We start from the raw sequence: 72089 nt of genomic DNA, 5'->3' as shown, positions 1-72089 counted from the left end.
GACAGCCAGGGTGGTGCAGAACAGCGTGGAGTTCGAGGAGGCTCTGGCTGTGTTGTGTGTGATGACAGCCCCCATGGCCCCCCATCTGACCTCTGAACTCTGGACAGGTGGGTGTCATTCACAAAACACACACACACACACACACGCACACCCACAAACACGTCTGCACTCACACAAAGCAGGAGTCTGTTTCAATGTTAATATCTCATCACACGACTTTGATTGATTGAATAATTGATTTGTCAGAAATGCAAACGCAAATGGAACAGTCAGCCTGAATCAGACAGAATCCAGACTGGTTGCTACGTACGTTCCCCGTAAAGCACAGCAGCGACGCGCAGTCGTCCCCTACCCTCACTGTCTCATCTTGACTTGGTGGTTCTGTGGTGATGGAGAGGCTAATGTGGACTGGTGGTTCTGTGGTGATGGAGAGGCTAATGTGGACTGGCGAATAAAGACATCACTTGTTTAACGTCTCTGTCGGTAGCAGAACGACGAGCTCAAAGCACGCCGCTTCACACCGTCTTTCTTAGATCGTAGATTTGCTACTTTTGATGCTTTTGTGTGACACTGAAATATGATCAAGTAGGGCATTAATTTATGAAGAAAAAAATAAGTTAGAATGTGGAGATAAGAGCTGACGATAAGCTAGCCAGTGGTCGATAGTGGCTGACGATGAGCTAGCCAGTGGTCGATAGTGGCTGACGATGAGCTAGCCAGTGGTCGATAGTGGCTGACGATAAGCTAGCCAGTGGTCGATAGTGGCTGACGATGAGCTATCCAGTGGTCGATAGTGGCTGACGATGAGCTAGCCAGTGGTCGATAGTGGCTGACGATGAGCTATCCAGTGGTCGATAGTGGCTGACGATGAGCTATCCAGTGGTCGATAGTGGCTGACGATGAGCTATCCAGTGGTCGATAGTGGCTGACGATGAGCTATCCAGTGGTCGATAGTGGCTGACGATGAGCTAGCCAGTGGTCGATAGTGGCTGACGATGAGCTATCCAGTGGTCGATAGTGGCTGACGATGAGCTAGCCAGTGGTCGGTAGTAGCTGACGATAAGCTAGCCAGTGGTCGGTAGTAGCTGACGATAAGCTAGCCAGTGGTCGATAGACGATAGTGGCTGACGATGAGCTAGCCAGCGGTCGGTAGTGGCTGCCTGGAAGCAGCAAGCTGTCCAAGTAATCTGAGAAATTCTATAAATTAGAAAACAAATGTTTTAGAGGTAGTGAAAATAACCCATTGCTATTTTCACTCATTTGACTGGACTAGGAGGATTCCCTTACATCTGTCTAGTGTCTAACATGGAGGCCTTCTTGTTTACACCACACCCTGCTGATGTCATTTCATAAACACTGTAGCACTTCACATTTGAATCCATTCAACATTCAGCGTGTTATTGTTGTCGGAATCAGAATCATCTTTATTGTCGATGAACATTTTTCGTCATCGCCAAACTTTTTTTCTTTTTTCATCTCTGGGACCCCCGATCGATACTGTAAAATCCTCAATGTTTATTGAGAGTTACAATTTGTACCCTTGGCGGTCCCTGGACCTGACGTTGATACACACACGTGTATATGGAGACAACGGCAGCTATTAGCCATGTAATGCCATGGAGTTGCAATGTCGTGGGTTCGAATGTGGCATCCCCTCCCTCCCATGTCTCTCTCCACTCTACTCTCTCTGTCTGGTACAGCAGCAGAACTGGCATAAAGCATGTGATTATAAATATACATGTATAATTATAAACCTTGCAGAACTGTTGCACTGAGTTCAACTCAGTGTTAAGACTGAACATTCTTTGAAAGCTGTGGAGAAGGAATTATTAGTAAACCATAGAAAACGGACACCAAACAAACAATTTCAGATGACTAAAGTCAAAATTTGCTGTCAAAATCAACACTTATGCACGCACGTGTTTGTGCATCTGACGTGACGAGTTGGACGAGAGGTGAAGTCGTATTCATGGACAAGAGATCAGGGCTGTGTCACCTCTGCTGCAGTCCACCACAGCGCACGTGCGCGCTCGCACACACACACACACACACACACACACACACACACACACACACACACAAGCGTGCACACGCAGACACGCAGGACAGAGGAAGCTGACATCCTTCCCGTTCCTCTGCTGTTGGGATGTGTACTTTTCTTTTCCAAGTCAGAGGTTAAGCTGCTGTTTTGCCACAATCTGGTTCAGTTTCTGTTCTGCAAAACAAAGTCCTTAACGTCCATAGATAACTCATACAGGAAGGATGCAGAACTTTATTCTCATGGCAGGTGTTACAAAAAGAGAGAAAAGAAAGTGGGTGAAATTATTTTCCGTACAACTACCATCATTTACAGTTTTCAGGAAAGGGGAAGAAGAATAGATATAAGAGAATAAGGAAAACAAGACACATATTCAAATGAAATGAATAGTGAATACACAAAACAAGTACAACTAGAAAAAGTGCCCTTCCGGGCACAGGTCTCCACCAGGAGGATAGGAGTGTGTGTGATGTTTGGCAAGGATGTTTAGGAGGATGTTTTTTTTTTTTTTTTATGATTTGAGGCATTTTGTTCCAAAAATGTGTTTTGCAAAAATCAACCTGTTGGTGGCGCTATAACAGGCCAATGTGAAAAGGGTGGGATATATTCCTCAGCCTAGTAAGAAAAAGTGTGAAAGATTTCACGTAAATTGCATGCTGCGTTCATGATTTGAGGCTATTGTTCAAAACGGGGCAATCTTGCAAACTGTGAAAGCCAATTATAGCCAATTAGGATGGAATATGAAATATCGGACAGATCCAACTTGAGCACATGACCATAGAGATACTGTGTAACGATTTGTGAGATTTTTGGACAGAATCTGGAGGAGTAATATCAAAAAATGTGTTTTACAAAAGTCGGCCTCCTGGTGGCGCTATAAAAGGCAGATGCGGAAAATGCAGGTCAAAGGTTTGTCCTTGGCCTCTAGGGAGTGTGCATGCAACGTTTCACGCAGATCGGTGCAGTTGTAGGTCAAAAATGTGAAAAGCTGCCTCATGGTGGCGCTATAACTGGCCGTTCTGGAAAATGTGGGGCAGAGGTTCATCGTTGGCATCCAGGGAGTGTGTGTGCAAAGTTTGGCATCGGCCGGGTTAACGGTGCCGGAGATTAGCTGTACACAGACGGACGGAAGGACACACACACGGACGGACGGACACACACACGGACGGAGTGCAAAACATACTCTCTCCCCATGCCTTCGGCCTGGTGGAGACAATAATAATATATTATAATATAAGTGTAATGGGAACCCTAATCTGCCAAATGATTTGATTGTCTGTTGCATTTTAATAGTCTTCTAGTGTGTTCTTCTAGGCATAAGGCCAGAGCAGAGCATTAAAACACATTCACTGCCAGAGTAAATAAATAAATCATTCACCCACTGCCAGCAATTTTCCCTTTTTCCTTACCTTTTAACTCTAACCCTCCACTTACCAGAATAGTACCTCTCAGTCTCATAGTAGTTCCGGAGTGGTTCCAACGGATTGTGCGGCCCTGTCTTTCCCTAGTGGTCTGATCGAGGGTAGCTACTGGGACGTAAGTCAGGACTTGATCACCCCGGCTGGGTCAGTGAGGGGTATGATGTTCGAGAGACCCGAAACCCCGATGACCTTGGGATACATCACTGAGGATACGTCCCAGTTGCATCCAGGCGATGTTATTTTCGTTCTAACTAATTTACTGCCAGCATAGCCAGGAAGCCCACTTCCTTGTATTTCACTAACGCGTCACTCCAAATTTGGTGACGTCAGTGTTCTCCGCTGTTTTCTACCAGGGAGGGGAGGGGGAGGGGGGCAGGTGCTCTAGACCAGAAATCATACAGGCTTGGCCAGGCTACTGCCAGCATTGATTCAGTCTGTAGTTCCTTCCCTGCCACCGGATACAGCAGGTACTTTTATTTTGAACACCAAAATTCACCCCAAAATTCAGCGGAAGCAAAACTGGCTAAAGCTAATCTGGCTACCTTTTTTTAAGTCATCAGAAGCTTTAATATTGTAACCACAAGGTAGCGACGATTTAGTAAAGAGCCGCTAACATCGACGTTCTGTTCAAACACCTCAATCTGAGAAAGGATTCAGAGAAGAATGTTGTGTGTTCCAGGTCTGTGCCAGGTGAACAACCCCCTCAGCCCCCTCCTCAGGCGGGGTGGAGATGTACTGCAGCAGCCCTGGCCCACTGTAGACCCCCAGTTCCTGGAGGTCCCTGACACTGTGGAGCTCCGTGTACAGGTTTGTGCACACACACACACACACACACACACACACACACACACACACACACACACACACACACACACACACACACACACACACACACCAGGTGAGTTCAACTTTCTTTGTCCATTGAACTGCTTTTGAAGTGGCCTTGAGTTTTACCTTTCCAGATTGATCGTCAAAGGTCATTTTGCCAAATGAAAATCACGTGTGACTCACTGTTTTATGTCTTTGATTTGTTATAGTGGAAAATATGGGTGCAATGTAATTTTGACAAAATTAACCTGACATTGAACCCAAGCTGTCTTCAATGTACATGAGTAATAATAATAATGGATTTTATTTATAACACACTTTACATTCGTGAGAATCTCAAAGTGCTACAATGAGCAAATGCATAAAATAAAAACAGAAGAAAGTAAGAAACATCACACCACTGAAAACATCTAAGAAACGGGAACAAAACATTCAAAACATTAGGGCATAGCCAGAAAAATGCTTTCTTAAAAAGGTAAGTCTTTAGACCTCTCTTAAACCCATTGATGCCTGAGGCCGAATCTGGGAATGCCTTCTAGGGCCTGACCTAAGGTTTCTGAAAACCTTCAAATTCTGATTCATTGTTTTTTTAAATAGTTATGTTGCTACATGTATAGCAATAGCTGTGATGAGACACAGAGAGTGCGCCGGCATCAAAGGTAGAACAACGTATAGGTTGCACCAGGCATCAATGGGTTGCCACAGGTGGGTGGGTTTCACCGTTCGGGGGCGACAGAGCAGAAGGCCTGGTCGCCCATGGTGCGCAGGTTGGTCTTGGTGGGTTTGAGGAGGTTAGTGTCTGAATAGCGGAGGTTGTAGGGAGACTAATAAAGTATGACTAAGCCTATAGCTCATAAATAGATAGGATATGTTCTTTGTAATTTGCATTATTTAAGAGGGCGTCATGGCTTACAAAAGGATTGCGACCTTTTGAGGTAATTTATTAAACGTCATTAAACATTCAGTCATTTATGTCTGTTGTCGCTCACACATGCAGACTATGGCAGGTTATCTTTTCCAACTCAGGTCTTCTAAGTGCTAGAGACGTGACTCTAATAATAGTCTCCTATATGCACACGTTTGCTCTTAACATGAGCTGACATTTTTTACTCTGCTTCTCAAACCCAAACAGTTCCAAGATTGCACTCGTACTCTGTAATTTTCAGAGCCTATGATTAGTGTGTTTGTGTGCGTGTGTACACGTGCACACACACTCACGCACGCGCTATTGCGTTTATGCGTGTGTGTGATCAAGGCTAGGTGGTACGCTTGTGTACATGTCAAGTGGCTGGTCATCCTCAGTCTTGAGAGACAAGTGGTGAATGATTACAGAGCATGTCACTCTCGTTCTCTCTCTTTCACTCTCATTGGCACAAACATTGTAAATCCTGTGTGCGCGTGCGTGCGTGCGTGCGTGCGTGCGTGCGTGCGTGCGTGCACGCTTCAATTTCTATACTTGGTACACTAGTAATAGTAGCCTTGGAGAAAGAGAAATAGTTACAACTTACAATGACAAAATGGTGTGTGTGTGTTCGCGGGCGCGCTTCAATTTCTATATTCGGTACACTAGTAATAGTAGACTTGGAAAAAGAGAAATAGTTACAACTTACAATGACAAAATGGTTAAGGTTTGTGTGTGTGTGCGCATGTGTGCACGTGCGTGCGTGCCCCAGAGTACAAAGCCAGTCCGCTAGGCTTCCCTGCTGTGGAGGTCAGGATAAGAGAGTCAGCTGCAATCAGATCAAAGGGTCTCCGCTGCGCATACACACATACACATTCTGATGCTCACTCATGCATGGACACAAATATACCTCCACCTGCACCCCCACTGGTCGCTCATCACACCGTCCAACATTCATTGTTTGCTTCACGGTTCATTGTCCACTTGGTATCCTGGTTTCTCTGAAGCAATATACTGACAGAGGTAATGGCTGAACGCCCAAACAGCACTAATCCCCCCCCATCCCCTCTCTCTCTCTCTCGCGCTCTCTCTCTCTCTCTCTCTCTCCTCAGTCAGCTGACTAGCGTATGTATGTATGTATGTATGTGCGTGCGTGCGTGCGTGCGTATTCCAGTGAAAGGAAAACCCCCACCGGCCGAACGGCTTGAACCCCTGGGTTTGTGCGGCTTTCATATCCCCACTTTCATTTCCTCCTCGCCGCGTTTGTTTTCGTTCGCTTGCATTCCTCGACAGATGAAACGTCTTAGTGCTGCGAATGCCCCCCTTGCCCCTCAAACACGGCCACGTGCACACACACAAACACGAGCGCGCACAATGTCACACGTACTCACACGCATGCGCCTCGTACACATACGTATCAGAGGAGCAGTCCTCGGGCGCTCGTGCGATGACGTTGTCGTTGGTTTTCGCTCGGAAAGCTTTCATGTGGCCTTCCTCTGGCCTTTAATCACTGCCTGGGTCTGTCCCACAGCGTAGGCCAAGGTTAGAGTAGCCTTATACACACACACACACTTAATCATCATATCCCGACACACGAACAGTAAAATCCTCTGTGCTAAATGATCCCTTTGTAACTCTGAGAGAGTCCACAAATTTGTAGTCTGAAGAGTTTTTACTGTGCATATAAACAAGCAGTTGTACACACATACAAATTGTCCTTTCCCAGTGGGGATAGAGCTTCTTGCTTGGGCCACAGTCAGTCGGAGACACAGGCTCATGAACACACTTGAAGCAGCATGTGTCCTCAACACAGTAGTGCAGACCAACCACCCTTCCCATATCTGCCACAGACAGTCTGTTTTTAAATAGCTCTGTTTACACGAACTCTGTGTATGGGAAAGTGGGCGTTATTTTTTACGAGCGTAGCAAAAATAAAAGCAAAGTCTGCACTTTTTTCTCTGGGTAAATAATGCACATGCATTGATGTCTGTTCGTCCCTAGATAGCTGTGACCAAGTCGTCACAAATCTGGTGTGAAATGAGGAAAGCCAAGATGAGGACAGCTCAGAGGACAGTAGTTTAATTTCCACGTGAATAACAGAGGCTGTCTCGTGCTCATGGGCCGGGATTTAATGACTAAATAATAAAGGTAGTCACTGGTCACCCAGTGACACTAACACAGTTTTAATGTCCGTATGTAACGCCCAGGATTTGAACGTGGGTCTCCCGCGCACAAAGGAATGCTAAAGCCAAACATCTTAACCTCTAGCCTAAGAGGGAATCTCTCCTTGGCGCCAGGTGAGATATTAGGCTTTTTCTCTTCAAGGAGAGGGTCTGAGCTGCTACTACACAAACCCTGTGGGGTTTATAAGGTTAATCTCACCTCTAACAACAAAAACGAAAAAGTCATCATAAAAAAAAAAGCTAAAAATGTGCTTTGACTCCACATAGGAGGATTTGGAAGAATTTCAACAACTTAACCTCCATCTGCTCCTCAGGTAAACAACCGGTTCTGTGGAACGGTGACAGTGCCCGTGCAGATGTCCCAGGATGCCGAGCGGGTGCGCCAGCTGGTGGTGGACAGTGCTCTGGGACGGAGTGTCCTGGGCGAGCGCAGCATCAAGAGAGCAGTCCTGTCCCAGAGGACCGCACTTATCAACCTACTGGTCGATGAGTGACGTCTGCAGAGCGACAGCAAGGCCTGTCGAAAACAACTGGCCTGCGTACGTCGTCAGAAAGGTGGACTTCTGGTTCTTTATGTTGGACTGTACGATAGAATCAACCCACCTTTTGTACAAAATGTCAAGAATGTAATGTAAATATAATAAATGGTCATTTTATTAATGTTTTTTTATTAATATATATATGTTTTTCATCTTTGAAAGAGAGAGCTCGCACTTTCACTGTAAATAAGATGCAGGACAGACTGGTCAAGACAGGTAAAATAAATGGACTCCTCAAACTGTTATATTACGTTTCATTTATACATTAATGTATCCACACAACATGGTCTTACTCTTCTTCAGAATTAAGAGTGTCGGTACGTGCACAAACTGTGAGCAGTTTAATTTGACACTTACAAGCTCACAAGAAGTGAGTTTTTTTTCCAAGTGCTATTTTTGAAAATGAAAAATAAAAAGGGACGAGGCGACATTAAGCTTCTGGACAACAGGTGACCTCTGTTTCTTTTCCTGTTTAGCGGACATACTGTATAAGATGCAGCATCAGTGATGTTCGTCGGGTGGAAACCTCATTTGTCACAAAACTGTTACTTTTCAGGATTCAAATTCCAAAATGGCAAAAGTAGCCGATTGACAAGCTCAAAACGCGGTGTAGTATGATCAATTAATTTACGAAAAAAATACAAAAGGTTAGAATAAGGAGATAAGATAAGAAGACAGCGTGCGTCGATGTGTGACATTATCAGTGGGCCCCTCCTGACGTCAAACAAACACCCGAGACCCCCGCCGAGATTCCACACATGAGTCACATTCCTCCATCGTCTCTCCACTCCGGTTACGCAGCATCCTCGTTATACGCTTCACAAACACCTTAACGCACCATGAAAGCTTCCCGCCTCGCTCCCTCTTCTGCCCTGCCCGTCCGGGCCTGTCTTTCTGTCTGTCTGCCTGCTCAGTGCCTGTCTGCCTGCTCAGTGCCTGTCTGCCTGCTCAGTGCCTATCTGCCTGCTCTGTGCCTGTCTTGTCTGCTTTGCGCCTGTCTGTCTGCTCTGTGCTTGATCTGCTCAGTGCCTGTCTGTCTGCTCTGTGCCTGATCTGCTCAGTGCCTGTCTGTCTGCGCTGTGCCTGTCTTGTCTGCTCTGTGTGGAAGTGGCTCACTCGATCTAAAGCGTGTTTAGCCCGGGCTTATCGGTAGTGCCTGCCTGCCGCTGTGTCTGTAGCTGCCCTTATCAGACGGGGGAGCTGTCTGAAGAAGCCATACATGGACTTGTATTGTGATGATCGGTCAGCACGGCAGCCAATGGACCACTGTGGTCTGCTTGGCTTAGCTTACAGCAGTGTTTCCCCAATAGTGGATTGCAGGCCCATATTATGGATCGCAAGTAAATATCAAACAATGACAACGTTTTTCAAAAGGATGCAATACAAAATAATCCATGAATGAAACAAAACCTTGAAAAGGTCAACACGCTCACAAGATCTGTATGTAGATCTGCTATTTTCATTATTAAATATGGCTTACAGGGGAATACCACTCATTTCCAACATTTTACATCAACATTTTAGTCATGAATATACCTTAGAGGAGTTGTGTGGAAATAATAAAGAAAAGTCCCCCCATTCTGTGTTGCCTAGAACTGGAGGTCTGAAAAAAATCAGTAACATTATGAAGTACATCTCAGTGACATCACAAAGATGTACTTCATAATGTTAATTGTTTTTTCCAGACCTCCAGTTCTAGGCAACACAGAATGGGGGGACTTTTTTTTATTATTTCCACACAACAACTCTAAGGTATATTAATGACATAGTACAATGTTGAAAATGAGTGGTATTCCCCTTTAAGTACTGTAATTATGGATTTCTGTATGTTTGGGGTGGGTGGGGACCAAATGTATCTTTTTAGGTCTGGAGCTGATGCAGCTTGGGAACGGATGGCTTACAGAATCACCATTGTGTTCTGCGGTTCTCGGGTTCCAAAGGGCTTCTGTGTCGGAGTGCCCCCTAATGTGGCTATGGGACCGTTTTCAAACTGACCGCAAATATCTCTTGTCGCCGCCAATCACGCTTCCAGTCACAATGCTGTCGCCTCGTCACTCACAACTCCCATTCATTAGCTGTGTGTCAGTGTACACATTCATCACATCGCAGCACTGTAACTGCCAGTGTAGTATTTAGATACTTTACTGCACTGCCAATGCTTTTTTACTGGACCCAATGTGAGTCGGTTATGACCATCATCCATCCTGGCAGCACACTTAATGCCAACAGCCATGAAACGGACCCATGTAGCCTATAACCAGCTGACTCTCTGCGAGAACTGACTGGGTAAGCAGCAGTTGTTTGTCATTTGATACACACCAGTAATCTGTCCCGTATCTTCCTTCACAACAACCCCAATGTTTCTGAGAAACGTCAAGTGCACGGCTTCCCAAACGTGTTTAGGTCAGCTGAGACCTAAATTTACAAAGAAATATATTATGAAGTTAAGCCCTCATTTCAAATTCAAATCCTCTGTTGTGAGCTTCTAGGGGTAAAACCAAATACACTTTTTGGAATGTTTTAGATTTTTGAAAATGTCACATTCTCTTGCAATTGTTTTTATTTTATTTCCGTAAACATTTCTTTTCCGACCCAATGTTTGGTGAAACTCTGATCTATAGCGTGTCATCCCCTTGTCGCTCTGCGTCTGATCCTCGCTGTACTTCTGGATCTGTCAGGTGGAATTTCATATGGTTGAAAGCAGGCCTGTACATTACAGCCCGGAGGATAGGGTGCCACATCTAGGTGTAGCCGCCGTTTCTCCCTTTTAAGAAAAATGCTTTGATAACTTCTGATGATCAAACTAATGTCAGGTGAAATAATGCCACATGGGATTACATGACGGGATACCGGAGGTGAAGAAGAGCCTCTTAATAAAGACAGTGAAATAAGAGCTACAGAGGGGGGGGGGGGGGAGAGAGAGAGGAAGCCGTATACTTTGTGAACCTCTAACCTATTCTCCATATTTCTATATTCTATCTCTGGCCATCAGGAGACAGGAAACGGCTCACAGGAGAGACAGAATAACAGGAAGAGAAGCCAGGACTGTGTGGGGGTGGGGTGAGGAGGGGTGTCCAAGGGTCACATGCACATCCAGGACTTTCTGGGTTAAAGAAGGAGCACTTCAACTCTTTCCAACCTTATCTTCATATATAATTGGTCCTCGCTAAAGCTCATTATGAGTCATTATTTCGGTCACTTTATTGTGTCCCATTGGTGGGCTTTGGACGGTTCAGAGACCTTTCTACAGTGCCATCACATCATCAATGGGAATTCCAAGCTAATCCCTGTTCCTGAAATGTGTGTGTGTGTGTGTGTGTGTGTGTGTGTGTGTGTGTGTGTGTGTGTGTGTGTGTGTGTGTGTGTGTGTGTGTGTGTGTGTGTGTGTGTGTGTGTGTGTGTGTGTGTGTGTGTGTGTGTGTGTGTGTGTGTGTGATATATATATATATAGCTAGCATTAGTGAGGACCAGTTATATGGTGAAATGGGTGATGTGGTCCTTTAACCGTGGACCGCAGAGGCGCGGCAGTCTTGTGGGAAAGGAGACATTGTGGACGGTAGCCTCCCTCCCAACACCTGACCTCAATGTGTTATTGTTGCCGTTTTGTTTGTTTGTTTCGTTCTCCGCTTTCCTCGCCTCTCCTCTGAAGCCACAAGTCCTCCTTAATGCCTCGCAGGCTTAAACCAACCAGTCTGAACTCGAGCCGCCTCAAACGACGACACACCGCCGATGATGGCCCTCGACAGCGAAAACAGCTGAATCTCAGCAAAATGCAGAGTACTGTCACTTTTTATTTTTTTCTTCTTTTTCTTGTCGAGTCAGATGTGTCATGAGAACGTGCCTCAAGGCTTTTTTTCTTCTTTTTTTAACTCTAAACTAGCAGCTTTGTAGGTACTGTGTGTTTGGACAGCGTTATTGGAGCGGTCTCCTGTGATTTCACGTTTCCTGTGACTAATACGCGAATTTGACCACTGATGGGCCCTAGAGTCATTTGAGACATCTGTCAGGGCCGGCAGTTCAGTTGCCATGGCTACCAGGGGATCACTGAATAGACAGAAGTATAGCTGTGACTCAGCGTAGTGCTGTTACTAGTCCTACACACATGGAAACGTATAGTACTAGTAGGCCCTGAATAGGATTTGCCATCTTGGCCCCAATGAATATTTGCTGTATTGTACACGGGCATAAAAGTGAATGTAGTGTGTGTGTGTGTGTGTGTGTGTGTGTGTGTGTGTGTGTGTGTGTGTGTGTGTGTGTGTGTGTGTGTGTGTGTGTGTGTGTGTGTGTGTGTGTGTGTGTGTGTGTGTGTGTGTGTGTGTGTGTGTGTGTGTGTGTGTGTGTGTGTGTGTGTGTGTGTGTGTGTGTGTGTGTGTGTGTCAACAGATCTACAAGTGACGTGCAGTGAGCTTGTTTATCTGCTATTTTGGAATAGCCAACACGAAAAATTGAAAATGACAGATGCTTTCCCGGTTTCAATGGGTTAGGTCAAAGAGACACACACACAGAGTCACCCTGTTTCACAAGCTTATTACAGCGGAACCCATTGTAAATGTTAGTGACGTGACGTCAGGAGCAGTAATTGGATCATCTGTGGCTATACTGGAGTACAGTATTTTGTGAGCTCATTGTATGGACGGGGGTTTTATTTAGTCATCTCTGCACATACGTGGATTTAGATGTTTACCTCTCCTTAGCGACAGTCACCCAGGCTGGATGCTCCAGGGTTTGCATGGCTTTGTGAAGGTATTCTGTTGTCCTGATAAACAAAGGCTCTGGTGCGTGCTGGGAATAACTACAACACCTTCTCAACCAAGTGGTTGACGTAAATGATGATGCTGTGTAACGGCGTGTCACAACAGATGGGGCCCAGCCAGTCCAGTGCCCAAAACTGGGTTCCGTGGTCTCAGCCATAGAGGGCAACTTTAACCACTCACGTTATGACATGTTTGATGTTTCGAGGTGGTGTAGACCCCTGGGGGATTCCGAGCTATTTATTAATTGGGCAATGACAGCATTGGATAGGTATTGTAAATGAGCGTTTCGCTATACAAACACTAAAACAGTGCACCTAGTTGTCTTTGTATAAACAAATCTAAAGCCACTGTGTTGCCCATACCAAATTAATAACCATAACTCAACTCATCCAGCTGCCATATTGTGTGTACAGTAGCTCAAACGAGTTTGAATACTTGTTTTATTTTTGGTAAATAACAGCGTATCCTCTCCTATGTCATTACACGTTACCATGCTAACGTGTTTACCCTGGTATTTAATGAGGTGTTAACAGCACACTTAGCCAAAGAAAATGAGCGTTGACATGTTCCTGTGTGCTCATTAGCATTAGCAGTAAAATCCAGAGTGACCTCACGTTTTCCACCGTCTGAACTGTGGGGCTGAGTAACAGACTAGGCTAAAATCTTTTTTGTATATACCGGTGTATATATATATTTTTTTTATAAAAATGTTAAAGCTCTATTGTCCGATAATCAAATATTGCTATACTTTGTTCATTTTCATGGGTCTCCCCATCTCTCCAGCTCAGTCTTCAGTGAGCTACGTACTAAACAGAAAATACATTTTCCGTTTGAGATGCCAATTTTATCCAATCGGGAGAAAGCTTCAATTTGATAATGTTCCAGTTCCAATTTTGTCTGCTATTTTATGTTTTTGTTCCATCACTTCTGGTTTCACATGTTTATCCTGTTGGCTATTCTGTATGAGGTCTCTCTCCTGATTGGATAAAACTGGTATCCCGTCCAGAAATGTAGCCACTTGAACTCCAGCTTCAATATTCTGGAGGTAACATCAGCCAAAAACAACAGATGTGCAAGACAAGTTCATTGCTACTTTTATTGCAATAAAAGTATCAATACCGCAATAAAGTCCGGAATTCAACATTTACTTGAGTAAAAGTACAAAAGTATTGGCTTAGAAATGTACTGAAAGTACCAAAAGTAAAACTCACAGTGCAGAATCTCAAATGTAATACATTTCTGGATCTGTCAGGTGGAATTTCATATGGTTGAAAGCAGGCCTGTACGTTACAGCCCGGAGGATAGGGTGCCACATCTAGGTGTAGCCGCCGTTTCTCCCTTTTAAGAAAAATGCTTTGAGAACTTCTGATGATCAAACTAATGTCACATGGGATTACATGACGGGATACCGGAGGTGAAGAAGAGCCTCTTAATAAAGACAGTGATGTCCCATTTAAAGTTCTCAAATGTAATACATTTTTGAAAATAGCAGATCTACAAATTCGTAGATCGGCTATTTTTAAATGGCCGAAATGTATATAGGGCTATGTTTTGTCACAGTAATCACAATCTACAAAGTAACTAGTTTCAAATAAATGTAGTGGAGTAAAAGTACAATATTTGGATCTGAGATGTAATGTAAAAGTACTGAAAATGTTAAATACTCAAGTAAACCACAAATTTAACTTACAGTACTTAAGTTTAAAGTACTTAAATGTACTTTCCACCACTGGCTATTTTGGGGGAAGAAGCACCTGAGTCCACTGCAGGTCCAGTTTACCAAGTCTAGAGTGGTTAAAATCCATTTGTAACTCTGATAATGTACAAACGGACGTACAGTATGAACGAATGGACCGGTTACATGTTGTACCATTCTCTAGAGTTAAATGAACACACTGAGGATATATATCCAGTGTATGTCTGATGATGGCGGATTAGGGTCTATGCGTGAGAATGTCGTAAACAAGGTTGGGCGGCTTGGGCCTCACACTGGGAGGACGGGCTGTGTTGTGGCGGCAGCTTCCTCAATGTACAGATGGTTGTGCCTTATAAACAGTCGGTTGCAATTACAACCCCATCACACAGCCTGGGGGCCCGGGGTGCTTCTTACACTGGCTCCATGCTTCCTCACACCACTGCCACTGTTGTGCATTGTTGGTGTCGGATGAAAACATTGTATGTCCCCTCCTATGGCCAGCTTTCCGGGTTTGTGTGAACACAAACATTGGCTTGTAATTGGCTGATCACCCCATAGCGATGATTTGATTGGCTGAGCAAATATACATATTGAAGATAAAAGTGAGAGCAGAAAATTGAAGATGAGAATGAGATGATGTATGATGAAAAAAGCGCCCCTCATTTCACACTGGGGTTTGTTTTTTCATCTCTGGGACCCCAACCTACACACTATAAAATCTGCAGGGGTAACTCTTGAGGGTGTACAAATGGAAGCAAATGGAACCATTTGTACACTCTCAAGAGTTACAGACCTAGTGTGAGGAGCAAGCAAAGTAGCCTGGCTAAAGTAGCCTGGCTAAAGCCAGACGCAGGCTACAAGCAAAGGGCCTGAAGCAGCAATGGTTCAGGAGGTAGAGCAGCCACTTAAACTTTGTTTTAGTAGCCTTGCATGGTTTTCTCTGCCAACCGTGTGTGTGAATGGGTGAACACTGCACATTGTAAAGCACTTTGAATAAAGGCGCTAAAGACCGTAATTGCACCAAATTCCCCCATCAAGGCTATACAAATGAGTGAATCTGTCACTTGTGCCTTTGCCCAGATTGGGGGGCGGGGGTCTTTTTCCAGAGTCCACCTAACTTAACCCTCCTCCTGCACTATGTACAGACCAAAAGTGTAACCCCCCCCCCCCTAACCTTCCGACCAGGATAGGATACAATGGAAAGGAGGGTCTCAGAGGGGACCACCGGTTCCTATAAAGCCTGTTTGTTTTCCATGGACATCGAGAGAGAGGGACATAGAGAGAGAGAGAGGAATGTGTGACATCACTCACCCGAAACGGGGGTGCGGGTGGGGGTTGGCTAGTGTAAATATGCCCCCTCCCCTCCTTCAGCCCATCTCCCTTGATAACAACATGTTTAAGCAATGTCACCCGTTTATTTTCTTTTTTGCCAGCTGCTTGAAAAGCGGCTGGACAACATGTTCACCTACCTCTAGCGACCACAGTAGAAACGTTTTCATCATTGGCTGCCATAGGTTGCCTAGTCTAAGCCAATAATGGGAGATGTACCCATAAAACCCATAGTCTGAACGGCATAAAACCCGTACTCTGAACGCCGCAACGTGAAGCTGTGAGCTGAGGCAGAGGCTGCAACACACAAATTATTATAGCTGTTCATAAACGAGAGCTTGCTGCAGCTGGCAATTATAACTGAATCATTCTTGTTTGTAGTCTAATGCAGAGGTTCTCAAAGTGGGGACAGCAGGGGTCCTTGACTCCTTGGTGGGGTTCCAGGGGGTCCCCATGATAAATGAAGTTTCAACACTTCTTAAGCCATTGATTGCAGATCAGCTAATTTGAATAATAATTGACAAAATAATGTTGACAAATCTTCTCTTCTGGGGGCCACTCTTTTCAAATGGGGGTCTGGGGCAAAATACAATATAATTGTGGCCGTCTTTGACATGGAAATGTTTGACAACCACTGGTCTAATGATGGCACGTTGATCACTGAACCATGAATACTTTACCTGCCTGGTATGTGTGGCCTGCCTGACTTTGTTTTAGGTTAATAAATTACCATTGCTTTACTAGAGCCTGATTCGAATCATAAAGTCTAATCTTAACACCCCCCCCCCCCCCAAAAAAAAATAAATAATAAATAAAAAAATAAATAAAAAAATAAATAATAATAATAATAATAAAAATAATAATAATGAAAGAAAGAAAGAAAGAAAGAAAGAGAGACAAATAAACTATAGCTTCAGAAATGTAATGTCTTGAGTTTGAAAACTCAGATTTGGAACTGATACAGCTCTGACTGTCTGGAACTTAAAAACTATAACAGCTTAGTTTATGTTGAATGTTGTCGTGAGAGTTGAGGATTTTTACAGTGCAGATTTGGAGCGCTGTGCCTTTAAACACACACACACACACACACACGCACACACACACACAGCAACAACCATGGTGCGCACTGCATTGCACGGTCCACTGGCCACGTTGGGTTCGTCCTCTCCTCTCTCTTTCACACACACGACTCTGATCCACAGTCCACACTCCGGCTTCCATAGTTCGGATCACTATTTATTCAGCTGTGAATGATCATCTCGCCAGTGGATTTCAGTGACCTGCGGGAGATGACACAGACGCTCACTCACTGCGCTTACAGAGAGTTACAAAGTGAGAAGGGGGAAAAAAAGTTTTGAATGAAGGTTCTCTCTCCTCCGAACTCAGCGCTATAAGAAGAAACTCAAGTGGGATCTGTGAAGTAAATAGTAAAAGTTAAGGGGGTTCAGTGAGAGTTCGGGGGTCGTGCAGGCAGGCTATCGGATCTGAATTCGGAAGCAGCCTTTTTTACAAACCGAACACAAGGCGTCCTGTCCTGCTGAGCTGAGCGGACGTAAACACACCGAGGAGAGGAGGAGGCTTTACTTTTCTTTTCTTTTGTCCAGGTTTCAAAAGGACGTGAACGTTGTAGAGACGGAGGTACTGGGCTGGCACAGCAGACAGACAGTCGCACTTCAACTTGGACCGTGGATTCTACCACGTCAGAAAATAAATAAAACCCCGGCCGTGACGGACTGAGTGCTGCCTGGGAACTAGAACTTCAGTTGTGTGACTTTTAAAAATTCTATTTATTTTTTATGTTTTAATACCAAAACATTGCTTTGTGATTATTATTGACTAACTCGAGCAACCGGCAGGATATACCTTTTCTTCCAAGATGGATAAATACGAGGATTTGGGTCTCGAGGCGAGTAAGTTCATTGAAGACCTGAACATGTACGAGGCGTCCAGAGACGGCTTGTTCCGCATGAAGAGAGACGCGGGGAACAACCCTGACTTCGAGGAGACCCGCAAAGTGTTCGCCTCGAAAATGACCAAAATCCACATGCAGAAGCAACAGGAAGAAATGGCCAAGAACACCTTGGCTTTGAGAATGAACGGCGGCCACAACAGCAGCAGCAGCAGCGGGTACTACACTAAAGACCGGCCGCCCATCAACAGCTACAGACAGGCGGGTGAGACGGCAGCCAAACCCCCGATCCTCTCCGGCCCGGTCAGTGGCACCGCGATGGGCGGCGGTGGTGGGGGTCAGTACTCGGCCTATGACGCCCAGAAACAACACCCGGGCGTCCAGACGGAGCTGCCAGCCAGCAGGGCACATGGCTACGGAAACAATTACGATAATAAGGAGCGCTTTGAGCCACATTCTTACCAGCAGCCGCCACAGCAGACCCCGAGTCCGACTCCCCCCACCCCAGGAAGCGCGCCCCACCACAGTGCGCCCAGTCACCCTAGTCTCAGCCTGCCTGGTGCAGCCTGGGCCCCTTCCAGAGGAAGTCAGCCCTCACCGGCGTCATCTCCTGGAATAGCCTCATCTCCTGGGTCTGGGAGCAGCAGCCCCTCTCATCAGCAGCAGCCCCAGCGGCTGTCTCCATCTCCCTCATCATCCAGCAGCAGTCTCCCGTCTCCAAGCTCCAGCCAGAGCCAGAGCCGGGCCGCCACCCCGCCGGTGAGGATGAGTCCTCCCTCATCGGTGGCCGGCTCTCTGGCCAGGGTCTGGGGGGGAGGAGGAGAGTCGTCTGGCCCGGCGGGGAAGGCCGACCTCGTCTCCGGCATGCCTTCGAGTGTCTTCACTGACCTCCACCATCACCAGCCTTCCACCAAGGTTATTATTCTTTGACAAGTGACATTTGTATGAAATATTGAATGACAAAACATATTTTAGTTAGGTTTGATTCTTTTATCAGTTAAAGAAAATGTTCTTCCAATTACAGTTTTCGTTATTTGGTTAAGTTTTAGTTGAACTATAATAACCCTACCTTCCACTCCAGCCCATGTCGGCAACAACGCCATCCCCAGCCACGCACTCGTCCCGACCCTCCTCCACCAACCAGAACGGCCTGGCGCAGACCTCCACCGTCTCCCTGGCTCACGCAGCAGCAGCAGTGCCATCATCATCATCATCATCTCCTGTGCTTTCCACCTCCACGGCCCCTAAATCCCAGGTCCCGGCCACAGCCTTGGCCCACGGATATGTCATTCAACCGGTCATCGGCCAGGGTCCGGGCCAGGGCCGAGCCGAGCCTGAGGGCTCCGGTCCCTCCGCCTCCAGGCCTGTCAAACTGCCCTGCCAGACTGTCCACGTGCAGCAGCCCGAGCAGGGGCCTTCTGCCGCCGAGATCAAGTTGGAGGCCATCACGGACCGCCTGGAGAAGGAGATGGACGCTCAGCCCAGGGCCGACTACTTTGGTAAGAATGTTTTGGACAGGCCCTCAAAATACCCTATTTATCTATTTATCTACTATACTTGTGGGGACATTTGGCTCCCACAAGTATAGAAATACAAATACACACACACACACACACACACACACACAGTCCCTATATCCCCTATGTGCCTTACCTCTGTCACATACACTCGCATATACTGTACACACATATATATACACACAGTCACACACACCATGTGTGTCACAAGGTTCTGTAGCCAGATGATATGGCACTGTCTGCTGTGGATGTGTGCCAACATATGTATCTGTCTGCTCTCTCTGTCTCTCTCTCTCTCTCTCTCTCTCTCTCTCTCTCTCTCTCTCTCTCTGCGTTGTGTGTGAATGTAATAAGTGTTCAGTTTAACAGTAGACACTGAGGCCAGCCTGGGAGAACATAGGGCTGCAGGCGTGTCAATAACTACACGTAACTGGATATTGATCCACCCTGGCCTTTTTGTTGTTGTTCTTTTTCTCTCAGGGATGGACTCTTTTGTAACTTCACGTCTCTCTCTCTTAATTTAACTCGTACACACTCGGTTACAAATGAACACTAAGGATTTGACTGTTTGAAAGAAAGAAAGAAAAAGAAAACTGCGCGTGTTCACTTGGCTGGCGCTGCCACTCGCTGCTTTCCAAATGACATCACATTCACCACCACAGACCTGCGCTTGCACATTCCACATCGTTATCCTTTATTATGGGTGCATGCCATGCATGTGTGCTCACATGTGCACACAATAAGAATGATGATACCACCTGTTGGATGGATGAAGCCATACAAGGGAGGCTTTATGATTTGCAGGCTTTTAGTTTAGTTTAACTATTTAAGTGTTTTGGAAAATGTGTGTTCTGTTCATAGAACTACACTTCTGCTTCTCCAGCAGCCGTTTCCTCTCTATTTTCCCCATCTTGCCGTTGAAACAGTCCATGTCAGCAGCAGTAACACATGTAAATGCTGATTGTATTCACTAGAGCGTCCGTCTTGGTATCGTCAGAAGGTTCCCACCCGGTTTGACACTTGTGACACTTGTGCCGTGCTATGAACTTGTACTGCTATTTGTGAAAAATCTTAAATCTTTATGGGACCACGTTTAAATCCATATCATGTTGGGAGTCCTTCACATGAAAAAGTTTGTTTTTGTTTTTGTTTTTTTTTCTCCAGAAAACTTTTATAAGATATTTTTAGAATGGGCCTCAGGTCACATTGAGTGCCACCTGGTGGACGGAAGTGGTGGTGCTTGGGTGCCACCAGAGTAATCTAGTAAGAGAGTGGTGACACGCTTTGATCTCACCGCAAAGCGGGTACCTATGGGCGATAGTTCCAAACATTGCTCCTATGGCTGGAACTATTCCATTGAGATAGAATGAGCACTTCCGCATTCCATTGTTACAATGAGAGTCTACGGGAGTGTCATTACTCTCTTACTAGATTACTCTGGGTGCCACATGATGAGAATCAATTCCACTATAACCCGTGTCCGGTTTTGGGTTCCATCTTAGATGAGATGAAAACGCCAATGTTCCAATCGCGATCACCGGATAATCACAAATGACCTCCGAACATCGGCGTTATGTTCAAAACCACGGACAGCGCCATAGTTTCAGAGAAAAGAGTGTGCAAAGGCTGCGGCTAATTCAGAAGCTATTGGCTATGGAGAAACAGAAGCAGTGATGGCAAGGCTTTACCAAGTGTCCGTAGAAACCGGAGCGATTCCAAAGATTAAACACAGCAGGGCTTTCTTATAGCGATATCAAACGCCTTAAGACGAGCCTACTCGTAATGAGCGCACAAAGTAATAATTCATTTATATGACGAGTATATATGTCAATAGCAATGGGTAAAGACACTTAATTAAGTACACAGGTCAATGTAATGCACATTCGTAAAGCACTTTGATGTAAAAATGTACTTATCAAGCACCTAATAATAAAATAATAATAATCGGTACCGGTAATGATAAAAAAAAAGTAAAGCACTTTGGTGAAAGATGTTATACTTACCATTTTATTTACCAGATAAAAGACAGAATGTTAGATAAGGTAGGGCCTTAGGGGGCCCGTAAAGACGTTTATATAGTGGGCCCCATCAGTGTCCCAGGCCAGCCGAGGCTGACTACCTCATGTTAACACCTGCATCAGCTCTGTTCAGGCCATCTGGACTGTGTGTACCAGCTGACTCTGTGTTGTCTGTGTAGCCCAATCTGTCCATGACTAACTCTGCTACAGACAAGCTCTGATAACCCAGGACTTCATTGTTTACTTCACCATTCTCAAAGTGGGGTTACTGGGAACCACAGGGGGTCCTTGTGGGGTCAAGTGGTCGGCAGTGAAATGAGGAACAGTTTGATGGTCAAACTAGCTTAAAGTCGGGTTAAAAAGGGGTTAAATGGCCTGGGCTGGCTTAGCTGTCCAGCAGGCGTCTTGGCTGGTAATCCAGCATGACAGTGTGCCGCGGGTTTGAGTCCTGAATAGATCCCGACAAACTTTGCTGTGTGTCTTCCCCCCATCTCTCTCCCTGTTTCTTGTCTACCTACGGTACATTTGTCAATAAAGGCAAAAAAGCCCCCAAAAATATATCGAAAAAAGGGGGTTCAGATTAGGGTCCTTTTTAAGGGAGTCCTTGACAGGGTTTGAGAAGCACTGTTTAGCTGTGTAGCTATAGCTGGTGGAGCGTGCGCATCATGCGTGGGCCTGGCATGTTGTGGACCAAGGACCATGGCTGACCTTCCATCCATGGCCTTGGATGAGAGAATGTATATAAGAAAGAGAGCGTGAGAGGAGGGATGTTGTGCACTGGGTGTAGCATCCTCCTCCTCCTCCTCCTCATTGAAGGAATGTCCTGCTGGAATGTCATGATCGTAACTCAAGGATGTTGTTCAATGAACGTTCAGCTAGTGTGTCTGCTCTGTGTCACTTATAATTGATTGGTCTTCAATGTTTTTCAAGGCAAGGACACCTTAGCTGAGAGAGATGACACGGGGACCCCCTACTACATATCGTGTAAAATGGTGTTGCATATTAAACCTTTTCATAGATTTCATAGATGGCTTCATAGACTTGTTTGACAGCACTATCATCAGAACAAAAAAAGTTGTCAAAAGTCCTCCTTTGCAGTAAATGAGTTAATTACTTGGGCTTGATACATCGATTGTGTGTTGTGTGAAGAAAAAGCACAAGGGAATTATTTGATATATCAATTTGTTTTAAGGAAATGTATTCGTGAACAACAGGCGTCCGACACACATGAGTGGGAGATTATGCACAATGTGCACTTGTAATGAGTGTTTTTCAATGCAGTATATGACACACACACACACACACACACACACACACACACACACACACACACACACACACACACACACACACACACACACACACACACACACACACTGTTCTTTTGTGGAGTTTCCCACAAGAGCATGGCTCATCCTCTGACTCATGCTTTCATGCCAGAAAATAGCCTGCTTGATGGACAGAGGCAGCATTTTGGCTTAGCGTGGCGTGTGTACACGTTTCTCCTTCCCTTGGCGTGTGACACACTGATAGTGTGTTGGCGGAGGCAAGCGTTATCAAACAATGGGTTGTATATCACCGGGGAAGACATACTGTACTGTACACCTCTCACCAATGCAGTGTAGAGAATAATGATTTTAACCATTTATTCTCATCTTCATGTCAAGAATCCCCACAATTATTTGTATTTAGTTGCGGACCCACCATATGAAAGCACTTGGTGCCAGGGACCCCCAGGCCCATTAGCTTTGTGTTAAAAACTCTCAAGATCATTCCAAATATTTAACAAGTCGTTCAAGATTTTGAGTATTGAAAACATTCCACAAGGTTTCTGGCCGACGTCGATAATATACCTTTGCACAAACCACAGTAATCATTGGAAGATATTCCAATGATGGAATTGACTCATAACTGATACAGAAGTAGACGGGATAGGACGATGAAGAGATAGAAAACACAATCTAGCAAGCAGCAGATTCTACTTGTTGAACATCGACATCCTGTGTCCTTGAGCCCGCAGTATCCTGACGGAAGGGCACGTGGTGTCACTCACACACACATGTATATGCTTACACAATTTAACAGGGATTATGAATCCTTATCAGATTATGTACAGATCTACTGGGATGTGTTCCAAGTCTTGAGCACAATACAACACTGTCCCAAGAGACCCTGGAGCTACTCGGGAAACAAAAAAAAAAGGAAAATAAAATAAATGGCTAAACAAATTGTTCATTATTCCGAGTGCTTTTTCAGCTTGACTAATAGTGTTTTACAGGACTGCATCTAGTGCAGTTTAACAGCATTTCAGATACACAGTAGAATGTTCAGTGTTTGTTGTAAACCCATTAAATCCGGGAAAGCATCATTTTATTCAAAACACAGGAGTTATACAAGCTCATTGCCACGCTTTTAGAACATTTGTCCAAATCTTGGAATTATATACCGGTACATGTTTTTAAAACTAACATTTTAAACTCAAATCTTTGCTTCTGGTACTCCATGGAACAAATATTTTGAAATGGGGCTGTTTGAGAAACTATCTTTTTTTCTTTCTTTTTTTTCCTAGAAAATCGTTAGGATTCTTTTTTAAATCAGTCTTAATGGGTTAAGGGCTTTTCAGACAGGAAGTGCATTTTGTCATTCTTTTTCAATGAGAGGCGAGCGGCAGGTATAGGGAATTTGACGGAGAGACGAGTGTGGCGCACTCCTGTGAAACTGTGGGGTTTTGTGCTTTAAGGCATCAGGGTCAATACTTAGTAAATGTGACCGTTGACTCTGTAATAGGTCTTCTCTTTTTTCCCTCTACAGTACAGTGTAGAGTCTACACCAAAACTGTTTGACAAAATGGCTCAATAGCCTTGTGCGGATGTTCCCCACAGAATAGGGATTCTAGTGGTCATGTGGTTAATGAGGACCCCTATGCCTAATGGTCCCGGACCCCCTGTTGAAGACCGCTGCAGTAGGCTACAGTATAGAGCGTACCAGGGCCCAGGAAATGATTCTCCGTTCATTTTCCTCATAGACATTTCAGAAAGTATTTATTTAAAGACGTTTACGCCGCGGACAAAGCCAACTCTTGTCGTGACAAATCATGACAACAAACAACATTTTTTTAGGCCGAACAAATAATTAGAAGAAAAAACGGCAGGTTACAACACTTTTTGTTGTTTTTCTTCTTTGTAATAATTTGTTTGGTCCAAAATATTGTGTTTGTCACGACTCGAGTTGGCTTTGTCCGTGGCGTAACCGTCTTTAAATAAATTATTTTTGAAATGTCTATGGGGAAAATGCATTGGGAATCATTTCCTGGGCCTGGCGTCGTCATGAAAGGGGGCGGGACTGCGACGCTCTATACTGTTGCTGTAAGGCAACTTTGTGCTTGTTTACATAGGCTACTAAAAGAGTAAACGTCTGGGTTTCCGAGGCTACTAAAAGAGTGACTTTGAGAGCTGTTTCATCATACAATGTAAGTCAATGAGGAGCATATTTTAAATTATCAATTTCTAATCACTGGAGCAATTATTTTTAATTTCTTGTCCACATTTGGAGTTACATCATGGCAAGGTAACTACACAACCCAAACCTAAAAAAGTGGTCTTGCACTTTAAGCTTGTGTTCCGGATCTGCTACTTTAGACGTGACGCTGTAGGAAGATTAGTGGTTTAATTTACGAAAAAAATCACAAAGTTAAAATGTGAAGATAAGAGGTTCTGCTCGACAGCGACCATATGAAGTATAGGGCTGTATCCCGTCTGTCGTGCTCCCTGCCCTGATTGGCAACTGGAGGTTCTGGGAAAATGAGTCTGCTGCCAAAAAATCTGTCTGTACCAGGGGAGCAGCGAGGAATGTCTGGAGAACGGAGAGAGAAGAATTTAAGAAATGGAGGCGAAGGAGGTTTGGGGGGGTGGGGGTGATTATAAATACGGGTCGGGGGGGATTCCGATGAGCTGAGAGGTTCCCGCGGCGCGGCTGAATGGATGACTAGACAAACGAGAGACGTTTTAGAGAAGGTTTTCTTGGAGGCCGTTGGTTCTTTTGTCCTTGGCTGTGAGAGCTAGAGTAGATTGGAAATTTATGACTGGATGGTTGCATGGTTGTGTGCATCTCTCTCTCTCTCTCTCTCTCTCTCTCTCTCTCTCTCTCTCTCACACACACACACACACACACACGTATGCATGCAAGCACGCACACAAGCACGTATGCACGCACGGAAACACAAGTTTGTCTTACTATACTTGTGAGGATAGCCGGAAATAGACGATCAATATAGGCTTGTGTGCTTGTAGATCTGCCATTTCAGGTGCGTGACACCGGCACACAACTAATGTCTAAATTATGATCCGCAGTACGACGGTGTCAAACACCACAAATAGTTGATCTACAAGCTCACATCACACCACATCTGCAACCTGTTATGAGCTTGTAGATTGCCTACTTTCTGCACATGGCTCCATCGATAGATACATCAGGCGTTACTCCAACCCTAACCCCAACCTCTAAATATCTCATCCAACCCTAACTCCAACCTGAATCTTTCTTTTAACCATACAACTACCATTTATCTTGTGAGGACCAGGAAAGTCATCCTTACAATGACTTTTTCTCTAATTCTACTATGCTTGTGGGGACATTTTGCTCTCACAAGCTCTCACACACTCACACACACACACACACACACACACACACACACACACACACACACACAGCTCCTGGCTCATAAAAGGCTGCCAGAGCGGGAGCCAGAAAACCCTGGGAAGAGTTAGGATGAAGCTTTCTACTCCTCAGCCAGATGGGATCAAGTAATCCCTCCATCCAAACACTGCAATAAGTGCTGGAGAAGTGTGTGTGTGTGAGAGAGATTGTTTTGTCTGTGGTGGTTTTAGTCAGTTGGCTGTGTTGTTGTGGTGTTGCTGTGCACAGTGCACACACACGTGCGCTCCATGGGTAAATGAGAATAATTATCAGTGAAATGATGGCTCTTTTCAATACATTTCAGTGACACATTTTCACATGCTCTACACACAAATGCACGCACGCACGCACGCACGCGCGCGCGCGCACGCACGCTCAGCAGATGTTTCCCGACAGCTTTGTCAGTTTTGGAAGAGTCCCCATTTCATGTGGTTGATAATGGCTACAGATGGGAGTCATTCATGGGTTTTAAGGAGAGCATTTCTCTTTCGTTGCTCTGTCGTCAAAAGCGCTTCTAGTCAGATTGGGTAAAAAGCACGGCAGAAATAACGATGGAACTCTGTGGAGAACAGATGGGTGATGAGGAGAGGGTTGTATCCTTTTCATTAGAGTCTAGACCATGAATCCACTGGGAGGGCTGGGGAGAGGAGAGTCCAAAGGAGAGGAGAGAAGAAGAGAGGAGTGGAAAGCAGGAGAGGAGAATAAATGAAAGCAGAGTTGACAGGAGAGATGAAGAGGAAAGGAGGTGAGAGGAGAGGAGAGATGAAGAGTCCAAAGGAGAGGAAAAGGGAGGTAATAAGTGAGGAGTGCAAAGGCGGAGAGGAGAATAAATGAAATGCTGGACAGGAGACAAAAGGAGAGGGAAGGATTTGAGAAGAAAAGGACAGACAGACAGACAGTTTAGTTTTAGACAGTTAGTTTTGACAGCTGCAGATGGTGAGCAAGTGGAATGGGGAGGACCTATTTGGCACCTGTGCCCCTCCCCGTTTCTCTCTCTCTCTCTCTCTCTCTCTCTGGGTAGCCGTTGGCGCAAAATAAAAACCAAGCGGTTTCAAAAGTGCCTTTGGCCCATATAATGGTGGCGTTTTGGAATATGGGACGCTGGCCAGTGCTAGATTAGTTGTCGCCAAGCAGTGGCAGTTCAGCTGCGTTCCTCCTGAAAACCCAACTTCCACACCAGGAAATAACCGAGAGGAAGAATGTACAAATACAAGCTATTTAAAAGAACTCAGTGTATACTCGGCGTACCCGGTGTCACATGGCTGACGTGTGTGTGTGCGTGTGCGTGTGCGTGTGCGTGCGTGCGTGCGCGCGCGAGCACCTTTCATGCAGACGAAGCAGGAATGAGACTGCCAGATGTTTAAACCCTTCAGCCCTTGCAGCATAATACTTCATCGTACCACCAATAGTGGAAATAGTTGATCTATTTTGATCAGTGCCAGGAATGGCTTCCACATTTTCTGGAAGTTATTTTGTGAATTCTGTTCTGCGATGACGAACTTGCTCCATTCCTGCAATAATAGAAAGCATCTTGGTTGAGCCACGTCTTGAAACATCGGGGATGTAGGGAGACTTCCAGTTTAGTCATTTTAATCAATATTCTGGTCACAATCAGGCCTGCCTTAAGCACCTGTCTTTGGTGTGAGGGAAGGGCCCTTGAGCAAACAAATATCGCCCGGCAAGATGGTTACAAGTTAGCTGTTACTTGATAAGAGATCCCTCAGCGGTACCACATCTTTCACACATGGGAGAGACTAACGTGCAAATCTTACTAAGTTTAGTTGAGTCTCTGCAATACTTTGAATTATGAACTAGAGTCCCCCCCCCTCCACACACACACACAATTTTTACAATTTACAATTTAGGCATTTAGCAGACGCTCTTAATCCAGAGCGATTTACATTAAGCAAGAACAAAAAGCATGGGAATACATCACATATATAAACAGCATTTATCAAGAAACATGCATAGGCTAAGAACGTAACTAGAACATATCTATAATGACACTATACATATAAGCTATACATATATATTATACTATGCTGTACTGTTATTGTGCTGTCTACATGACATGCTATAAGTCTGTTTCAAATGCTAAGTCTAAAAAACACACACACACACACACACACACACACACACACACACACACACACACACACACCTGATATCGAAAAACCCAGCTGCTCTGCCCATGTGTCCCTCAGATGACCAGTGTCCATTGATGTTGAAGCATTGTTCATATTGTTGACTAAAAAAACTGACAAAAACGAAATAAAAACTAACCTTTCAGATGACTAAAGTGTGACAAAAGATTTTTTCATTCAAAAGACTGACTAAACTAAATCTAAATTAGCTGTCAAAATAAACACAGAGTTGAACAAAATGTTATTCTCCCGGTAGAACAGTCGGCTCCTCCTCCCATACATTTGAGGATTTTCTTTTTTTCCCTTTGTTTTATTACATAATGTCTCTGTCGGGTGGAAACCTCATATATCCAAAACTGTTACTTTTCAGGATTTGAAAGTAGCAAAAGCAGCTGATCCACAAGCTGGCACGAAGTATAGGCTTTAATTTACCAAAAAAGAGAAAAACACAAAACGTTCAAATATGGAGATGCAATGATACATTTCTGACTATATGCCCGACATGGGCGGACACCAGCATGAATGCAGAGCATCCATAGAACAGCTTTTTTAACTTAACCCATTTAGGCCTGACGTCGAAATAAATAAAAAAGTCTTCTGAAAGAATATATATTCAAAGATTTGTGCCACATTTTCACGATTTTTCAAAATTGGCAGACCTACAAGCTCGTAGCGCGCCACAAAGTGGCCACAAAGTGGCGCGCTATGAGCTTGTAGATCTGCTATTTTTCAATAGCTAAAGTATAACATAATGCTTTTAGTTAAAGTTAAAACACCAAAAGGGGTTTGGATGATATGTGGGTCTCTCCCGGTGTGATCCAAAGCAACAGCGGTCTTTGTTTTACATGCGGTCTTTGTTTTACAAACCTTAAATAGTGAACCTACCGGTATAAAAAATCACACCTGTGTGAACTGAGCGGTGCAGCTATACATTTTTTGTTATGGCTACTCTACTGTACTGTGCTCTGTACTGTATTGTAGTCAATGTAGTGTACTGTGCTCTGTTCTGTACTTTGATTTCTATTGAAAAATAATCTTTGAGAAATAACAGAGTTACCGTGTGGGGGTCCCCGGGAACATCCAGACCTCCAGGAACGCGGCCCGGGTCGCGGCCCGGTTCCGTCGAGTCGCCCCATGTCCGAAACGGTCAAGAAATGACAGAGTTACCGTGTGGGGGTTCCTGGGGCCCAGGGCTCGTACTGTAGTGTACGCTGTGCTGTACTCTGCTGGCCACTTTAGGTGTTGCAGCTGTCCGTGCTCGGACACATACTGTACATACATACATACATAGGGACACGCATAGCTGCGTGATGGAGTGGAGGCACCGCTCAAAAACCCAAAACAAAGTGAAGTCTCCAGCTTTACTACAACATTAGCGTCTGCTTTAACTTGTGCCGTGTGCATTCCTGACATTTCAAAAATGCGTTGAGCGGCATTAAATCCTCTGCTGTTGCATTCTGGGAGGCATGGTTAAATTAGGTGAATATAGCCATACTTGTGTGTTGTGTTACACTGAGCCTGGGAGAAGTCCCTCTTTAAACTGTGCGTGCGTGCGTGCGTGCGTGCGTGCGTGCGTGCGTGCGTGTGTGCGCCGCAAACGCGTGATGTGAGTGATACAGAGGGCTCATTGTGGAGTGTCCATACTGGAACCAGGCTAAGCTGGGGAGGTTAGACGGCGGGCCCCTCTCTCTGGCTCTCTCTGTCTCTCTGATTTGCTCCCCCTGAGGTATTTTTATTTTTCTACCTAATCTATGTGTATAGCTATGTGGCTACCTATTATTCAGCAGATGCCTGAAGAAGGTCTTTGCCTAAGAAACGTTGCCTAAATAAAGTGTTTGTATTGCAAGTGCAGACGGTGTGCAGGTCTTTGTGCATGTTTCCTTGCCTACGTACCCGTCTCAGAACATATCAGGTGTGCATAAGACTTTGTTGCCTATTTTTCTACCTAAGTTCTCAAATACTTTTATGTCAAGGACCCCCAAATTGAATGATATGAACTTGGGCTGGCCACAGACCACCATCTTAACCCATTAAGGCCTGAGGCCGATTCTACAAATTTGTGCCTTCTAGTTCTCAAACTTTTAAGATGTTTCATAAAATAGCAGACGGTACATGAGCTTGTATATCTGTTTTTTTTAATGGGTAAAGCTAAAATCCCAAATGACACAGATGTGCCTGCTGTAGTTGATAGCTTGTCTTGCCAGTGATTATTCCAGTTTTAATGTGTCAGCCATCATGTTCACACAGTGATTCTTCACAGACAAACTGAAAGGTCCTTCTCTCTCTACCATTTGCATTTATGTGCATATTTAATTGATTTGAAATTGATAGGGTTTCTGCTAATCTTATCAATACAAAACCCGGTTCTGCTTATTATTATTATTATTATTATTATTATTTTGGCGTTTCTTTTTTAATTAACTTGTTTTTGCTAAGTACGAACATATTCATACCCCCAGCTATGGGATGTTATTTGCTATTTACAAACATTCGTATCCCCCTTGAAGTGGCTAGGCCGAAAATCAGCTTTTAACATTGGTCCTGTTGCTAAGCAACGCCTCCGTCACCTCCAGCACTAGGATCTTTGCACGGCCCCATAGACTTCTGTTCAAAGTAGGATTTTCAACACATTATAATTCTGGAAATACGAGCGCTGTCCATGGTAATCACCATCCATTCAAAGTTCGGATGTCATTTGTGATTTTGTCTCTCACCGCTCCCGACATTACAAACGTTTCTGGCGAAAGGTAAACGGCATGAGCTAATGCTAATGATAGCCGATGGTTACAATGGTGGTCTGGAGGCTGGTCAACAGGATGTGAACATGAGGAAAGATCACTGGATCGGCTGGCAAAGGTTAACTACACTTTCCTGCCACCGCAAAAAAGAGTTAAAAGCAAATCAACTTCCTGTTGAAGAGCCTAATCTGATGCAGTCAGGTATCTTCTTCCTAATTCAAATAGTAAAAGGAAGTAGACATTTTTATTTGAAAGAAAATTAGTGCTGAACCGGGTTTGTATTGACATTATCCACATTGTTCGCATTCATGGTACGTATGTGCTTTGAAAAGCTGTTTCCCTATGCAAAGTAAGTCAATGAGGAGTCGAGGACACTATTTTGGATTATCAATTTCTATTTCTATAGATATTTCACCCCCCCTACCAGAGTGTCCTATTGCTTTAACCCATTTTGGGCGGGAACCCCTTTTGGTGTTATCATCATGTTATGCTTTAGCTATTGAAAAATAGCAGATCTACAAGCTCATAGCACGCCACCGAGTGGCGCGCTACGAGCTTGTAGGTCTGCTATTTTTGAAAAATCGAAGGACGACTGACATAGAAACATAGCTTTTTCAGAAAACTGTCAGAATGTAGAAGACATTTTTAGAATCTGATCTAAGGTCAAAATGGGTTAAGAGGGGGGGGGGGGGGGGGGGGTGGGGGGCGGGAGGGGGGGGGGGGGGGGGGGGAGGTATAAGAGGATGAGATAATTTATGTTCGGGCCTCATAATCTCACAAATGTTTTTTACACTCTCACGGGTCAACTCAGGACTTTCGGCTCATTATTGGAAATACGAAAATAGTATAAAAAAATTAAATTGAAACCTCCCAGAGAATGTGATGATTCAATGGTTCAATTATGTGAAGCTAAACTTGTTGAGCCCTGCTGCGTTTCTGCCTGTTTAAACACCTCAGACAGACGGAAACAGTGTATGTATGTGACCAATGGTTACATGCTGTACTTGTACTGTACAAATGTGTTAATGTACAGTGTGTGTACATTAACACATTTGGCTCCATTTGTACTCTCGGAGTTAAAGTAACCCTCTACTCGTGATTTTCCAGTTTAAGTACAGTTGTGACTCGCACAGTCTTTATGTGTGTGTAATACATCTTTCATCCCCGGTTTCCTACTTTTCTCCTTTGTTTTGCGTCTGCATTCCTCTTTCAGTCTGTGCGTCAGGCAGCTGCTGTGTATTTATGTATATGTCTGTGTCTGCAGAGGTAGTAAAGTTACTACAGTAAGTACATACTCAAGTACCATATTTAAGTACTTGAGAATTCCATATTTTTGATACGTACAGTACTATACTTCTGTTCAACTCAGAGGCAAATAGTGTACTTTTTTCTCCACTACGATTATTTCATTTGTTACTTTGTAGATTTAGATTATTCTTACGAAACATAATATTTACCAAATCAATTCAATTTTTTTTTAAAGATTTCGACACATTTTGAACACGTGTTAATCATACCATGCATAATGCTTACTACTAACGAATTTCGACTACTTTGTTACTTTAAGTAAATTCGTTTGGTGCGTGCGCGTGCGTGTGTGCATGTGCGTATGTAGGAACCCTAAGATGTTATCACAGTATTCATAGGACAGTGCCAAGTCAAATAAGAAAAATGGCTCAATATTTCCCGTCCGTGCTACAGCATGCTAACCAGCTTCCTGGCAGTAATTAAGTGTTTTGTTTTAGATGTTTTTCCATTCCATTGTTTCTTTTGTTTTGTATCGTTTTAATCGGCTGTATCACATCCTCGCTGTCCCCACACTTCCCTTGATCTTGCTAATAATAATAATACTACTAATAATAGTGTTTTGTAATGTACCTCTGAGTATATCTCTATATCTCTGACTTCACATCTGTCATAGCAGCAGATCAAAACAAAATCCTTTGAGCAACAAGTGTTGACCAAGGTTATGGTCAAAGCATAACACAAAATGATCCAGAGGCTTGTTTCCATTGTAGTGCATTGCACTTAGCCAGTAAAACATACAATACAATATAAATACAAGACATATTGGAATAAAGCGCAGTAGAATCATATGGTATATTGACAGAGAAAGGCAGGGTTGGGGCAGGGGGGCAGAGCATTCTACTATCAAGGTCTTGATGGAGTTAAACTATGTTCACTTGTATTTTGAGGACAGGACTTCTTTTAGGTTAGTTTTGAGTTTGTTTTGGGAGTTGAGATGTGTTTCGGTAGGTCATTCCACATTTTGGTCGCATTATTGTATGCATTCTTTCAACTTGCTTTAGTCGAATTGTGGCAGACCGAGGTACTCGACATTATGAGTTTTGAGTATTCGCCGACGAGACAGACACAAAACGTAAACGAGGAAGTGGAAGATGTAGTCTCAAGCATCTTCCCAACCAACCAGAGTACGTGACATAGGTGTGTCTGACCTATTCTTTTTCCAGGCGTACGCGACACCCTGGGTGGAGGTCCTTCGCCACACATTCTTCAATCTGGGAACCCATCGGCAAAAGAAAAAGGGAAAAAATCGGCGCCCCCCTGCTGTTTGTTTCGATTTGAATTTGCCTCTTAGGGTGCCGCCCAACAGAATGAGGATAACAGGATGTTAGCCCGTTTGGTCCGCCCTCAGCCCTCTTCTGGCGGGGCGCCTATGCTTTCATTCCCACTAACAACAATGTATACACGTTCTGAATGCCCCCGTCGACAGATTCAGTAGCGCAGCTCGGAATCTGTTCTTGAGAGATTATACATTCTTTGGCATCACATTCTTTGCGTTGCATGCCAGTCAACAACGTGCCACTCCAAGCATAAATCGGTCTTAAATAGCGCTACGTCCTCCCGGTGGAGGCTCCTCACTGGCAGGTGAGCCAGTAGATACAGCAGCAGTGACAACACACGCAAATCATGTGTTGCGGGAGGAATCAATTGGCATAATTACTAAATTGGGGAGAAAAAGGGTTAAAAAATGCAACACCTACCTGTGACATCATGAGTCATGACATTATGTTCCTGAGCATATCTCTTCAAGTCTGACTATTATGCTTAAACACGTGGGTGGTACTACGCACCAAAAACATAGCCGATCTAAAAGCTCACAACGCGTGGCAGCTTGTGAGCTAGTAGATCTGCTATCTTTGCTGTGCAACTAATTATAACCGTGGCTTTTCCCAGTAATGGACGTTTGGGCTGCATAGTCTACACTCTACAGCTGCTATCAGTTAGGTAAAGTTAGCTTAAGTTAAAGCCACTAGCTTTCTTCACAGATGTGTTCATAAAGGTGTCTACAATCACGCAAATCATGCAAAACTAATGCTTGCAATGGATTCAGAATCTTGAAAACCCCCTAGTTTGACATGTCACATGCTACTTAAAGTAGCTTTTTGCCTTTATATTGGTTGATAATGGTACCCCAACTTTCAGCAGCTGTCACAAAGTTTCCCAAGGGAGTTGGGTTGAAACAAATTGATATGTGATTGTAGACACCTTTATGAACACATCTGTGAAGAAAGCTAGTGGTAAGCATTTTCTTTGCAGATTTGCCACAACTTAAGCTAACTTTACCTAACTATATAGTGTGTAATGAGCTGTTTTCATGTACACATGTGGGTGTGTGAGTAATAAGTGGCCTGTGTGTGTGTGTGTGTGTGTGTGTGTGTGTGTGTGTGTGTGTGTGTGTGTGTGTGTGTGTGTGTGTGTGTGTGTGTGTGTGTGTGTGTGTGTGTGTGTGTGTGTGTGTGTGTGTGTGTGTGTGTGTGTGTGTGTGTGTGTGTGTGTGTGTGTGTGTGTGTGTGTGTGTAGGGGGGGGGGGTGTTCATCGCTAGGTTCAGTGTCGGCTCGAGTCTAGGCTACGATCAGTGGTTGGAGTTTAGGTTCGGCATGTAGTAATCTGGGAGTGAGGGTGAATTGATTTGTGTCATCTTAAGGCCTGAATGCAGTCAACGGAACTCAATGAAAGGTCCTCACAGTGTGTGCGTGTGTGCCTGCGTGCGTGCGTGCGGCCAAATATCCCGCTATAGTAGAATTCCAATATTGTCCTGATTCTTACAAGAGAAACGGTTGTTTTCTGGTTTAAAAAGAGTTGAGTTTACAATAAGGAAAATATATTGGGTGGGGTTATGGTTGGGATTAGACATTTAGAGGTTAGGTTTGGGGTTTGCGAATCATGGCTGATGTATACTTTGGTGCACGCCAATGTCGTGCACCAAAGGCGCAGTGTGTGAAGCTTACTGTTTTTTGGCATTTATACAATTGCCTGTCCTAAAATGTTGATTGTGTGTTGTGTTATGTTGCAGGGATGTGTGTGAAGTGCAACAAGGCGGTGTATGGAGCCAGCCAGGCCTGCCAGGCTATGGGCAGCTTGTACCACGACAGCTGCTTCACCTGCAGCGCATGCAGTAAGTACACACACGGCTGCTTCACCTGCAGCACATGCAGTAAGTTCACACACAGCTTCCGTGGCTCAGGGGTGGCTCAGGGGTAGAGTGCCTGGATGGTAACCGTAAGGTTGCCAGTTCGAACCCGGGCTCCCGCAGAGTTACTGTCGAAGTGTCCTTGAGCAAGACACTGAACCCCTAATTGCTCCCGATGTGCTAGTTGGTGCCTTGCATGGTTTCCGCTGCCATCGGTGTATGTATGTGTGTGTGAATGGGTGAATGTAATGCACAATCTCTGTAAAGTGCCTTGGATAAAGGCGCTATATAAATGCACCATTTACCATTTACCCTAAACGTTAAGTGTCTTAAGTGACATGCTCTGTCCTTTAATGCTCTGGTCGTGTGGCCTCCTAGCTAAACAGCTCTCGCTAAACCCCCTGTTGTGTTCAGACGAGGAAGTTGTACCTTGTTACCTCTGTCACCCGCTGCCCCCGAGCGGCGGTCCCACAATCGGCCGCGGATAGGAGTGAGAGGCGTGTAGCGCTGGCTGGCTGGTGTTTGGTTTCTGGGTGTGTCGGTCATTCCTCCGGCCCACACAAAGAGCACAGGAATGGGAACCACACTGTGGCGAACACGGCTACTTTCTGGAGAGCAGGGGAATGCAGCTTCAGTCAGTCACCTGATGAACACACTACACTGTGGCGAACACGGCTACTTTCTGGAGAGCAGGGGAATGCAGCTTCAGTCAGTCACCTGATGAACACACTACACTGTGGCGAACACGGCTACTTTCTGGAGAGCAGGGGAATGCAGCTTCAGTCAGTCACCTGATGAACACACTACACTGTGGCGAACACGGCTACTTTCTGGAGAGCAGGGGAATGCAGCTTCAGTCAGTCACCTGATGAACACACTGCACCAATCACTCGTTTGCTCATTCATACTTTTTCCTATTCAACAATAACAACAAAGTTATTTAGTAGAGGTTCTAACTTGATAGAGAGTGTGGTTCCAACTGTCTGATAATTAGCGGAACTGCAACGCTCTATTACAACATCACTTAGTAACTGTTTCCAGTGGTTAGAAGGCAGAGAATGTGGAGCTTGCCATTGAAGTGCCAACATTATTTTTTACAGCTGTGCTTCTTCCTGCCAACCAGAAACATCTCTGAACTGTAGTTAAAGTTGAAGAATCTTAATCATTAAGGAGCAATAATTTTGGACAACAGGGAATATGTTTTTGTAATACTTTATACCAAATGTGTGATTGATTGCACTTGGTAACTAGTTTTTGATTTGGCATGGTGTTAGGAAGGAGCATATCGTTTGCAAAAAACATCGCAATGGAGTTGGTCTCGCCCCCTCCCAGTATTCCTTTTGCATAGCTCCCGGCAGCCATTGTGAACTCCATCTTTTCCTTTCCAGAAGTTATTTTTTCCAAAATCTTTAGTATGTTATTTAGCACACCAAATCGTAACAGGGGGGGGGGGGGGGGGGGGGGGCTCTATTGGCTTTGTTGTTATTGCATTGGTGAAATAGGCTCTCTCTGTTCCTCTCTCCCTCTCCTGCTCTCTCTCTCCCTCCCTCTACCCTCTCTCACTGATCCAGCTCTGATCCGACATTATACACAACAGAAACCAACCATTGTCTTAACGAGGTCAATTAGCACTGACATCTGGGATCTCCATGTATTTACCATGTGTCCATATATTTGTGCACAAACGGACAACTTGAGCTTAATTTCATTCAGTCTTTCTGTGGATACTGTACTGTATGTATGAATTTGTCCACCACAGAGTGCTTGAAAACATGGCGCCCTGTGTGTGCACCTCTGGCTGGCGTTGTTCCGTCTCAATCCATGTAATTGACTCATTGAGTCAGTGGATGATTGAGTGATGGAACTATCACATGCGCAGACAAATTCTTTAGGCCCCAGGCTTCAGTGCTCAGATAAGGCTTTGGGTTCCTGGACTATTTCAGCTCCAGCCAGACCTCACCAACCCTGACAGCTGATCACATGGAAGGCCTTCCCTGAGCAGTGGTAGAAGACTTACTCTTGATCTTTCTTTACTACTTGCAGCTCAGCAATACTAAAATGTATATACTCTTAAGTATATTGTTAGGTTAAGGAAAAGTCCTGTAAAGTTAATGTACTTAAGTAGCAGATCTACAAGCTCAAAACGCGACGCTTCGGAGAAAGGAGGTTTTTGGCTGACAGCAAAATGTTAGTAATGTTACTTTCTACTAGCCTGGCTAATAAGCCAGACTAATATCACACAACACTGTCGCGGTATATCAGTCTGGGCTGGCTCCACTTGGATTTCATTTCCCGGGGAACATTTTCTCTTTGACGCAATTGGTCAGAGCTACTGTCAGTCAAAAGTCTCAAGCATTGAACGTCACTGTACCAAAGCCCGCCTATATTGCATACCGTGTCCCGATTGGTCCGACCTGTTCTCTGCTGTAGGAAAGAGGCGTGCTACTGAGCCTCGCCAGACCGTAATCCGCTGGTAGGCAACTTTTTTTTGCCAACGGCTGATTCGGTCTGGTTTATTAACCAGGCTAACTTTCTACCACTGTGGCGTTCTTCTAGCAGCTGACGTGGCTCGCCAGCCTGGATGAGTCTGACCACCAATTAAGAAGCCCCCCCCCCCCCCTGTTGTGGTGGGGTATGTGTGGCACAGTGATGACCCCTGTCCAGGCTCACACACTCTCACACATCTGTGTGTGTGTGTGTGGGTGTGTGTGTGGGTGTGTGTGTGTGTGTGTGTGTGTGTGTGTGTGTGTGTGTGTGTGTGTGTGTGTGTGTGTGTGTGTGTGTGTGTGTGTGTGTGTGTGTGTGTGTGTGTGTGTGTGTGTGTGTGTGTGTGTGTGTGTGTGTGTGTGTGTGTGTGTGTGTGTGTGTGTGTGTGTGTGTGTGTGTGTGTGTGTGTGTGTACACACACGAGGCATGTGCGTGTCAGCAGATGAAAAGAGGGAGGCGATCGCTGAGAGGGAAAGATAATGACATCTTAAAGAGGAGAGAGCGGCATGTGTGTTCGCAGTGCATACCTCTCATAGCTGTCTCCCATGTGAGGGCACGGGGGGCTGCTGCCTGCCCCATGGCCCCCCAGGGGGAGAGCATCCTGGCTGGGGAGGAATGCAGGCTCCAGAGGCCCCTGCGTGGAGGCCGGGCTCCTGGAAGGACACAGGGTGTCTGTTATGTCAGCTGTGGGCCCCGAGAGACGGAGGCACGCTAACACGCACATGGCACACACACACACACAGTGCCCACTGTCTTGCGAGGAATCTCCCCATCTCAAATCTTCACTGACCTTCACGCTTGTTGAGTTGAGTTCCATAACAAAGACTTTATGACCGTAAGCCCCCACCCCCCCCAAACGTATAGACTCCATCTCCTACACCCACCACCCTCAACCCCCCCCTCCAAGGTGCCAGTGAGGAACGATGAAGATGAGTTGAGGAGACTTGTGTGTGTGTGTGTGTGTGTGTGTGTGTGTGTGTGTGTGTGTGTGTGTGTGTGTGTGTGTGTGTGTGTGTGTGTGTGTGTGTGTGTGTGTGTGTGTGTGTGTGTGTGTGTGTGTGTGTGTGTGTGTGTGTGTGTGTGTGTGTGTGTGTGTGCGCTGTTGTTTCAAGGGGTCTCTGCAGGGGGGCTTTCACCTCAGGCTTCCCATTGGCTGCCTAGTTACTAGACTGAGAATAACCAACCCTAAGCCCTCTCTCAGCCCTGCAGAAGCCTCATGCTGATTAAGACCTGTTTGTAAAGGGGGGAGGGGGTTATGAGCTAATCTACGGTACCACTACCAAAACAATCAACGAGAAGGAGAAAGAAAGCTAGGTTAGAGAAAATAGTAAAATAATGCCCTGCTTGATCGCACAAAAATAGCAGATCTACAAGCACGAAACATTTCGCGAAGCAACACGCTTTGAGCATGTGGATCTGCTACTTTACCTATTTTTTATTTTTAATCCTGAAAAGTCACAGTTTTGGACATAATGAGGTTTCCACCCGACGGAGAAGTGGTTAAAGCTGGACTTGGTGGGAGTGCGTAGATGGTCACGGCACAGTGCTGAATGGTTGGCAAAGGTGTGGCTGGGGGTTTGCCGCGAGAGAGTGCGCACGTCTAAGAGTACAGGCACCGTCTTTCACGTCCCACCTTTGCAACAGTGGCCCCTTCATCCCAGCCAATCACTCGCCTGTAGAGCAGGGCTGTCCTCTACTAGCCTGGATAATAAGCCAGACTAATATCACATTTTTGCCAACGGCTGATTCGGTCTGGCTTATTAGCCAGGCTAGTCCTCTACCTCTTCGGAGCACTGACTGATCCCCTTCTGTCTCAAAGTACTGCTTTAATTGCAGTTTAAAATAGGTAGGCTATGCATACGTATATATATGTAGTGAGTAATTAGTCTAGAACTCTCGGTCACCACATTTTTGTACGGATTATAAACAAAATCCTATTTTCCTCTCAATTTTGCAGAACCCCATGCAGTACCGGCAAACGGCCCTAGGCGTTTGCGTAGCCCTGTTTGAGGACCCCATGCATTAGATAAAACAAACGAGGATGTTACTGGTTCTGAATGATCATAGTTTTGTGACTCCGGGGCCTTGAGCGAAACCTCCCATTTGCGTTTTACTTGGATCAGATTACTCGAGAAGATTACTTTTGCTTCTTTAACAAATTCATATTGTATGTATGTGTTCCAAGTTGGACCTGGGATCTGATCTGGGATTCAATCCTAAAGCAAACAGTCTGCAATACTGCTTTGTGTAAAATAAATTGCCGGAGATGTAGATCACTGAGTCTCGGGGGTTTCTGCGAAGTGCAAGTCACATGAGATAACTCGCGGGATTCCGCAGAACGTTTGACGTGTAAAATCCCCCAGCTTTTGTTTTCATCGCACAGGTATTTAGCATTTTCATGAAAGAAAATAAATTGCTCCTCCTTCCCGGGGTCTCCAAACTGTCAGAATTGACTTCTGTCTTTAATTAAAAGCCTTATCTAAATCCTTCTGGCTCTCTGACTTCCAAAGGGGGGAAAATACAGGAATGTGAAGAAGAGGAAGAGCCCGAGTCTCCCGACATCCTCAAGTCATCCTCTCCACACTGTCCTCAGGGACGCAGTCCCCTAAATGTTTGTCAGTAATTAACCCAAAACCGCAAAACCCTGACCGTTGATTTTAAAGGGCTAATTCACTTCAACACGCGTCTGGATTAATTTTAATCTACTCAGGCTACTCAGGCCCCCCAGACAGTTTTTATGTTGCTTGATTCAATATTGCATCAGGGGGGACTTAAACACACGCGACACGTCCCTGGTTCTGGTGACTTACAATTGTCCTAATGCATGAGGGGGCCGTGTTTATGATATATATTTTTATTTTTGTATTTCTTTATTACTTTTTTTAAATACATTTTCTATTAATGAAAAAAGTAAGTACAATTATTGATAAACAAATATTGGAAAGAAAAAAACATAGCCCCCTGACGCATTAGAAGGTCATGCAAGAGGCTGGGCGTTGGCGAGGCCATGAAACTGCCGTTCACATTATGTTGCCAGGGAAGGGAAGGGAAGGGAAGATAATGTAATAATGGGGTAGAAAGAATTTCAGATGATGCTGATTTTCAAAGACTCAAGAATCACGAGTCTGCGTTTAGGAGTCAGAGGGACACTGTGTGGTGGACTTGTTGTTTAGCATTCATTAATCTGTGTCTAGGAGTCAGAGGGACACTGTGTGGTGGACTTGTTGTTTTGCATTCATTAATCTGTGTCTAGGAGTCAGAGGGACACTGTGTGGTGGACTTGTTGTTTAGCATTCATTAATCTGTGTCTAGGAGTCAGAGGGACACTGTGTTGTGGACTTGTTGTTTAGCATTAATTAATCTGTGTCTAGGAGTCAGAGGGACACTGTGTTGTGGACTTGTTGTTTAGCATTCATTAATCTGTGTCTAGGAGTCAGAGGGACACTGTGTTGTGGACTTGTTGTTTTGCATTCATTAATCTGTGTCTAGGAGTCAGAGGGACACTGTGTTGTGGACTTGTTGTTTAGCATTCATTAATCTGTGTCTAGGAGTCAGAGGGACACTGTGTTGTGGACTTGTTGTTTTGCATTCATTAATCTGTGTCTAGGAGTCAGAGGGACACTGTGTTGTGGACTTGTTGTTTAGCATTCATTAATCTGTGTCTAGGAGTCAGAGGGACACTGTGTTGTGGACTTGTTGTTTAGCATTCATTAATCTGTGTCTAGGAGTCAGAGGGACACTGTGTTGTGGACTTGTTGTTTAGCATTCATTAATCTGTGTCTAGGAGTCAGAGGGACACTGTGTTGTGGACTTGTTGTTTTGCATTCATTAGCTGGAAGGTTCAAAGAAACCTGGTGGAAGAACAGCGTGTACTGTAACTGTTTCGGCTCTTTCATCTGTGCTCAAGATAGAAGCCAGATGGAACTGGTTTATTGTCTTAATACTATCGTCTTGGTTGGGCAGAAACCTTGTATCTCCTTTAAGTCGATGCTTAAACTTTTTAATTTCGAATACAGGCCTTTGAACAGTGTCCTTTATAATTGTGGTGTAGACTAGTACCGAGGTCCTGATGTCACTCGTTCATCCCCTGGGTTGCGGAAGTAATTTCTCTATGGAGAATAACATTGGGTCATCTTAAAATCGTCTCGTATAAGCATTGTGATCCACAAATAAACTGTCTCAGCGATATTGTCGGGGTGGTAGCTCTGTATCGTTTACGGTAGTCAATCACTCATATTTGATAGTCTGTTTCTTCTTGCCATCATCAGTACATTCTTCATATCCATATGAGTCAAACCGATGGGATCATTTGTTTATTTTTGGAACACAGTACTTATTTGACACTAAAAAATAATGTGGGGGGGGGGGGGGGGGGGGGGAACGCAACGCAAAACGGTTAAGTTATGCGGGGAACGTCTACTGAGTGGCAAAAAAACCCTACTTTCTGGCCTTGACTGTGTGCGTGTGTGTGTGCGTGTGTGTGTGCGTGTGTGCGTGCGCGGCCACAGAGGGAGAGAACGAAGAACGCTCTTATTCACCCCTCTTCTTTTACCCCCCACCCCACGCACTCTGAAGAAAATGTGTGGAATGTTCCCCCTTCCTGTGGGACCTGGGCAGACGTAGCGAGGTGTGTGTGTGTGTGTGTGTGTGTGTGTGTGTGTGTGTGTGTGTGTGTGTGTGTGTGTGTGTGTGTGTGTGTGTGTGTGTGTGTGTGTGTGTGTGTGTGTGTGTGTGTGTGTGTGTGTGTGTGTGTGTGTGTGTGTGTGTGTGTGTGTGTGTGTGTGTGTGTGTGTGGGGGGGGGGGGGGGAACAGGAGCCTCCGCATTCAGACCATAGAGCCACCATTCTAGCTTGCAGACAGACAGGAAGTGCTCTGTGTGTGTGTACTTTTATTACTATACTTTTGAAGGCCAAAAATAATGTCTGCACAAGTCTGGTAGAATCTAAGTAAGTAATAGATATTGTTGAGGACCATTTCCCTGGTCCTACCAAGAGAAATGGTTGTTGAGTGGTGCTAGCCACTCCTATACGCAGCTATGTGTGTCCCTATACGTGTCCCTGTGTCTGTCCATCCAAGCACCAAAGGCTGAAACACCTCGCTAATACCACTGGATGGCACTGTTGCGCAGCCACACACACACACACACACACACACACACACACACACACACACGTGTGCAAACTTGCGTGCAAACTTGCATGTGTGCGTGCGTCTGCAACAAAGCAGACTTTGAATGACCACTGGGTTCCTCTGCCACACGAGCCATCATCAGGGCAGACTGTTTAAAGGGGAATACCACTCATTTTCAACATTTTACCATGTCATTAATATACCTTAGAATTTGTGATGTCACATCCCAGTGACATCACAAAGATGTACTTCATAATGTTACTGATTTTTTTCAGACCTCCAGTTCTAGGCAACACATAATGGTAAGGTATATTAATGACATAGTAAAATGTTGAACATGAGTGGTTTGCTACCTTCCACACAGGTGATATTTGTTCAAGTAGATGTACTCGATTACTGTACTGTGTTACTTTTACTTTTCCAGTATTTTTGTATTTTATTCCCCACGACTCGGCAAATATTGTACTTTTTCACTCCAGTTATTTACTTTGCAGATAACAAAACATACATGAGTCACCATGCATAAATCATTCAAGCTCACAACCATCATACAAGTAAAATCTGAGAGTCTGGAGTGAAATGTCTTAACCCATTAAAACTGGTCATGACATGAAAAAGTTTGAGAACCACTGACATGGAAACATTAGGTTTTTCAGAAAACTGTTGGGATTTAGAAGACAATTGTTTAATGTATTAAAATGGTCTGTTTCTCAGTCCTGTTCCTTTTTGTTTACTTGTTTGTTAGGTCGAAGGTTAAGGGGGAAGGCGTTCTACTACGTCGGAGGAAAGGTGTTTTGTGAAGAAGACTTTCTGGTGAGTGACTGCAGGTGTTGGTTGATGTAAGGCTCTTTTAAAGGTGCTGTGTGTTGCATAGTTTCTGTTAAATGGTCATTATTGATATGCTCTGTGTTTGTTCAGTAACAGGGGTCTGACTCCCTGTCTCTCCAGCTGTTTAGTAAACAGAGAAAATACATTTTCAGGTCAGGATACCAAATTCATCCAATCAGGAGAGAGAACTCATGCAGGACACAGGAGAAGCGAGTGGAATTGTAAGTAATGAAACGAATAAACGAGCAGACAAGACTGGAGGTGGAACACGAGCTGATAATGATCTTTGTGCAGGGTTCTCTCTGTTACTGAACAAATACTGTACTAATACTGTGTCTATACTAATACTATATTACTATCGTAATATAGATAGAGCTTTAATGTCTTTAACAATATCACCTTTAGTTTTTTTTAACAACAAAATATCACTTACACCACACTGTTAAGTGTTAAATATACATTTGATTTTTAGCACATGGATCTTATGTCTTCAATTCTGCACAGTAAAATCCTCAGTGTTAATTTATGTGGCTTAGTTACAAATGGATAAATTCGCTTTTACTGTTTGAGAGTCACTGCCTTTTCCACAGACTATGGGCTATATCTATCCCTTATCCCTAAACTTATTTTCCATTTTTTACTATTTTGAAAAACGATGCAGATTGGCTAGTTGAACTTAAAAGGGTTTTCAAAATAGTTAAAAATGGCAAATAAGTTTTATGGATAAGGGGTAAGGGGTGGCGCAAGATGGGGCCCTATAACTTTAAATCCATCCTTAACTGACGTCATCCCTCAGTCTGCAGGGGTGAGATCAAATGCTTGGCCCTACACTACAGCCTCCAAGGAAAGTGGATGCCATGTGGTGGTCCTCATATTCTGAGCACCTTATTTCCAACTCAAAAAGTGTGGCAGGTCTTTCCCCCCTTGGCCCCTTTGCGATTATGTGGCCGGCGTGACTTCTAAACGTCAAAGTTAAACGGGAGAGTTTGACCCCTAAACATAAAATTTAAACAGGAGAGCTTGACCCGGTGGCCGGGCTTCGAGCATCTCACGCAGTCATTCCCGTATCACTTTCCTCCTCTGGGTGGGATCGGGGGGGGAGGAAGGTCAGTAACTAGAGATGGTACTTAGCGATGGTTTATGTGGGGGTGGTGGACGTTTTAAGCACTTGAACCCCAGCATCCCTATTCTGGTTGGAACGTATGGCAAAATATGGCCGATCTTCAAGCTCACAACGCATCACAAGTTCACAACGTGAGCTTGTAGATCTGCTCTCTTTTGGCGAACATATTTGGTGTAGAGTAAACGAGCGTACCAAGTACAGTGAACACTCAAGTCTCAACTCAATTAATTAAAGTTTGTGGTGATGATGATGGTGTACAAGAATGTCTTCTGTTCAGAGCAGACCCGGGTTAAAGCGGTATTTGCAAATAATTTGCAGTATTTGTTTATTCTTCTGACCTAACTGTTGTACCAGAGACATTTCAGATTGTGTTTACATTGCTGATTAAAAAAAAAAGTACAATTCAGCCAGTGACCGGGTCACTCTGAAATATAGCTGTCACCAACCCACTGCTCTCCACATAGATCTAAAACAAGAATGACATGCCTATCATTAACTGTCGGGTGAAACAAGCGCTCTCCGTTGTGCATCTGTCACCCTTTTTTTCTTTCTCTCCCATATTATTATTATTATTTTATCCTGTATGTTTCTGTGTCACAACCTCGTGTCCGTTGTTTGCGTTAGTTTCCGACGTTCCGTTTGTCAGTAGCGTCGAGCTGCAGCGGTGTTGCATGCAATGTGGGTGCAGTCTACCGCCGTGCGGGGTTGCAGTACTTAGTTTAGACTAGTCATTGGTTAGACCAGTCATTAGTCCTACAACCTATCTCAAACCCTCACCCTAACCCTAACCTCCCACGGGGCAGATCACCTAAACCTAACCTTAACCCTCTCCCAACCCTTAACGCACTCCTCACCAACCTTAATCCGGTCGACGAGACAGTGCGGTCGAAGTGCGGAAGGCCACACTGCCACTCAAGTGACTACTGGCCACTCACAGCGTGTCTTTTCTGGGACGTATCAATTCAATCCAAAGAGGCTTTGTTAGCATGAGAAAAAAAAACTTTTACATTGCCTCTGATTGGCCTACCGAACTAATGCTCTGTGACGCACGAAGCTTCTGTGAAGCACAGAAGCTTGCCCTCACTTGAGTACAGACGCCCCCCCGAGCTGAAGGAGGCGTCTACCTTTCTATGTCTATGGCTCTCCACTCCCTCCTAATCGGCATCAGGACACCCCCTTCCCATCCTAGCGGTGCCTTGGCTTGGCTCCGCCCTCAGTTGTCAGTATGGTCACCACCAGTTCCGGGTGGCTGACGCAGTGCTAGGCCTGTCACAATTATTCGCAATTATTTTTGCATAATCGTCAAAAACGTTTCCATGTTGAAAAATACAATGAATCGTCAACTTAAATCTCACAATGGTGATGACAGCCGCCCTACACAGTGGCCCCAGCCAGCCTCATCCTTCTCTCTCTGACCTCGTCCGTGACCCACAGAGCGGAAGGCCCACGCCGTGATCTGTGTTTCTGATGTGGTCCTCCCCCCTATGTGACACCAAATGCCATTCTTGGCATTCTTGTGTGGACGCCACCCAGGGCCCTTTCCACATTAATTCACAGAACTGTTGCAGAACTCCACCCATCTAAATACTGTAGTTCTGTAACAAATGCCACGACTTGGTTTGGTTCCGCCTTAAGACCCTCGGAAAGATCTGAGATGACTCGGCGAGTACAGAGACCAATGATTAATACAGTACACAGAATACACACTAATCCTCAACATCTGTGATTGTTTTAAGATATTTCCACGTCACTTGTTTTGGTTATTGCCCTAGAGAAACATGGTAGAGCCTTTGGATTATTTATGTGATTTTATCAGCACATCAAACAGAAGCGTGATAATACTAGTATAAACATGGGATTGATTGAGTCTGTCACCCAGATCTAGTAAAGAAAGACGCTGTACAGTTACACAGTAAAATCCTCTGTGTTAATTTAATCTGCAACTCCAAGAATTTAAACATTAGTGAGTGTTAAATTGATAAAAATTCAGTTTGTCCCAGAGTGGACAAGTGGAACCAAAATGTGGACCATTTATTCACTATTGAAGTTCAACTGACTCTGAGGAACAAATTAGTGAGTGATGTGTTAAATTAAATTGTGACCTTTTGTACAAATGTGTACGAAGATGTGCAAATGATTGTTCAAAGAGTGCACAGGTCCATTTGGTTCCTCTTAGAGTTTATATACCCATTCTGGGCGGGAACCCCTTTTGGTGTTTTAACTAAGCATTATGTTATACTTTAGCTATTGAAAAATAGCAGATCTACAAGCTCATAGCGTGCCACTGAGTGGCGCGCTATGAGCTTGTAGGTCTGCTATTTGTGAAAAATCATGAAAATGCGGCACAAATGCGGCACAAATCTTCTGAATATATATTCGTTCAGAATATAACCTAAATGGGTTAACACTGAGCATTTCACAGCGTATGCTTTTTCAGTTCCTCTTTGACCTCAATGTCAGATGGTCGTGACGTGGCTGTGACTGTCATAGTTGTGACATTTTTGTCCTCCTTGTGTTTCAGTACTCTGGCTTCCAGCAGTCTGCAGACAAGTGCAACGCATGTGGCCATCTGATCATGGACATGGTGAGTGCAAATAGGGTGTGTGTGTGTGCGTGTGCGTGTGCGTGTGCACGCAGAGGCAGATTCCTTCCTCAAACATTCAGTAACTCCACCCGTAATAAGCTTCCTGTGGGCACATCTGGATAACTACTCGGGAGGAAGTGGCGACTGTGGTGTGTGTGTGTTCACTTTTTCCTTTTTAAGCATATGAGCTCTAGCATCTCTATTCTGGGCATGTCATAATAGACGAACAGCGTTTGGTTTGTGAAGCAAAACGGGAGGGGTGGGGGGGATTTTAAAATGGTGATATTACCGCACATTACGCGACTCAAGGGTAGCCATGGCTGAATGGTTAGAGAGGCCGCCTGGGAATGAGAAAGTCGCCTGTTCGCCCCCCCGGCCTCGCCCAGTCTATGTGACGAAGTGTCTCTGATCAACTCATTAGACAATATTGACCTATTCGTTGGGAATGCATGCCCACCGTTGCCCGGTTATGCAGTACCCATTGCACCCATCGTCAGACCCCGAACACCCGGGGTTATTTAATCCATTAAATCATAGCTCCCAGCGATTTATAGCAGCGGAGCACATTTAGCGACGGACCAGATGCTATCCCGGATGTGGCTGAAGTAGGTTGATGTAGCCAAAACAACGGGAGGTATGATTAATTCTCACACGACTAGCGACGGGACTGCGATGGGCCGTCTAACTTAGAATTGGACGGAATGATTTAGATCAAGAGTTATTCACGTTTTAAGATTTTCGATCTCGTCGGCTGAAATGGGGGGGGACATTTTCGATGACGACCCACCGGAAAATAACATTGAATGTTGCGCAACAGACGCTCCCAGCCTGTGGAGCGATGCGATCGGTTTTGATATCAATAATCTCCGTCCTTTTGATCAATCTCCGTCCTGAGCGCTGGGCGTTACTAATTGATTGAACGGAGAACTCCGTCCTTGCCACTCAGGGTGTAAACGACATGCACATCCACAAGCCGAATCTGGGCAGCTTCTGAGCGACCAACAGTAAACAAGGACCAATAAGTAAACAGTCGCACACTGAGGCATCTGCCACACTCCAATGTGGCAGATGCTTTATTGCACCACAAGAAAGCTGTGACGTTTCGAGCTCAAAGCTCTTCCTCAGACTTTTTGTGGTGCAACAAAGCATCTGTCGCATTGGAGCCTGGAACTTACTCCCAGCTCACATTGAAGCTGCCCCCACCCTCGCCACGTTTAAAACCACACTCAAAACCCACCTTTTCAGACTCTGATTCCCTGCCTAATTTCCCTTTTTTAAAGATGGAGTGCCATGTTTTTTTCTACCCTAAAACATGATCATCAGGTCTTATTGTTATATAAGGCGGTATAATTTTTTCAAAAAAGTGTACAGTATTTGTTAAAATGTTGTTTTTATGTTGGCACGCCCACCAGTTCATTAATTGTGCCTGGTTTGCCTGGTGGGTGGTGATGGGTGGTGAAGGTGATCCACCTGAACTGAAGCCGCACCCACAGCTGTAGTTGTATGATAAAGGGGGAGGGGTGGGGGGGGGGGGGCTGATAATGTGATGTCACTATATTACTGTTTATTTCATTGGCCCGTTTGACTGTCAAGGGTTCAGCCTCCAGGAAGAAACCCTAAATACAAAGTGAATACACCATTGCACATAAAAACGACTCCAGGGTGTCTAATGAAGTACTGTCACCTCATAGACACATGAACTGGAAAAATAAAAACATTGTGGCACTCCATCTTTAACTTATGTTTTTTTTGTTTTACCGTACTTTTTAATATTTGTTTTTCCTAATCAAGTTGTTTTGCAAAGTGACTTTCAGTACTCGCGCTATATAAATTGTATGTATTATTATGGTAACACTTGCTCATAAGGAGTATTATTACAGATGGATAGAGCCCGCACACCAGAATAGGTACATTTGTTTTAATTTAACACAATCCATGCTAGCCCTCTAGGGGAAATTGTGGTGCAAGTGCCAGAAAAATGTGTGAAAAACCAAAGAAGAAGGTCCCCCTGACTAACCAGAAAGTGCAGCCCACCCATAGCTGTTGTTGCAGTGTAGGAGGAGCAGCATCGCCCGGCAGCAGCATCATTATTTGCTTAGCTTGTTTTCATGTTTTATAAGGTCCTAAACCTCCTAGATTGTCTAATTTTGAGCAGAAAAAGGACAAATAAGCGTGACATGCGGCCGCTTGCATGTCGGATTCCATATGTAGGCTGTCTAACATGTGGGTAAAAAAAGACATTTACTTTTAATTACTGGATTAGATGACATCCTGGTTCCTGGTGGGTTGTTTGTGGACAGAAAAACGAGGTCCCGCGTTCTTGGGCAAAGATTGTTTAATATTCATCTGACAGTGTTTCAATCCTGTTGTGGATCTTCATCAGGTCATCCACAACGGGATCAAAACGTTGTCAGACAAATATTAAATAAAGAAGTATTGTTTTTGTACCTATTCTTGTGTGCAGGCTCTATCCATCTGTAAACTGAAGTCTCTTTAGACCAGCCGCCCACCTGTCGATGTGTGTTACCTACTTACCTCTTTAAAGGAGGAGTATTAAGCTCACACATACAAGCTGGTGGGAAAACATCAGGGCCGAGACTGAGACCCAGGATGTGTGTGGGTGTGTTCTTGCGATGACAAAGTAATGAGTTGAAGTGTACCAGCATATAGGAACATGAGTGTACATGTGTTCTCCATACACACCCAGCATGCTTCATGTACAGCCAACAGTAAAGATGGTGTACGTATGTCTCAATGGCTTCTTTAATACATTGTTGAAAAGACCCCCCCCCCCACCCCCAAAAAAGAACAATGGTTCTTTTGTCTTGATCTCTTTACTAAAAAGACAGAATGAAGTCTGTTCATAGTGTATTGACCTAATATTCTCCTTCTTCGTGTGTGCGCGTGTGTGTGCGTGTGTGCGTGTGCTCGTGTGTGCGTGCGTGTGCGTGTGTGCGTGCTCGCGTGTGCTCGCAGATCCTACAAGCTCTTGGGAAGTCGTACCACCCAGGCTGTTTCCGCTGTGTCATCTGCAACGAGAGCCTGGATGGAGTGCCCTTCACTGTGGACACGGAGAACAAGATCTACTGCATCAAAGACTATCACAGGTACTCATGGTTGAAATGAGATCTACTGCATCAAAGACAGCTAGCAGCATAATGACAAACACAGTCAGTCAATAAGTACCCAATGACATAACTGTGTTTGTTTGTGCTCAAACAAACGCAGTGCCTTGCTGAACCTTCTTTTTCACTTACACCTCTGAGAATTTTGAACTAGCTGAACACCACTGCAGAGACACAAATACGAACGTTGTGTGTGTGTGTGTGATTGGCCAGACACTAAGGGCTCCGTGTTCGTCACCGCTAAACCCCTTATCCCTAAACTTCTTTGCCTTTTTTTACTATTTTGAAAAACATTTTTGAATAGTTAAAATGGCCAGTCTACAACCTCACAACGTGTCAATGTAGATTGGCTAGTTGAACTATTACAAAAAAAATCTAAATAGTAAAAAAAGGGAAAGAAGTTTAGGGATAAGGCGTTGACGGATAAGGCGGTGACGAAAATGGAGCCATATGGGCTCCGTTTTCGTCACTGCTAAACCCCTTATCCCTAAACATCTTTGCCTTTTTTTACTATTTTGAAAAACATTTTTGAATAGTTCAACTAGCCAATCTACATTGACACGTTGTGAGGTTGTAGACTGGCCATTTTAACTATTCAAAAATGTTTTTCAAAATAGTAAAAAAAAAAAGAAAAAAAAAAGGCAAAGAAGTTTAGGGATAAGGGGTTTAGCGGTGACGAAAATGGAGCCCTAAATGTTCGGTTATTTGGCGATGTTGGGCCGAGGCTCCGACCAGCCCTTGCACTAGGCAGAGTTAAAGTGAGTAACACGCACGGTACACGCACAGTGAACTAAATGCTCCAATGATAGCTTATATTTGATGAACTCAAACGTGCATTTTATAGGGTTTTTATTAATTCATATTAATTAAACACTTACAATCATACATTTACACGTTCTGTTCACACTTCCCCTAACTTCCCCCAACACAAGATGACAGTATCCCGGATTCTGGATTACAGTCCTATTGGTACAGTTCTATCTGCTCTGTTGGTAGGGTTTACTATCATTTTACACTCTAAGCTCCCAGATTATGGTACAGCTTAGCTTGTCATTGTTGAATCTCAGACTTAGTTCAGTATCATGTGGCACATTAAGTGGCACATTGATTAAGTGATTAAGTGTAATCATGTGGTTTTAAATCTGTCTTATCATAATCAAATGGTAATTAAACAATGATCGGGATGACAAGAACACAGAGAGAACACTGGTTACAATCTAAACATCATATTACATCGATTATGAATAATGCACAAACATCTATTTATAGCACATAATATATAGCAAATACATTACCGCTGGTCTCTGCCTAGACATGTTCACGTTCGATGGTATGGTGAATCTAATTTACACTCTGTGCCATACAGAATAGTCAATGCAGCCTTCTGACTGATCCCACCTCCATACTGACACTTTCAGCCAATCAGATCCCACAGACCATCCAGCTTGCACCTCTGGCTACAGCAGCTCCTATTACAGTCCCTGTAATGTCTAACTACTTTAAACTGCTTAGATTATTACAGGTATTTATCATTTAGCCTTTTTACCAACCCAATATATAATAGGTTATTTAGAACACATTTACACAATTGAAAGGGATTAAAGATAGGTTACTTCAATTATTGTATGTTCTATGCTGAGTTGACTCTCCCTGTGAAGAGGAGTCAATAATGGCCTGTCTCACAACAGGAGAAAGCCGTAAAACCCCCGATAACCACCGGTCTGTTTTGTAGAATGGAATGTGGGGACCTGGGCTCTCTCACCCCAGAGGAGCTGCTTAATCTCCAATCAATCTGACCCAATATATAATTTCTCCTTATGAGTACAAATCTCGCACACCCATAATTATCCAAACACTAAATGTGCAGCCTATTGTACGTACAGTACTTGACTATTTTGTCTGCTTACTTGGGTGCCGATGACGCCAAAGTATGATGAATGTAGGAAGTTCATTACAGAAACTGTGGGTGAATCCTGGTGGCTCAGAGCAGTTCATGGCCTTAACACCACACTGGCACAGAACCAGCTGCCATCCCCACTTCACTTCACTTCACTCTCTCACTCTGCTTTTCTCGCAAATGAAGAAAAGATGTTGACATTGTTAACAATATCAAAGTGAAGTGTTTGAGTCCATTAAAGAGTGGTATTGATGTTTGGCCTCTGCTAAGCTATGTTTCAAATGAAAGCACGACCAGATCAGGTTCAGGTGGTCCACGGTGGGTTGGGTTTCCCTCTGTAACACCCCCCGGCTCCGCCACGTGCGGCAGACACTTGAGAAGGCTCTCAAGGAGTGTGTGTGGGTGCGGGGGAGTACTTGCTGTCCTGTTGCAGTTGAAGGTGTGTGTGTGTGTGTGTGTGTGTGTGTGTGTGTGTGTGTGTGTGTGTGTGTGTGTGTGTGTGTGTGTGTGTGTGTGTGTGTGTGTGTGTGTGTGTGTGTGTGTGTGTGTGTGTGTGTGTGTGTGTGTGTGTGTGTGTGTGTGTGTGTGTGTGTGTGTGTGTGTGTGTGTGTGTGTGTGTGTGTGTGTGTGGGTGGACTGAGGCTGCGAGTGGAAAAGCAGCACAGCTCGTGACTTTCTGCTAGAACAATCAGTGCGCTGTGAGCTGCAAAAAGTAAAAAAGAAAACCTGGATGCTCACTCTCTCCACTTAAACTCTCCACTGGTTTTATGGAAAGAAACCAGGAGGACAAATGCCACTGCATCACCAATGTTATGTAATTCTGGTCACCTGTGGATGCACTGTGTGCAGACCAGTACAGCATAGCATCGCTGTGGGCAGAAACCTCTTATCTCCATATTATTTTTGCGTTTTTTGTTTGTTTGTTTGTTTTTGTTACCCTCTTGGGTCCATTTGGTTCCATGTGTCCACTCTCAGAGTTGAGGTGGGGTTATTGATTAAATGGCTCTATATTCTGAGTGCAATCGCTGTGGCTATTTATGTATGTCAGACTCAGTCATGGCCCTGGACACTGAGGCCCTGGGTGCAGACATCCAGGTGCCAACCATCTGCAGGCAGGGGAAAAAATGAATTCATTTAGCTTTTGGATTTGTTTTGTTTTCCTACTCTTTAACGATTGGTGGAATGATGTGCGTGAGAGAGAGCCAGCACATCTGCAGACCTGGCATACCCTTATCCCTGCTTAGTAGAACCAGAACCCTGCGCTGCACACCGTCTGTGCATGGCTGATACTAGGGTGGGTTGAGAAGTGTAGACCGTTGCAGTCCGAGAGGGAAAGTGTGGGGTCAAGTCAGCTTGTCATCAATGTAACTTGTGCTCATATTTAAAGTTGTGAAAGCCTGTCCATGCCGAGAACGATAACTACTGTATTGTATGTTCTTTCAAAACAATCCTATTTCAAGTGGATGGCCCCACAACACGTTCAGAGCAAATTGATGACAACCAATCACAATTCATCCAAACTGACAGGGTGTGGATACCCTTCGCCCAAAACTGAGAAAGCATCTGAGACATTTTAGATTTTTGCTATTCAAAAATAGCAGATATACTGCACTGGCGTGCTACTTTTGAACATTTTGAAAAGTCTGTGTGAGAACTACTGATTCAGACGGGCATTTGTAGAATTGGCCTCAGGTCTTAAATGGTTAAGGATTGAAAGGGGTACATACACCAGACACCATGCACAGTTAGCCTGGCTAATAAACCAGACCGAATCAGCCGTTGATATTAGTCTGGCTTATTAGCCAGGCTAATGCACAGTAGCATTATAATAATCTTAGGCTCAGGGTTTACAGTTGAAAATGTTCTATCGTGACATTGTTTCTTTGTTTGTGTGACTCTCCCAGGGTCCTGGCTCCTAAATGTGCAGCCTGTAACCAGCCCATCCTTCCCTCTGAGGTAAGACCACGTCAACCTGCAATACGGAGCACTTTAGTCATGAGGATTATGTCACAACGTCGTGTGTTGGTTCAAAGTCCTGTGGACAGGTTCAGTGCCAATACATTACGGCATGCTCTGTTATCAGCCACAAATGGCCTACTCTTGTTTCAGTTTACGATAGACTGATAGCTAAAATAAACCACAGTCAACCCCTGTAACTGCAGACTGTGGTTAAAGCTGGTGAGGTCATCCTTTCACGAAGAATGCGTCAAAGGTGAATAAGAATCGGAATCACTTCTTTGAACATTCCTACAAGGAATTGTCTTTACACACCGTGACTGCCCAACAAAACAAATGACTGATGCAAAACTACATCAAAAAGTTTCAAATGAATTCAATGTAGATACAGTATTTTTGTAACAAGCTTTACAAAAGAATGTCACCGTTTTAAATCTTTACCAAAACCGACACAAAACCACTTTCAACCCGGTGTCCCCATTTTGACATTATAGGCAGGGTTTTTGTTAAAAAAACAATTCATAAATGGCAAAACATAGCATTGCGATGGGACACGTTGTGCAGATCTGATATTTCCGCTACTGTTACCAAGGCAAGTCATACAACAATGTATAAATACTAGGGCTGTCAACAATTTTAATCAGATTAATCACAGCTTAAAATGAATCATGATTTATCACCATTCGAACTACCGGTATGTCCGGAACCGAAAGATAAGTGACTCTAGCTCTCGCTCTCTTCATGTATCTGTCTCTCACCCCGTTGTCATGCTATGTGATTTGAGCTGCTACCAATGTAAATTGTGCAGCCTTTTACCGACTTGTGTATTTCCCCTTCTAGATAGGGCTTCTCTTTCCATCTCGTTTAGATCTATCAGCCATCAGATACCAGAGTGATGACTAGTGCAGAGTGGATGGGATTATGGAATGTATGGGGCGGGTCATCTAAGCATGCATTAATTGTGTTACAATTTGTAATCTGTAAAGGGGTTGGCGAAAGGGCCTTTCTGTGTGGAGTTTGCATGTTCTCCCTGTGTCCCCTAGGGTAGGTACCCTCACAAAAACATGCAGTAATCCTGGTCTCTAAAACTACCTCCCCCTGGCCAGCCGGGGCGCCTGATGGAACTGGTCGGAATAACGTGTTCCTTCCACGTGCTATGTCCGGCTGGGGAAACTCCCCCCAGTCTGGTGAAAAAAAGCAGCTTGGACTCCTCATGCATAGAAGGAGGCATGAGGTCAGTCCGCTGCTATCCTGGGCGCTACACTTCCTGTAGCGCCCAGGATAGCATTAGATAATTGGCACTGGGTGGAAAAACTGGGTTGCAAAATCGTGGGATAAAAATTAAAAAAAAAATGTAATCTAATCTAACTAAGATATATGGTTTCTGCCAGACAGTGATGTATAAATGTCCTGTGTTGAACTGATGAAATGAAAAATAACTGTACCAGCGAATACAATGTCGCGTTATCCAACCCTGTCGACCTGTGTCTCATGTGGTTACAGACCGATGAGCTGCCTGGAGGTGAACATGAGTAACAGGCAGTGGCGTAAAGTAACATTTACCCAAGTACTGTACTTACTACTTAAGTACATTTTTAGGTACTTTTACATGAGTATTTCCATTTTTTCCATTACAATATACTTCCACTCCACCACAACAGAGGCAAATATTTGTTGATTTGTTTTACAGATGTGAATGAGGAAAAACGTTAAAAAGTTCAGTTAGTTCAAGCTTGTGGATCTTCTACTTTGTATGCTTTTGTGCGCCGCTGTAGTATGATCAAGTAGAGATATGTACTTGGTAACTTCCCCACCACTGGTGGTACTGTAGGTATTGGATGTCTCAAGGTCGTGCCCCTAAGGAAGAAGTGAGGATGATTTAGCGTGTGCCACGCGGTAAGGTATCTCTTTAAAGACCTGTGGTGATGTGGAGCGAGGGGAACGTGGTCTGAGGCGTGCGTCAGGCGATCAGCTTTCCCTCTTTTAAAAGAGTTGTTCACCTGGTGAACTTTAGCCAGCAGGTGTTCAGTAAACATGCCATGCTTGTGTCACCGTTCGTATCGCGTACCAGTAGTCACAAGCTCTTGTTAATACTTTTCAATGGTTAAATATGTGTAAAGCCAAAACTTAACCACTTTCGACCATTATTTGCAAAAAACATTTGAACTTAACTTTTTGTTTTTTTGGTGAAAGGCAAAAATAGCTGAGCTTGTAGATCAGCTGTTTGCTACTTTTGCGCAATACTGTCATAAAATAGGTATAAGAAAGTATAAAATATGAACCTTAACACACAATCCAAGTCCATTTGAATACAGTAAAAAACAAAAATTACAGTGCAGAAGAATAGAGTTAATAACAATAAGGCAATGACAAGGAGACATGTTTTTAGCTGTGCGTTAAAAGAACAGTTTTAGCAGACCTGCAGTTTTCTGGGAGTTTTTTTCTAGATATTCATGTGGTACATAAAAACTGAACACTGCTTTCCCATGTTTAGTTTTGATTTTAGGGAAAGAAAGCAGACCTGGATGGTTCATATCACATCACACAGTGAACCATGCTTGCTAAACCAACAGTATTTTTTTTTTTAAATAATTTTGACATACAAAGATCCAAGAACTGGAGTGATGTTCTCCACTTTCATGGTATTAGATAAAGTGTGGCTGTACTCTGCCACTCTGTTTCTGTTTGCAGATGGGTAATAAATAATCAATAGGCCCTTGTCCTATTTTAGACCACCGACTAAAAGAAAATGCCAGGTGTGGGAAGTGCATACAGTACTTAAGTACACAGTAATTTATTAAATGTACTTACTCTCCACCACTACATACAGTACTTGTCAGAATGCAACTCCAAACCTCCAAAATTAGAGCTGACTTTGCTGGAATGCCCTCCCCTCCCCTCCTCACAGTACCATACGTGGGTATTCAGAGGAGGGGTACAGTAGTGTGCTCATACTGTATGTACAGTATGTGTGCAGGAGGGTTACTTAGTTTGTCCCGCACCTGCATGAAATTTGTCATGAAGTCGTCCAGTAAAATTATTGCTTACCACAAGAATGCATGACCTAAGCACAAAATTATGACAACTCAGGCTATTTTATTTATCTTGGTTTGTAAATCTTGCACACTTGCTTTTTACAGTATGTTACAGTATTTCTGTATGGGTCTGAATACCTTTTTATCTTTGGGTCAAAGTGTTTCTTTTTTGAGGGGCGCTAGTCTGGCTTTGTGTGTTCCGCCTGTGACATCATGTCTGTGGACTTGTTGTGACGTTTTTTGTTCCGTAGAAACGTTCAGACCAAGTAGATGGCAAATTACATCACGTCAATATAAATGCATCTTAAAGTGCTTAGGTCGCCAGCATTTATTGATAAATTGTGATATAATTCACACCAGCGTTCATCTCTTATTTTGAAGAGCCAAAACTCCAGACCGGATGTTATGATCTTATGTTAGGGTGTGTGATTTTTTTTTTGAGGGGCCTAGATCTAGCTTTTGGTGTGTCCACAAACATTAAATTCCCATTGACAATGAATGGAAGATTTTACGTCATAGTGTCTGACTCTGAACAAGTTTTACGTCATGATGATGTACGATAAGAGCGCCCCTCACTTCACACAGGTGTGATTTTATTTTTTATTACACATGGTTTAAAATGCTGTGAATGTTATTGGTCAGTATTACGACCCGGACTAGGGGAACCTTGGGTCGCAACATCAAAATGGACTCCCTCCTACCCAGTTCCCAATTCAGACGGACCACACATGGTTAAGATCCTAAGGCTTTAGGATTTATTTGAGTAAAACGCATTACAGTGTACAATACCTCAGGGTGGGGACCAAAACACAACTCCTAACACACAAAGGAAATCAAAATACAAAGTTGACAAAAAGAGAGGTCACCCACCCCTACATACCCATGGCATTACATCTAGAGCACAAAGAGAGGTCACCCACCCCTACATACCCATGGCATTACATCTAGAGCACAAAGCTAAAAACTGAACAAAGTGCTGGTGCTTAGAACTTGGCTAGAAGGAAGACATCAGAATGACTGCAGACAGCCAGCTTTATAGAGGAGCCTGTTCACAGGAGCCAATCACCAGCAAGGTCCACCTGGTAGTTAGCCACTCACATTCATACACCACTCCGTCTACTCACACAAGCTCACTCAACACTCACACACTCACTCAATCACTGCTCATCACACAGTCACCCCAGCTGATCCTGCATCAGTCACTCCTCATTCTCTCTCTCTCACACGCACGCACGCGCGCGCGCACGGGAGCAGACGCTAGTCCGACATGCGGATGAATGTCGGACTAATGCCCCGTCTGAAAAGCGTCCACCTCCCAAAAGGACAGCAACACAGGAATATACACATGAGGCAGGATGTGGAATGTTTACAGATATGATTGACCTACAGTATCTGTCCATGTCTGTCTGTCTCTCCAGGGGTCAGACGAAACCATTCGAGTTGTATCCATGACCTATCTGTCCATGTCTGTCTCTCCAGGGGTCAGACGAATGTTTACTGATAGGATTGACCTATCTGTCCATGTCTGTCTCTCTCCAGGGGTCAGATGAATGTTTACTGATATGATTGACCTATCTGTCCATGTGTCTGTCTCTCCAGGGGTCAGACGAAACCATTCGAGTTGTATCCATGACCTATCTGTCCATGTGTCTGTCTCTCCAGGGGTCAGACGAATGTTTACTGATAGGATTGACCTATCTGTCCATGTGTCTGTCTCTCCAGGGGTCAGACGAATGTTTACTGATATGATTGACCTATCTGTCCATGTGTCTGTCTCTCCAGGGGTCAGACGAATGTTTACTGATATGATTGACCTATCTGTCCATGTGTCTCTCTCCAGGGGTCAGACGAATGTTTACTGATATGATTGACCTATCTGTCCATGTGTCTGTCTCTCCAGGGGTCAGACGAAACCATTCGAGTTGTATCCATGGACAAAGATTACCACGTGGAGTGCTATCACTGTGAGGTGGGTTCAAAACAAACTTTTAGTCAAAACGTGCATACCTGTAGACGCACATCCTATGTGGGCGCTGGCATGTAAAATATGAAACCTGCCAGGCGCACTGCTTTTCTTGTTAATTCGTTGCTGGGCTCAGTGTGTGGTGTGAGACCAGCAACTTTGTATCGTTAAGTCTGGATTTGGCTCTTTGTGACAGAGAAATGACCTCAGATGATGTTCAGATTCAGACTACAGCTGGTAGTGCCACGACTGCTTGTCAAAGAGCTGTTATGGTAAATGGTGCATTTATATAGCGCAGAACGCTTTGTTAGCGCCAACCTGCACATCGGGAGCTATTAGGGGTTCAGTGTCCTGCTCAGGGAGTACTAACTCTGGGGGATCCCGGGATCGAACTGGGAACCTTCCCCTTCCCATCCAGCCACTCTACCCCTTAGCCACTGCCGCCCATGAGAGCTAGAATGAGAGCTTAATTCATTTGTAGGGCTTACTTGCAAGCTAAAGCTTAAAAGCATTAAAGCCCATCGTCAATTTAACTCCCTAGGGTGTACAAATGTAACCAAATTGACCCGTAACACTCTGGGGATTTAAATGAAAGCAGAGGTTTTTTATAGAGAGAGGCCGGGGAGCACCTCATCAACTCTGAGGATTTTTACTTGAGCACATCTCCTGTTTCGCTGGAGGCTGAGTGACTGACAGCTCTCATTGTTTGGAAACACATCAGCAGCTCCTCAGGGGGACAGGGGAGCATTTTTGTCCAGGCCAGTGGTTCTCAAACCTTTTCGCATCGCATGCATTTGGCCGCAGACCCCCGGACAAGATTTAGGTTGAAACTTTATTTATTTTAAGATAAAAAAAAAAAAATTGCAGCTTAATTGTAAATAAGTTTAAAGAGGTGGAACACGTTTCTGATTCTGTATTAACTCATTTAGCGGGGGGCTTTAACATAACGGCTGAGGTTTGCCAAGCTCGCCGTCATACTGACTGTCATGCCTTTGCTATGAACCTCGTGTTCATACCTGCTACTTTTTTGTGCTACAGTATTATGAAGAAATCACTGATTTCTCTTTTGACCCGCTTCTTTCCTGTTTTGTTTTCCTCCTTGCTCTCTTCTGCTGAAAAAATATAAATAAAAGAACAATTCCACCTTTCAGCTGTGACGATGTGACAAAGTGTGCAATGCTCCTCTTCCTCTGTCCTGTAGGACTGTAAGATGGAGCTCAACGACGAGGAGGGTCACCGCTGCTACCCACTCAACGGTCACCTGCTGTGTCACTCCTGTCACCTCAAGCACATCGAGCCTGGCTGCTCCTCGCCCATCGCTGCCTCCTCCTACCAACGCTAGATGTTGTCAAACAGCGCCATCTTGTGGATCTCCGGAGAACTGAGACTATTTTTTTTCCCTGCCAAAGAATGTGGCTGTTTACTCCACTGGTTTCTCAAGAGGGTCCAGGGGGCTACCGGGGGGCTCTAACTCTGAGTGTACAGATGGAACCAAATGGACCCATCAACACTGACAGGTCCCAGAGAAAAAGTTATATCAAATGGGGGTCTTTGGAATTAAAAAAGGTTGAGAATCAGTGAACTAAACTGGAAGCCCAAATTGCACTGCAAAATCCTGTGCTTTGTTTTGTCTGCTCTATGAAGCCCCTTTTCCACTGGGGTTGAACCGGTTCCATTATTTTTTTTCCTGACTAATTTTGAACCAAATTAATCTGTTCAGACCTAAAAGTTGGTGCGGAACTGGAAAACAATTCTTGCCCTGAAGTGGGAACCAAAGTTGGCATGTCACTATTCAGGTTGGAAGATACAGCTGTGATATAAATCAGATAGAAATAAAGAACGGAACCAGTTCTAGAACCAAAGTTGTTTTGGTGGAAAAGGGGTCTGAGAGTGAACACATGGTACCAAATGAAAATTTTCCCCCTGTTATCAAAGAGCACCATCTAGTGGCTCTCTGGAGAACATATGGGTCAGGGTTACAGACCCATAAGGGTCCATTTGGGCCCTGTGGTGGAACCCCATGTTAAGAACCAGTGGTTTATTCATGCCTCGTTGAGATGTTTATTTGAGGTAATGAGCTGTTGTGCCTTGAAAGCAATGGCCACGTTCATTTCTGTCACAGACGGATGAAATCATTTTCCAAAGCCATTGTCTCCTGGAACACAGCGAAACAAGTCATTACACCCACTGAATACTGATTTTGTAAATATCACTTTTGCATTGGCTGTGTACATATTGGAAATACATTATAAACTGTCTGTACTGTCTGTGCCTTTTCAGCTTCAGTGACTGACACCGGTTCACCTTAAGGGTGCAGCTGATGTGCGAGCCTATATAATTTAATTTTATCCCTGTTCACAGCTACAACTTAGACCTAAACATAATGCTCTTTTCCCACAACAAGAACTATAAGTGAACCGTGTGAAGTATTTCATTGGATCGGTTCTGGGTTTGTTTCCATGCGCTGTGGCTCGGTTTCAGATGAGGTTCTCAGAGCCGTTTCAGGTGACGTAGTCGGAAAGAGCCAATAGTCTTGATTCTCACACGTTTTCTGGTGTGGAATATATTTATATGAATGAGTTTGAATCCATAGGTGATTCCTATATGACAGACAGATGTCACCATGTTAACTTCATAGTGACACAGATGCCAGCCAGGTACCATATATCATATAGCCTATTCAATATTTACAAATGAGAAATTAACACTGAGGATTTACTGTGTACAGTAATAGTTTGTCGCCTCATGTAACCTTTTGCTATTTGACAGGTTGTTCATTACAATATTTTCTGAAATCGAAATTTGTTCTTCCCTGACAACAATGTTGTTTAACTCCTCATGACAATGAAATAAATGCATTATTTCAATTATGAATGTTTGGTTACAAGTTACAACCATCTCAGACTACCAGCTATAATGTGCCACATATTTTGCAACACTTTATTTGGATAAAAAGTAGGATTATTTGAATGACTTGGTAAGTGGTGGATCATCATGGTATGATGGAAATAATTTGGATGACACTTCTGCAATATAACAATCTGCTTATGTGACTTGTTTCCACTGTACACACACACACACACACACACACACACCACTGTATCATGGTCAGTATCATGTCAGCACTGTCTATACATGAAGCTATCTACACTACAGTATGAAAAAGTAGAATATGCAACAGAATTGTATAGGCTACACTACAGTATGTAGGTCCATGCTTCATCTGTCTCACATCTAAGGGTTCCTTGGCCTGAAAACCTTCCTTGCATTAAACAATTAATCTAAAGTAAGTGAGGAAAAGGGTGTATGCTGAAGCCTTTGCTTATTGCGCAGGCCTTTTTTCTTTTTACAGTTTGAACATTTTCTTCAAGTCCCTTCAATCAAATTAAACTTTAATATAAATATACTAAAAAGTGAAAGATACAAAAACATATTTACAAATTTCTTTACACTTTACATTATTGAAGAATTTTCCACAATTCTCGTTCTGTGTATAGCTCCTCCAGCTCTGTTAATGAGCAACAGGTCAAATTTTACATGAATATCAAAACGTGATGGTTTTCATTCAGCACAACCAGGCAGCACAGATTATGGAAGAAAGATTGAGCCGGGAAGGCCCAGACTGACATCTTTCCCCACATGTGAGATCCATGAAACATTATGTTGAGTTGTTGACATTATCACCCGGCCATTATATCTGACTACTATAAACTTAAACTATTAACTATAGGCTACTACTTAACTATAAACAACGCTGACTATTTCCCTCCCAGGCCCCGTCAGACACGTCTGTATGATCAGAACATCATGAACTATTATGAATTAGTATAAGTCAAGAACATAGCAAGGTAAGAATTAGCCATTACATTTTTATATCAGGAGGTGGCGCTAAAATCAACGTAATAATACTCAGCCAAACTTCCGTGCTCTTCAAAATTACGCACATTGAAGAAGAAAAAAGGAGACACTCAAGACAACACGGGATAAATAACTTATCTTTACACAGAAACATTACTTATTACTTATTTTTACACAGAAACATGTGTGTCCTATAGCATCGTTTAAATGCTTAATGAATCGTTTTAATGTGCAAATTAATCTTTTTTTCAATACTCTAGAGGGTACTCTTATTTTGAAGAGATCGTCCCCCGGAAGTCTTATATTTGCTAGCTTATATTTGCTAGAAAAACAGTGCCGGGATAGGCTGCATAAAGGTCACTGTTGGAGCCAAATTGCCTTCCTATTTCATTTAATTTTGTTTATTTAAATGAATGCTGTGAAATTGCTAATTGATGACGTCATGTCACTCATGTGTCAGTCAGAGGGTGGGTGGTTGCCTTGGTAACCCATTATTACCTGTCAGTTGGGTGATTTCACTCAGGTGTGCAATAGGTGAAGCCAAACAGTTTTCGACCGTGACACTATATGCTGTATGTTGCTGGCGGCGTTCATGTCCTGTTACATCAAGTGAGTTTATCTGGTTTATGTTGTAAGCAACCCTGGCCTTTTAAAGGATGGACTCTTGAACTGATGATGTAGAATGTTTAATTCTGGTAACACCGTAAGAGCTAGTTGAGAAAACAACAGAAAAATAGACAAAAAGTTACATATAAGGCAACAGACATAAGTTGTCTGACGAAAATGTTCTATACAAAGACATTTCAATAAAATAATCAATACAGAATAAATCAAAATGTATGACTGTAACCTGTCAGTTACCATATAACACCATGAATAGCTCAAAACAAAGACAATCTCCCTTTAGAGTGTAAAACATGAAATATAAAACACTAAAGTGTAATTTTATCCTTTTAACCATGAAATGTATCCTTAGTTTAGTCCATAGAATCACTGTCTAAACCCAACTATTTATTCATTGAAGTTACCGAAGGCTTCCAAAAATGTCCCAAAACACATAGTCAGAAACACATTCACGTCAAAGGGAACTACCAAAGAGGCAACACAAAAGCAAAGATAACGCAAAACATATCAAAAAATATCATGCAGCAATAACAAACTGTACTGTACCTTGTGGCCTAAGCCAGGTGCTTAAACAAAACGAACATTTGTGGCGTTGTAAACACTAAACACTGAAGTGTTCCTTTGCTGGCGTTGTTTACGTTATTCTATTCTGCTCTGCACTAGTGCCATGTCATTGTCGCGCCAAATGGTACTCTTACTGAACCACTTCCTTCCGGTCTCTCAGTTTCTCAGTTTCAAAACAAAAGCTTGCCCAAAACAGTGTAACAAAACGAACTCAAACACAACCATGTCAGGCAAAACACAATACAGAAGTAGGTTGAGGCACTGACAACAAACCATCACATAAGCACGAAAACAGTTTCAAGACCTCAAAGAAAGAGAAAAGAATAAAAGTAGTCCAGCGTAACTTTGAAGGTCCAAGGGCTAGATTGTCCCAACAGGCAACAGCGCCCTCCTCTGGTCAGGATGAGTAACTGTAGGGCCACTTATGGAAAACAACACTTCATACTCAAGATAGCTCTTGAATGGTTAGTTACACTCCCACCAAAGCGAGAGTGGATTGCAAAACACAAGAGCTTTCTCACAGAAGTAACATTTAAGCAAAGATCCAAATCACACAAAACGTATGCAAAGAAACAACCAAGAAAATAAAGGATGACCTTAGGGAGGGGCAGTTAACCTGTGTCTAGCCGCAAAGACAGTTTCTGAACCGGTAGCGGCATCTTGTAGAGATGCTGCTCTCTCTCATCCAGGTTTCTTTCTCCGAAACAGAGACTACATATGAGTCCAGCTTTGTTCATAGTAGCTTCTGACACCTCTCTCAGTCTCAACTCGTTAAGGGGAGGATCAGTCGTCCCGTTCTTTTCCACTGTTTCCTGATGTCGTCTTCTATAATGACCTTTGGGAAGAGGGGGCCGCATCTCTCCCACCTTGAGAACACCACCAGTGTCATTCCTTTTGGGCTGTAACATTTCTTTGTCATCTTCAATCTTCATATGTTCCTGTTTCACCTCCATAATGTCCATTCTCACAGGTTCTGGCCTTCCCATCCTCCTGAGTTTGGGACAGTTCTTGCAGTCTTCATCATTGGGCTCAGTTTTGACAGAGCCCATCTCTGATCTGACCCGCTTAGAGCGGCGAGAGACACTGCATGTTTCCGTAGACTGACACTGCGGAAGGTTGTGGGGTCTGTAAGCTTTATCTTTCTTGTCGTTGGTCAAAGTCACCTTCTCTGCTGGAGACAGTGCAGGGAGCTCCTGGTCATGGCACGGTATTGAGCGGCCTACAATGCTCCACCCCAGTTCTGTACATACGGCATAGGGTTCCTCTTTTTCTCCAAGGATTACTTGTCTTGGTGCTAGTGCCCTCGAGCAGCTGTAGCCTATCAGGAGGCCAACCCCACAATTCTGCAGAGGTGGCATTTCCTCCACAATAGTAGAGAGATGCTTCCAGTGTCTGGCCGTGTCACAGGTAGGAATATGGGTGTGGTTTACTGGGATATGGTCCTTAGTGTAAGTAGTAGGGAGATCAATGATAACGCTGGAGTTATAACCTCTCACTCTGAGACCTGAAACCTTTTCAGTTTGCATGATGACATCCTTGCCAAGCAGGGTGGTTAGCTTTAGGTTGACAGGACGCGAGTCAGCTTGTAGGTCCTTGCTCACTTCTCGGTCAATAAAGACAGTGTCACTCTGGGTGTCAAGTAATGCGTAAACAAGTCTTTCAGAGTCTGGATTGCTCTGTGATGATACCCACACTGGCACAATCATGGATGTATTAGCTGACGGCCTTTCATGCTCGACATTGAGGGACATAGTAGTAGCTGTATTCTCGTTGGAGTTACCTTGGTTTGAAATAGGTGCCAGATTGGTTTTCTTATAGTTGTCGTCATGCAGAGATGTGGGATGCTTTCCCTTGCAGGTGTTACAGAAGTGTCTGTAACGGCAGTCTATTGAATAATGTCCTGGTTTCATGCAACCATAACCGAGTCTATTGTCTCTTACGTATTGTCGTCTCTCGTCCAAAGGCCTTGTGACAAATTCAGTGCAATCGTGAATCATGTGATTATTGTTTTGACAATACAGACATGGCTTAGCACTTACTTTAGTGGGCTCTCGTTCATGGTTCTCTGCAGCTGCTTGGGTGTGAAGAACATTGGCCTTGTTTGTTCTATTGTCTTTAGAGTTCAGTTTCTCCGATGCAAACTCCGAGGCACGGAGAGCACTGAAGGAGGTGATAGGATTGCAGGCAATCTCTGCTTCCATTGACATGAAGCCTGCAAAGTGAGAAAAACGTGGGAATCTTTGGGTTTCATTCAAGGCCCGTGACACTTGACGATTCCACCGAGCTGCTGCCCAGTCAGGTAACTTCTGTACAAGCTTCTGGTTTTCCTCACAGTCATTCAGTATGTCAAGGCCTTCAACATGAGGTATAGCCTCCTGACATGCATTCAAGAAATCGGCAAAGCATCTCAAACTTTCAGCATCCTTTGGTTGAATCTTCGGCCATTGTGCAAGCCTTTCTCTGAATGCCCTCTGTATAATAAATGGCTGACCATAACGTTGATTAAGCTTGCTCCATGCATCCTTGTAGGCTTCATCGTCGCTTCTGAAGAAAATGCCATCTAGAGTCTTGCGAGCTGGACCACTAACATACCTCTTCAAATAGTGCAGTTTGTCAGCTGACGAGATCGTTCTTCTGTCGATGAGAGATACAAAGGAGGCCTTCCATTCAATGAAATTAAGTGGGTCACCATTGAACACAGATGGTTCAGGTATTGGCAGTCTGTTCAGGGCCATGCTATCTTGAAAGGCCTGGGCAAGGAAGGATACATCAGAGGATGAGGATGGAGAGTCTGACATGACATTAGCGGGCTGTTGAGTAAGAGAGGATGAATGTGCAGGTTGTTGAACGGGGAGAAGTGAGAACACAGGTTGCTGTGATGCTGTCATGAGGTTTGTTAGGTTGTCGGATGAGAGAGGACGAGTACACAGGTTGCTGTGATGTTGCCATAAGGTCAGCAGGCTGTTGAATGGAAGGGAATGGAGACGCATGTTGTGACGCTGTCATGATGTGTTGAAAGGGGAATGTGGACACATGTGACGCTGTGGTAGCGTGTAGAAAGAGGGGTGTAGACACATGTGAAGCTGTAGTGACAGGTTGGATGGGGGATGGAGAGTGAGACACATGCGATGGTGTAATAATACTTGTGTGATGCTGTTCCGTGGCGTTGGAGTTGGTGAGGTGAGTGCTGGCCTCTTGTGCCATCTCTTGGCTGTAGGCATGTAGTCTGGCTCTGGCTACTCTTATTTCCTTTTGTTGGTTTAGTCTTTCTAGCTCCAACTTCTGTAGTGCTATGCTTTCTGCCATCTCATACGCTGCTTCCTTACCTGCCAATTCAGCTGCTGCGTCTGCTCGCCTTGCCGCAATAGAGCTTGCAGTTGACTTGCCTGATTTTGAACTGGATCTTGACGATCGCTTGCTTGATGCTCTACTGCTGGACTTTCGAGTTGAAGACGAGGTTGTGGATCCATAGATGGAGTGAGCATAATCGGGCTCAAGTAGCCTTTTAAGACAACTCTTTACATGTTGACTGTCAAAGTCTTCCTCACTGCGTGCTATCCTTTCATCTATAATTTCTATGATGTCCTTTGTCGCTGCGTCACAGATATCAACTTGGCATCTTGTCTCATTAGAAGGAATTATGTGATCTCGAATCTCTAGATATAGGCTTGTAACATCATCCTTTGCCTTTCTAAGTGTGTCCACCAGTGCTAAAAGTTGATTCTTAGGCATGTCTGTCTTTATTTGTTTTCTTATTTCGCAGACTTGCAACTTCCATTGTTCATATAACTGGGTAATTCTTTTCTCCCTTTTCTGAGCTTCCTCTTTCAGAAATGCAGACATCTTCTCTGTGGGATGTCGTTGCCTACCAGAGCTGTGTGGTTCCTCCTCTTCTGTTAAGTCCTTGTGAGAGGGCTCCACCAGCTGGTCTGTGTTTGTTGATGATCCTGTTTTCCCTTGGTGACCAATCAGTTGAAGCTCCTCCTCTTCATTTCGGTCGTTGTGAAGGGGCTCAATCGACTGGTTCGGTGGTGTTGATGCTTGCATTTTGAGTCTTCAGAAATGTGGTGGTCCTCAGGTGTTTGCTGTCATCAGACAGGCAGGTTAAGCTCTTACTGTAAGCAACCCTGGCCTTTTAAAGGATGGACTCTTGAACTGATGATGTAGAATGTTTAATTCTGGTAACACCGTAAGAGCTAGTTGAGAAAACAACAGAAAAATAGACAAAAAGTTACATATAAGGCAACAGACATAAGTTGTCTGACGAAAATGTTCTATACAAAGACATTTCAATAAAATAATCAATACAGAATAAATCAAAATGTATGACTGTAACCTGTCAGTTACCATATAACACCATGAATAGCTCAAAACAAAGACAATCTCCCTTTAGAGTGTAAAACATGAAATATAAAACACTAAAGTGTAATTTTATCCTTTTAACCATGAAATGTATCCTTAGTTTAGTCCATAGAATCACTGTCTAAACCCAACTATTTATTCATTGAAGTTACCGAAGGCTTCCCAAAATGTCCCAAAACACATAGTCAGAAACACATTCACGTCAAAGGGAACTACCAAAGAGGCAACACAAAAGCAAAGATAACGCAAAACATATCAAAAAATATCATGCAGCAATAACAAACTGTACTGTACCTTGTGGCCTAAGCCAGGTGCTTAAACAAAACGAACATTTGTGGCGTTGTAAACACTAAACACTGAAGTGTTCCTTTGCTGGCGTTGTTTACGTTATTCTATTCTGCTCTGCACTAGTGCCATGTCATTGTCGCGCCAAATGGTACTCTTACTGAACCACTTCCTTCCGGTCTCTCAGTTTCTCAGTTTCAAAACAAAAGCTTGCCCAAAACAGTGTAACAAAACGAACTCAAACACAACCATGTCAGGCAAAACACAATACAGAAGTAGGTTGAGGCACTGACAACAAACCATCACATAAGCACGAAAACAGTTTCAAGACCTCAAAGAAAGAGAAAAGAATAAAAGTAGTCCAGCGTAACTTTGAAGGTCCAAGGGCTAGATTGTCCCAACAGGCAACAGCGCCCTCCTCTGGTCAGGATGAGTAACTGTAGGGCCACTTATGGAAAACAGTACACTTCATACTCAAGATAGCTCTTGAATGGTTAGTTACATATGTGAATGAATGGATTGACATATCGAAAAATGACACAACTCTCTGGACTTTGAATCTTTATGTGCACGCGTCAAACTTAAAGGCTAGGGACGGGTAGCTATGCTACGCAGGACAGCGTGTGGATGTTTGTTTACAAATCAGATAGTCGGCCAGCTTTACCAGTTTACTCTTAATGTGGCTTATTTCTACCCTATAATGTTTTCAGATACATTGTTTTAGCGTGATTAAGTTGAAACCGAGTAATACACTCTCTGGATGTTATCTAGAATGGGAATAAAAACGGAAGATTTCTGTAATCAGTAGCAGCTGTGCAGCCTGTGCTGGACGGATGCGGAGATATGGGGAATTAAACTGGTGAGCTTCATTTTTATTGGCTTTTATTGATGTGGGCCTCGACACGTCATCACGCAGCACGTTTTCGTTTTCAGGAAGTAATACAAAATATTTTTTATGGACTTTTGATATAAAAACACACAAATGAGAATTTTCCCTTTTTTTGGCATCCATTGTTATGTATGCCCATATGATGACCACGGATATGGTCTAAAAGTCTTTAAGCCAATACTATTGCCCCTCGCTGTAGGACCTATTGGTGAGGCTCTACATTGTCGAAAACTTGGGTCTTCATTTGAAATGGACATTTGAAGTTGACAGCGTTGATATTGGAAGGAACTGAAGTAGAGGACCTCGGCGCTCAAGATCCAACAACAGCTGATCATTGGGACAGCATTGCGTTGGATTGCTGTGGGCTGAAAGATATTATTTGTGCGAAAAGTAAACAACGTTGGATTAGGACACGGACACGCCGTTGCTTCAGTGCGGCGTTTGGACGGCGACACCGCATGTGTTTGGACCAAGACCAGCTAGGAGCCACCGAGCCAGCCAGGGCATCATCACGGCGTGCAGACCACCGCGCGGCCCGGCCGCCTCGGCTCAGCTTTTGGTGTGGACCAGGAACAACCAGGACATCACGGTGTTCGGACAGTCGGTCCGGCCCGTCAGCTAAGCAGCGGACGAGGAGGAGGTGATTGAGCAGCACTCGAACGAGAAGCGCTGTTTGAAACCTTTTGAAGTGTGAACAAAGTAAACACAATTGGACCGGACCTGCAGCGCACCATATGGGTCAAAGGTATGTAGCGCGCTACCAGCTGGTTACCATGCATGGCCATACATCAAAACAATTGTGTGCACACAAGGTACTTTGAGAAAGAAAGGAAAGAAGGAAAAAAAAAGGTCAGACGAGCGCGCTGGTATTTAAATCCAATGCATTGGTGTTTTATGGTTTTCAACTCGTACGCGAGTGAGTGTGATCCATTCAAGGTTTTGGTTTTTATTGTGTTGGTTCTAACTGTGACGAATAACTGGGTTTATGTGTTGACTGTGATTTAATTGAAGGTACTGTTTTTATATTTGCACTGGGTTTGTGTTGCATTATGGAGATAAAGGTGTTCTGAGTCAAACTGAGTCAAGCGTATTGGGTGGACAGACTACCGCTGAAACGCCCTCAAATGGTGACGCAATGCATTCCAATGGTGACGTTCAAAATCAAAGGGTTGAACTTGAACCTTTGGTGACTGAAAAGCAGTCACAACAGTCCACAGTGGCTGAAAAGCAGTCTGATGTGAACACAGGTCAAATCACTCACAATGTTGAAACTGAATCACAGGTTGTCACAAAACGCAAGAGCATACTAACACCAAAGGCCTTAATGGAAAAACTAGACACATTACAAAAGGAAAGAAAGTCAAACCTAAACAAGGCATCTAACTTGCAAAAAAATATTCTGGAGTTGATGCAAACTGGAGAATGCAAACATTCGAATGTGCGAGGTGCTTTCATGAAATATCTCCACATTATCAGGGAAGCAGCAGGGGCACACAATGCTCTTTTTCCAATACTACCTCCTGAGGAACAAGGAAAACATGACTCATGGTTCAAAGCAAAATGAATCAATGTGAATGAATTTATTGAGAAAGTCAATGCATGGATGAAAAATATCCAAAGTATGGGAAATGTCAATGATGAAAATGATGTTTATGAGGATGATGATGTTGAAAATGAAATACATCCAAATGACAGCATTTCCAATGTTGAAAGTAAATCAACCAATAAAAGTCACACAAGGTCTGGAACCAGCAGGTCCAGCACATCCTCTACCTCATCAGCCCGCAGGCAGGCAGAGGCAGAGAGAGCTGCACTTGCTGTTCATGCAGCAGCGTTAAAGGAAAAGCATGCCATTGAGGAGGAGGAAGAAATGCTGCAAAGAAAAAAAGAAACGTTAAGAAAGAAAAAGGAAACAATGGAGCTGGAGGCACAACTGGCAGCTGCTGATGCAAAAATAGCAGTCTTAAATTCCCCCAGTCACCAAGCCACTTCACATACACAATCAGATGGAATGGACTCGTACTTCAGAAAAGGGCCCAGGTTAAAGGAACCCTCGGCCACATTCAATCCTCACGCCAAATAATTTCAACCATCCACACAGCAACAACCACCACCCAATCAACAACCCTCATTTTGGCAAGAACAACAATCCATTCTGTTACAAACCCAACTACCACCCATTCAAGAACAACCACCATCTGTACGACAACATGTATCTTGGAACGAAGCACA

At 44.1% G+C, this 72089-nt stretch overlaps 2 protein-coding genes across 4 annotated transcripts in view; both read left to right on the top strand.

Moving 5' to 3' along the window:
• The window catches only part of lars2 (leucyl-tRNA synthetase 2, mitochondrial), an 87955-nt gene extending 79597 nt beyond the window's left edge, over window positions 1-8358 (top strand). For both annotated transcript variants that reach the window (XM_079503049.1, XM_079503050.1), the window contains exons 19-21: window positions 1-107; window positions 4139-4266; window positions 7686-8358. The exon at window positions 1-107 is cut by the window's left edge and continues 5 nt beyond it. In XM_079503049.1, the coding sequence (XP_079359175.1) occupies window positions 1-107; window positions 4139-4266; window positions 7686-7865 (415 nt within the window). In that variant the 3' untranslated portion in view covers window positions 7866-8358. The remainder of the gene's footprint in view (window positions 108-4138; window positions 4267-7685) is intronic.
• An 8445-nt stretch (window positions 8359-16803) lies between these two features.
• Window positions 16804-62201, top strand: limd1a (LIM domains containing 1a). Of its 2 annotated transcripts, XM_079504141.1 has the most exons (10): window positions 16804-18513; window positions 18680-19097; window positions 35030-35131; window positions 43510-43577; window positions 43745-43813; window positions 47237-47299; window positions 50276-50406; window positions 54226-54277; window positions 59213-59281; window positions 60477-62201. In XM_079504141.1, the coding sequence occupies exons 1-10, from the start codon at window positions 17566-17568 to the stop codon at window positions 60615-60617; spliced, it is 2061 nt and encodes a 686-aa protein (XP_079360267.1). In that variant the 5' UTR covers window positions 16804-17565; the 3' UTR covers window positions 60618-62201. The 2 variants fall into 2 exon arrangements, with proteins under 2 accessions (XP_079360267.1, XP_079360268.1); XM_079504142.1 differs by lacking the exon at window positions 43745-43813 and having other exon boundaries at window positions 60477-62200.
• Window positions 62202-72089: the final 9888 nt, after the last annotated feature.

Source organism: Electrona antarctica (assembly GCF_951216825.1).
Source record: "Electrona antarctica genome assembly, chromosome: 6".
NCBI lineage: Eukaryota > Metazoa > Chordata > Actinopteri > Myctophiformes > Myctophidae > Electrona > Electrona antarctica.
Note: the sequence above shows the minus strand (reverse complement) of the source record. Positions and strands in the feature narration are given on the sequence as shown.

What these genes read in the sequence shown, in the direction of transcription:
- limd1a (XM_079504141.1), top strand. Translation starts at nt 17,566, where the DNA reads ATGGATAAATACGAGGATTTGGGTCTCGAGGCGAGTAAGTTCATTGAA. An exon ending in ATCACCAGCCTTCCACCAAG is followed by an intron (nt 18,514 to 18,679) that starts GTTATTATTCTT and finishes CTTCCACTCCAG; the next exon opens with CCCATGTCGGCAACAACGCC. An exon ending in TTTGTGAAGAAGACTTTCTG is followed by an intron (nt 43,578 to 43,744) that starts GTGAGTGACTGC and finishes ATACATTTTCAG; the next exon opens with GTCAGGATACCAAATTCATC.